This window comes from Ctenocephalides felis, unplaced genomic scaffold (assembly GCF_003426905.1).
Source record: "Ctenocephalides felis isolate EL2017-DRISC unplaced genomic scaffold, ASM342690v1 CF-g0.4_SCAFFOLD_01886, whole genome shotgun sequence".
Classification (NCBI taxonomy): domain Eukaryota; kingdom Metazoa; phylum Arthropoda; class Insecta; order Siphonaptera; family Pulicidae; genus Ctenocephalides; species Ctenocephalides felis.
The window spans coordinates 129,605,236-129,677,324 of record NW_020538040.1 but is presented as its reverse complement, the minus strand read 5'-3'; the positions used below and the strand labels follow the sequence as shown (position 1 = coordinate 129,677,324).

Here is a 72,089-nt window from a genome sequence, read left to right as displayed (position 1 = left end):
TGTGATGTCAATTTCAATTGTTAGTTTTTTATTATAAATTTAACAGAAAAAACATGCGAATTAGTTAAGCAAATATTAAAATAATATTAATTATAGCACGAATAAAACATTGAAAATAATAAATGATTAATTAATAGATGTCAAAAAGTTTGGCAAAGATTTTTCAAAAAACGATTTTGAGATAAATGTAGACGGCCTTGCAGAGAAACTGAGTACTTTCAGAAGTTAAGTTGCATTTGCAATAATTATGTAAGTTATCACATAAGAATATGTAAGACACTTAATTATGAAATAATAAGATTATTAAGTAAATTTGAGGCTGTTGCACTTATAATGTTATAAGTATAGATTAAATTCGTAGCCAAGAAAGTATATGTTTGATAGAACAATTTAATTCCTGAATGCATACGTAATTTGTATAATTTGTAGTTATTTGTAGTATAGAATAAGATTGTTTTCATACAGATGAATATAGATACACATTTAGTTAATAAAACAAATGATTTAAAAATTCATTCTCATAAAACAAATTTATTAGTTAAATTAAAAAACATTGCTGTAGAAATAGTGATACTAAAAAAATAAAGAAAATGTTAAAATTCATACTTCAATCTAAGGTTAGATTAAAATTAAAAGTAGATCATGTTTATCAGAGTGTTCAAAGTATGCACCAGATGCAATTCTGTTTTCGAACTTTACAAAGCATTCAATAATATTATTTAACATTATGTTTCACATAAAATATATTATTTATTTATAAAATGGATGTATAATAAGTAAAAGTTTTCGAGAGGTCTGCATTTGGTTATTTGGTGCAAATAATAAAACAAACAGAATCACTTATTTTAATATGAATACTGTCAAGAATTAAAAATATTGTTGAATCGTATTAAAATTGTCATTGCTATTGGCTAGCTTCATTGGCAAATTGCAAATATCTACACATAGCATTTATAAAAATAGCAAAAATTGTAGTAAACGAAGATAATTGGATTTTATCGATGCCAGGATGGACGAGAGTCCTCAGTCACAATTAAAATACTGAAGATACAAAGATATACTGTATTATACTTACAGCTTTGAACAAAAACTTGAAAATTTGATTTATGCAACTATTCAAAGTGTTTTGGTAGAGTGAAATCCTAGGATTTAGTATAGATTTTTAATAAAAATGAAATATTTAAACGAGCATAGCATAGGAACTTCAATTTAGTTATTCTTTATTCAGTTCTATATACTAACTGAATTGTAGTTGATGTTGATGTTGAAAATAGCGTCATTAATTTAAATATAAAAATAATATGATTATAATTTCTTATATTTTATGAGGCAAACATTTGATATAGGAGTATAATAAATGACTGCAAAGTATAATTAGATTTAATATTCCATAAAAAAGAGACAATCGTAATATAATATTTCTTAAAGCTTTCATTAAAAATATTAAAAATTATGGCTCCAAAATTCTTCTCAAAAAATATATTATATACATTTATATTTAATTTGATTAATGCCGAAAAAACATTATAAATCACAACAGGGCATATTTTCAATGTACCATGTACAATTTGAAAAAGAATTTATAAAATATTTATGTTTAATATAATATCTCGAATAGCATATTAAATGAAATTAAATATTAGTATGAAAATATCAAAGCAGTAAGAAATCAGTTTTGAAAATATATCAAAAGTTAAGACAATTGTCAATAATATGTAATACATATGTATATAATATCCGTCATTTTTTTCATTTTTATGGCAAAATAGAACAAAAATTGTTAGTAATAAAATCATTGATTTCAATTATCTTTGGTTATTAGTTGTAATAAATATATTCAAATAGTTAAAATATTACAAACGATTCATACAACCCGATAAGTTTTAAAAAATACTTTTACTAGTATCAAAATAGTTTGAAGCAGCTTTAAGAACTTTATATTATTTTATGTCACTAAAACGAGCAGTTTAAATATATTTAAATATTTCAATATTAAACTTAAAGTAAATAAACGATTTTGTTGTTTACGATTTCACATTTAGTTTGAAACGACTTTACATTTAGTTATTCGAACACAAAATCAAAAATTTCGCGAAATATAAATTGGACAAAATTTTATCAGATTTAGAAAATATGCAAGATTTTCTTTCAGTAGTTAAATTGTGAAATAATTGCAGAGTAAATCCAGAGCAAATCAGGATACAACTACTACAAAAGTACACAATGTCCGAATAAAATTCGTTAAAAAATTAAAGATATTATAATATTTATACATGATTATTACTGATAATGTAGTAAACGTGCTTTATTTTTTTTAACTCTTAAATTATTCAAAATTATTAAAAAACTTAAAAACAGAGTTTCTGCGAATTCGATTGAATGCTATATTATTGTACACATTTAATTAAAAATTCAAATACAAAATATCTTGCCTTCAAGTAGAATATTGCTTTTTGAGTTATAATAATATACAATTGGTATTAATTTTAGTTTTTCGTACTAGAAATGAATAGGATCGTAGTCCAAAAATAATTACTAATAAATATATAATTTTGTGTAAACAAAGACTAATTTTTATAGAGGGCCAAATATTTGTAGCATATCCGACAAAAGATGATATAGTTATTTATAAATGTGTGTACGTAAAAATTTATATAAAAATTTAACTAGTTAATTATTAAATTTATAGTTTTATAGCATTGGTATTAAAAATTTATCCATCTCAGTTTCTAGATAAAACAATCAATAATATATAGCACGTTGAATGAAATTATTTATATATAATATAATGTAAAATGCCTAAAGCATCATGTAGTATATTGATATAAATAAAATTCCAGTCATATTTTTCAGTGATAGTCAATTCTGGTACGAAATATTACATGATATATTTCGGATATGGAAGAAGATGTCTAACATTAATTTATTGAAAAATAGCCCAGTAGAAAAAGATGAGAAAAATGTTACATGATCATATAATGTTTAATAACATTCTTTGCAGGCATTATTTCATGGCAGCTTTTTAGCGTAAAAGGTGGCCCTGAAGTAAAAATAAAGAATTTATTAGAGTAGCTAGAGGCACAATGATCTTCCAATATTTATTTTATTTTATGGCCAAAATTACAAATAGAAAAGGATTTATTATCAACTGCTGATTGTTAACTAGTATTATAATTAAATCGTATAAAAATATTTATAATAAATTGATAGTATTCTTGTTATTTCAAGCAATGTGTGCAGAATGAGTAAAACGCATAAAAGACAGCAGCATCCAACAATTGCAGAAGAAGGCGGCACCTCATTTCCAACTGAATTAAATAAATGAAAATATATAAATATCATCTTCAGGTGATCAACTTGTATTGGTAGAAGTGAATTTTTTAATTCCTACAACCACAACTATTGATGGTCAACTATCATGATTATTATGAGAAAATCGACAAAATTCATGATGAAATCGTCAGAAGGGACAGATTGCCAAAAGTAAGGCCACAGTAAGTAAATACATTTCAATAAAAAACAGGTGATAATTTTTAAGGTTATATTATATGAAATTAATGATAAACAAGCATATAGTTTAACAATTTAATATTATTAATAAGTAAGTTTCCAAATTCATCAACACTTAATATTTGACCATTGAAATCACAAAATCGGAAGATAAAAGACTTTTACGGATATACATTGGAATTAAAAAAATTTACTTCATAGCTTTTACGATTTAAATATGTATATTTTTGATATATATATAATTCAGATATTATTATTAGGATATAATTTAGATCAGAAAGTGTAGTTTCATTTGATAATATATACGAAACACAATTTCATTTCACATTCAAATAATCGGCAAATTTCTAAAAGAAAATATATTTGAAGAAACAATTGTCACAATTAAATATTATATTAAATCTACAGTAACGGCTTTCAAATAGCCTCGTTCAAAAATATACATTTCTAAATTTTCATATTATACATTTTTTTAACTAGGACTTTAATCCTATTTTCAAATGTTAAAGCTTTGTTTTGTGCAAAACAGTTTTCAAATAATTTTATAAATTTATAAAAATAATTAAATAAAATACATACATGTTAAAACATTTAAAAATATTTTGAAAACAGCACAAATATATTCAAATTAGTTATTAATTCATATCTATTGTGTTCAAATTAGTATTAATTCATATCTATTGTATATACAATAAGAAACGTAATTTTAAAAAGTTTTAAACGTATCGAAAAACGTTATATCATTGAAATTTTCAAGTCAAATTTGAGAGAAAACATGAAAATTGATTTGCTTTTTGAATTTCAGGATGGATTAACAAAATAGAAATGCAAACCGAAGTTCAGAAAATATATAGAAAACGTTTTTATTTGTAAAATAATTGTCAATCAAAAATTAAATAGATAAATATTCAAACATGAACAATTTGTGCATGTATATGTAAATTTTCTCGATTTTACATAAAATTTAAAGTTGCTCAGGATTAACAAAGTATTAGAATCAAGTACCAGAGCATTGAATAATGTGATTTAAAAAAACACTCCAAAATCCTAAATGTTTCACACGAAATATATAATTCATTTATAAAAACAAGTTTAATAAGTAGAAAATTTCGACACTGTTGCACTAGAAAATTGCATTAGAATTAAAGTAGTTATAAAATCAAATATATTAATATAAAATCGTAAAACTACAGCATTTCTGTAGAGACTGTAGTATCAAAAAATAATAATTTATTGAAAAGATGTTTTGTTCGCAAAATGCATTATTACAACCGCAAGAAGTGCAAAAAGAGTAGAATTTTTTTATGTTCAGATTATTTCTATATGCAAGTAGTTGAAATTATTAAAAAACAAAAGTATTAATACTATTAAAAATGTATTTATAAAAAGTTCGAAATTAATTAGGTGCCTAGAATATCAAAAAGTAATACACAAACAAATAGATAAGTGCAAAACTCGATGAGAAATAATTTTAGAGATGAATAAAATAAATCGCTACTTATCCAATCTAGCAAAAAAACAACAATTGGTTGAGTATTTAAGTCAAAATTCATAAACGAACAATTAAATTCTTGGCAAAAATGAGCAGACATGGAAATGATATTTTAAAAAAACTGATACTAAACCAGAAAGTGCCACATTCTTAATATTTATTTAATCAAATTTAATTAATAAAAAACTCAAATAGGATTTTCATTTTCACAAAGTTCACAATATAAACATATTACTAAAGTAGATGAATTGAATATATGATCTAGTAAAATTTGGATTAAATATGAATATAATAAGTCATTAAATGCAGAAATTCAATAATATTTATAGTGCAGAGAGAATATATGCAGAATCTTTAAGATTCCATTTATGGATTAACAAAAATACCAACACAAGGCACAAAATTTAACAAAAATTATTAATATTTAATTATTTATCAAGAGCTAAAGCGACTTCATCTAATGATCATAGAAATTTGCAATAAAGTTTCTATAAATACAAATTGATTATATTTGAATAAAAATGTAATATAGACCTATTTCAAAAGACATATTAATCAATTGTTACTTGTTCATTATACATTCAACAAAAAAATGTTAAACTTAAGAGTTGATAAATTTGTCGAAATTGAAATTTACAATTTTAACCATAAATGGATTTATATGTATACATAAAACATTTGCTAAAAGCATTTGATTATAAAAAATAAGTTATATTGAGGAATAATATATTGTATAAATATCTTCAGAAGATAGTTTACAATATTAAAATGACTTTTTTAGAATAACTACGAATTAGTTAAGTAAAAAAATATTAGGTGAAGTATTAAAGTACTGAGGTACTATAAATTACAGTATAAATATAACATTGAAAATGATGAAATGCCGAAAAAATATTTTATGATCGGTATACAGGTGTCAAAATATTTGATAAACAAGTGTCCTAATACGATTTTTATATAAATTTAGAGGGCCTTGCAAATTATGTCGGATTTGCAATAATCATGTAGGTTATCACATAAGAATATGTATGATACATAATTATAAAATAATTAGATTATTAATTGAATTCGAGACTGTTGCACTTATAATTTTATAAGTATAGAGTAAAGTCGTAGCGTAAAAATTATAAGGCTTATGCAACCATTAATTATTTGATTTATGAATAAATACATTCAAATACTAATTACTATAAAGTATTTTGAATTTGAAAAAAAGTTTATATAGTAGAAAAGCATATGTTATTTTCATATAGATTGTTAATAAAACACAAATATTTGTATTGAATAAAAATTAGGTCTTATAAAACGAATTTATTACTTAATTAATTATCACAAAAGTATAACAAAAGATTTGAAATTCATTCTTCAATCTAAGGCTAAATTAAAATAATTAAAATAGTTAATAATTAAAAAGTAGATCATTATTGTCAAAGTATTCAAAATATGTACTAGATTCAATAATATTATTTAACATTGTTTCACATGGAATATATCATTTATTTAGAAAATGGAAGTATAATTAGTAAAAATATAAATAAAAATAGTTTGTTCTATTCAGTATATCTATTGATGATAAATTGCATCTTATCGAACAATATAAATTTGCATCATTTATCTTTTAGGTACTTCACAATTGCCAATATGTAAAAGCTATTGGCTAATTAGCAAATTACAAATTTTACACATGACATTCATAAAAATAGCAAAATTGTACAAATTTAAAATAATTAGATTTTATCCAAAGAAGTGTTGAACATTATGGACATCATCGTTGCCATGATGACCTAAATCACAATACAAGAGGTAGAAAGATGTACTATACTATATTATACTAACTTTAAACAAAAACGACTCTATTGGGAAAGAATTCAAGAAGTTGATTTGTTCGACGAAATTAGTGAGGATAATTTTGTGACTTCCGTCCAATTAGACGTGGTTTTAGATTAAACTAATAATTTAGCCAAGATAAATAAAAAACTGAATTGCATATGTTGTTGTAATAAATCAAGATTTGTTTTATAAGTAGAAATTGTGGACGCATCACATCTGCTTAAGATGTAAAGTCGATTTATTTTTGTTCATTAATATGTTCAAAAATTGAGAAAAATACTTATGAATCAATAATAATAAAATATAATATTGGATTAAAATAGTTACTTCTATATATATGAAAAGAATCATAAATTTAATTTATGGTTATTAGTTTCAGTAAATATATGCGAATAGTTATAATAATACAAATGATTCAAACTTTTTTTTTTCAAGAAACACTTTACTAGTAAGAAAATCTTCTCAAATAGCTTTAAAAACTTTCTATTATTTTATGTCACTTAACAATTAAATATATTTAAAGTAAACATACGATTTTGTTCTTTACGTTTTCAAATTTTGTTTGAAATGATTTTACATTTAGTTATTCATACACAATACAAAAATTAGGCAAAATATAAATTGTATAAAATATTATCAGATTTTAGTGAATGCAAGAAATTTTTACTTCTTAATTTGTGAAATAATTGCAGAGTAAATCAACAGCAAATCAGGATACAACTGCATACAAAAGTACACAATGTCCAATTAAAATTTGTTAAATAATTAATTTAAAGGTTCAGAATAAATCAGTAATTTATCTGCTGATCAGATAATCATATCTATATATATATAAAAAATTTACTCCCAGACAATAACTTAGAAGAAACTGAATTGAATTACAATATTTATAGCAATTATATTAATGATAATAAAAATGCATTATCTCGTACTGTAAAAGTCAAGTAAAAATACTGACAAAATATATAAGGGCTAAATATTTGAGGAAATTTGAATGAAGTGCATTAATGGCAGCCGGATCTAACAAATACAAAAATATATTCAAATATTGAGAATATATAAATATCAATTTTCAGGTGATCAGCTCAAATTAGTAGGAGTCAATTTTCTAATTTCCACCGCCATTGATACAAGTATTGGTGACCAACTTCGTCCAAAACAAAAATAATTAGGAAATTGACAGAGTAGTCAAAAGGGACAGACTGCCAAATTTAGTAAGTAATCGGTTTAAAATTAACAAAATTATATGTTGAAATATGTACGAAATATAGGTTTCATAGATGCGTTCTGAGTCGTCACAATATAAAATTAATTAAAATTATAGATAAACAAACAGTTAATTTAATACTATTAAATAAGTGTGCAAATTCATCAACACTTAATATTTGATCAAATTTAAATTTAGAGACACAAAATCAGAAAGTGAAAATTTTATTACAGATATGCATCGAAATTGAAAACTTTCATTTTATAGTTTTCGGGATGAAGTAATAATTTGTTAAAAATTATTTGTATTTTTAGTTATAGAAAATAGAGCAAATAAAATATAACTTATTATTATTATTCGATAATTTAAAATAAATGTTAGGAGCAAATGTTAATTCCTAATGTTTTATAAAAACGTTGATAAGTATATTTGTATACATTGATAAACAGCGACCCAAATATTCTCAAATAATTCAAGTGAAATTGAAATAATAATAATCACAAATCCTCTAAATACAATTTGCAAATATAACTGATAAAGTTCTATATACAGATTTTGGCATATATAAAAATTTGTTGAAAAATTTATATTTATAAGTTAGTTTATATTCACATATTGAAAATATTATAGAATTATTCATATATAAATAAAATTTTCAAGTCAAATTTGAGAAAATTCATAAAAATTGGTTTGCTTTTTGAATTGTAAGATGAATCAACAAAATACTAAAATAGAATTGCAAATCGAAGTTCAGAAAAAATATATAAAATGTTCTTATTCGTGAAATAAGAGTCCATCAAAAATTAAATAAACGAATATTCAGACAAACAATTTTTGCATGAATGTATATGTAAATTATATCGATTTTGCATAAGGTTAGATTAAAATCAAAAATACTTTATATCAGGTATTAGAAGTACCAGTACTAGAGCAATAAATATTGTGATTAAAAAAAAGAAATTCAACATTTTATATGTTTCACATAAAATATATTATTTATTTATAAATAGTAAGTATAATAAGTAAAAGTTTTTGATATAATTTTAGAAGTTTATAGTATTTTTTATTGGGTTATATGAGAAACAAAGAAGAAACCATGTGCATCCATGATATTTTATGTGACGTGAAGAAATAAAATGCAACAATTTTTATTGTTTATTCAATAAATGTGAACGTTCAAAAATTCAAGATAATTTCATTAGAATTAAAGTAGTTTGAAACAAATATATTGTACAATATTATTATTATAAAAATGTTAATATGGATATGTAAAAACAAATATATTATTGTAGAATCGTAAAACTACAGCATTGCTGTAGAAACTGTAGTATCAAAAATTAATAATTAAAAAGATTTTTGTCACAAAATGCATTATTTTAACCGCAAGTTTAAAAACAGTAACTCTATGCAAGTAGTTGAAAATATTAAACAACGAATGTTTATACAATTAAAAATATATTTATAAAATAGCTCAGAGTATACAACACCAAAAAAGTTTTTTTATTCGTTAAAAAATAGTTCGAAATATATTAGATACAGTTCAGAATGACAAAATTTAGTGAACAAATAGATAAATTCAAAACTCAATGAGAATTAATTTGAGAGATGATGAATAAAATAAATCGCTACATTTACAATATAGCAAAAAAGGACACTTTGTTGAATATTTAAGTCAAAATTCATAAAAAACAAACAAATTATATATATTGTCTTTAACATGTTTTTGGGTTTTCGTCGATTTCTGGCAAAAACGAACAGATTTTTATATTCATATAAATGTTAATATAAGTAAATAAGGAACTATAAAATTGTATAAAATTTTAGTAAAATCAGTTGACAACAATTTATAATGCAGAGATAATATCTATATTCAAGACATCATTTAGCGATTAGTTTTGAATGAATTTTTAAACAATAAGGCAGAAAATTTAACAAAAATTATTAAAGCACAATTACCCAGACTTAAAACGATTTTGAAAGTTTGATTTAAAAGTAGCAATCACGAGATAATTTACTACAAATAAATAAGGAACAATATATCGTATAAATATCTTAGCAAAATACTTCCAATTTGACATTCGAGTGCAGAAGACAGTTTACTCTATTAAAATGACTGTTTCAGAATAACTGCGAATTAGTTAAGAGTATTTAAATTATATGAATTATAGCACGAATAAAACATTGAAAATAATAAATGATTAATTAATATATGTCAAAATGTTTTGCAAAGATTTTTCAAAAAACGATTTTGGGATAAATGTAGACGGCCTTGCAGAGAAACTGAGTATTTTCAGAAGTAAAGTTGCATTTGCAATAATTATGAAAGTTATCACATAAGAATATGTAAGATATTTAATTATGAAATAATAAGACTATTAAGTACATTTGAGGCTGTTGCACTTATAACTTTATAAGTATAGATTGAAGTCGTAGCCAAGAAATTATAAGGTTGATGAAACAATTCGTTATTTATTTCCTGAATGTATACGTTCGAATATAAATGATCAATAAAAAGTAATTTATTGTTGAAAAAGTATAGAATAAGATTGTTTTCATACATATTGTTAATATAGATACACAATTATATTTAGTTCATAAAACGAATGATTAAAAATTAAGTCTCATAAAACAAATTTATTAGTTAAATTGAAATACATTGCTGTAGAAATAGTGAGACCAAAAAAAACAAAGAAAATGTTAAAATTCATACTTCAATCTAAGGTTAGATTAAAATTAAAAGTAGATCATGATTATCAAAGTATTCAAAGTATGAATCAGATGCAATTCTGTTTTCGAATTTTATAAACATTCGATGATATTATATTCAACATTATTTTTCACACAAAATATATTATTTATTTATAAAAAGGAAGTATAATAAGTAGAAGATTTCGAGTATATAGTATTATGCATTTGGTTATTAACAAATTAGTTTTTTTTTAATTGTTCATAAATTATTTTCAGAAATTATTTACAACAGTGCTTTCGAAACAATAAGACAAATCCAATTAATAATTACATGATGGCATTGAAAAGATTTCATTTTCTGTAAGAATATATAAAAACTGTTTTTCCATTTAGTATATCTATTGATAATAATTTGCATATAAAATCGCACAATAAAAATTTGCATCATTTAAATTTCAGGTACTTCACAATTACCAATATTGGCTAAGGGAAAGCTATTGGCTAGTTTCATTGCGAAATTGCAAATATCAACACATAGCATTTATAAAAATAGCAAAACAGCGAAATTATAACGAAACGAAGATAATTGGATTTTACCCAAAGAAGTGTTGAACATTATGGACATCATCGTTGCCAAAATGGATGAGAAACCTCAGCCACAATACTAAAGAAACAAAGATATACTGTATTATGCTTAAAGCTTTAAACAAAAACTTGAAAATTTCATCTTTGAAAATAACATGATTAATTTGAATATGAAAAGAATATAAATATAAAATCTTATATTTCATCAGGCAAAATTTTTAAAATAGGAGCTTAATATATGAATGCAAAGTATAATTCGATTTAATATTCCATAAAAAAGAGGCAATCGTATGGCAAAGAGGCAAAAAATATATTATTTACTTTCATATTTAATTTCATTTAAGATGCTCGACATTAATTCATTGAAAAATACACCAGTATAAAGAGATAAGAAAGATGTTACAATATGTTACAGTTTTTTAGTCCAGAAATAAGGTGGCCCAAAAGTAAAAATCAAGAGTTTATTAGAGTAGTCAGAAGCCCAAGGATCTTCCAAAGAGCAGAGTAGTAGACAAATATATATTGGCCCAATATTTATTTTATTTTATGGCCCAAAATTACAAATAGAAAAGAATTTATCATCAACTGCTGATTGTTAATTAGTATTATAATTAAATCGTTTAAAAATATTTATAATATGTTGATAATATTGATAAACAATTACAAAAGAAGACAACATCTCATTGCCAAGTGATTTAAATAAATTCAAAATAGCTTGTATTTTAGTAGGAGTATTTTTTACTTCCTACAACCACAGTCATTGGTGGCCAATCACGTCCAAGACAAAAAAAAATATAAAGAAATCGACAGCGTGGTCAGAAAGGGCAGACTGCCAAATTTAGTAAGTAAGGCCACAACAAGTAAATACATTTCAATAAAAATCGGTTCAAAAATTTCAAAATTACATATTGAAATATGTACGAAATCTAGATTTCATAGATGCACTCAAACATTACAACTTAGAGACGGAAGAACATTGATTGGATACTTGAGAAGCGTAGATCAATTTGCTAATTTAGTTCTTCATCGAACTATAGAATTTTGATTAGGATTATTTAGAACAGGATTCATGTAGGAAAAGAATATGGAGATCTTCCTAGAAGAGTATTTATAGTTCGCGGCGAAAATGTAGTCTTATTAGGACAAATAGGCCGAGAAAAAGAAAAAAATTTAAATCTTATTAAAGTTTCTGTGGATGATAAAAGTATCTTACGGATAAGCATTGGAATTGAAAAATTTCACTTTACAGCTCTTACTATATAAATTTGCATATTAATTTAGATATTTAAATATGAGTTAAAGTAAAAGTAAATTTAGTTGAACAGATTATTTGTATTTCTAGTTACAGTAAATATAGGAAATAAAATATAACTCAATAAATACACAGTTTGCGGCACATATCATTCGATAATTTGAAATAAATGTTAGAGGTGAGTTTTCTAACATTTCATAAAAATCATTGATAAATATATTTGTACATATTAAAAAACAGCGATGCTATATAATATAAAAAATATAATAGTAATTTTTTTTTTAAATATCACATATCAAAAATAAGTCAAATGACAAAAGTTAAATGCATAATAAAATAAATTAAAAGCATAAAAGAAAAATCTTGATATAAAATATTATCAAATTTGAATGAATATATAAAAATTGATTTGCTTTTTGAATTGCAAAATGAATCAACAAAATACAAGAATAAAAATGCAAACCGAAGTTCAGAAAAAATATAGAAAATGTTATTATTGCTGAAATAATTGTCGATCAAAAATTAAATAGATAAATATTCAGACATGAACAATTTGTGCATGTATACGTAGATAATATCAATTTTACATTAAGTTAAAAGTTGATCAGGATTAACAATGTCCCTAGTAGAAATGTATCGTGGCTAGAGGGGTAAAATATCGTGGCGCAATATTCGAATCTTGTCTTTAGATGGACCGGGCAATATTTGTTTTCAAAATTATGGAAAATTTGGAAAATTCATCGGAAAAGTGTTTTATATGGTTTATTACAAATAATAAACATGTTTACCATCTGATTTACGCCTCTAATTTTATATTTACACGAATTATACATGATTTTTAAATGTGGGTTTCATGCATTTTTTTTCTGGGCGACCAAGATTCGTTTTTTCAGTATTATCGAACTTGGGAAATACATGGTATTTATAAGGGTCAGGAAAAAAATTAACTTTAAATAATTAATTAGCCCCAAAATCATGATTAAGGCTTTTAAAAAGACATATGTTCGATCGCAATTAATAGTTTGATACATTTTTCTTATAAATTCAATATAAATTTTAAATGTGGGTTTTATGCATTTTTTTTCTGGGCGTCCAAGATTTGTTTCTCCAGTATTATCGAACTTGGGAAATACATGGTATTTATAAGGGTCACGAAAAAAATTAACTTTAAATAATTAATTAGCCCCAAAATCATGATTAAGGCTTTTAAAAAGTCATATGTTCGATCGCAATTAATAGTTTGATACATTTTCTTATAAATTCAATATAAATTTTAAATGTGGGTTTTATGCATTTTTTTTCTGGGCGTCCAAGATTTGTTTCTCCAGTATTATCGAACTTGGGAAATACATGGTATTTATAAGGGTCACGAAAAAAATTAACTTTAAATAATTAATTAGCCCCAAAATCATGATTAAGGCTTTTAAAAAGACATATGCTCGATCGCAATTAATAGTTTGATACATATTCTTTTAAACTCAATATAAATTTTAAATGTGGGGGTTATGCATTTTTTTTCTGGGCGTCCAAGATTTGTTTCTCCAGTATTATCGAACTTGGGAAATACATGGTATTTATAAGGGTCACGAAAAAATTAACTTTAAATAATTAATTAGCCCCAAAATCATGATTAAGGCTTTTAAAAAGACATATGCTCGATCGCAATTAATAGTTTGATACATACTTCTTTTAAACTCAATATAAATTTTAAATGTGGGGGTTATGCATTTTTTTTCTGGGCGTCCAAGATTTGTTTCTCCAGTATTATCGAACTTGGGAAATACATGGTATTTATAAGGGTCACGAAAAAAATTAACTTTAAATAATTAATTAGCCCCAAAATCATGATTAAGGCTTTTAAAAAGACATATGCTCGATCGCAATTAATAGTTTGATACATACTTTCTTTTAAATTCAATATAAATTTTAAATGTGGGGGTTATGCATTTTTTTCTGGGCAACCAAGATTTGTTTCTCCAGTATTATCGAACTTGGGAAATACATGGTCTTTATAAGGGTTACGAAAAAAATTAACTTTAAATAATTAATTAGCACCAAAATCATGATTAAAGCTTTTAAAAAGTCATATGCTCGATCGCAATTAATAGTTTGATACATATTTCTTTTAAATTCAATATAAATTTTAAATGTGGGGGTTATGCATTTTTTTCTGGGCAACCACGATTCGTTTCTTTAGTATTATCGAACTTGGGAAATATGTGGTCTTTATAAGGGTTACGAAAAAAATTAATTTTAAATAATTGATTAGCACTGAAAACACGATTAAAGCTTTTAAAAGGTCATATGCTCGATCGTAATTAATAGTTTGATACATTTTTTTACATTAATGCCTTTGTGTAAGTGTCAATATTAAAACCAATTTGGGCTCCATATAATATATTGATAAACAATATTAAAATCCCATTCAAAACTAATATAAGCTCAATATTGAAAATCAATATATGATTAATATAAATAAACAATATTTACTTCAAATTCAAAATTATTATTTAACCCACATTTAAAAATATTATTTAATTCATATAAAAAACAGAATTTAACTCATTGATAATATCTTAGCTAATACATAGCTAATCATTGATCCGCTCGATCGTAATTAACAGTTTGATATAAATTTTATATGAATTCAATATAAATTGTAAATATTATATTCACATTAATTTTTTCTTTATTATCGAACTTGGGAAATAAGTAACATTTACATTGGTCAAGAAAATAATCAATTTTAAATCATCAATTAGCACCAAAAACATCAATGGCGACTCTTAAAAAACATATTTTTGATCAGAATTAATTAATTAAAGCTAAAATAATTAAATTCATTATTAAACGTGAAGATATGCAAAAATCTTCATTTTCGATTTTCGTCTCATTACTATAAATACCCTAGGGGAAGTTAAAAAAGCAATAAATAATTTAACTATATTGTATTTATTTATTAACTATATTATTTAACGACATTGTAAGTATGTCATCATTCAGTAAACAAAACAAAAATAAAATTATACAAGATTATAGTAGTACAAAAGTACCAGAATAATTAACAAACTTAAATAATGTCAGTACGTACCGCACTGAGAAAGAAAAATTAAACAAAATGTTTGATAAAAAAAAAATCAAAACTTCGAATAAAATAAATGTTAAATAATGAAATTTTGTAGTTAGTCAAATGACTTGCTTAAATTTGTTTTTTTCTAGTTTGGTATGTATTAATATTATTCAAATCTGTTATCATCTGTTAAATCTGTTAATATATCGATTTATATTTATAAATAGAGACGATTTAAAAATATTCTGAAATTGCACTATGTACATGTATATGGTTTATGTATGAACATCTGGTTTTTGAGAATGTCTCTTCTTTCTTTCATATAACCGATATTTGTATAAGGCTATCTCGCTTCGTGTACGGTCCTTCTTACGAATCGTTGTCCTTCGTCCTCGGTGTTTCTAGAAGACGACTACCTAACTATATGTCAGTTATGGCCGAACTTATTTTATACGTATTTTATGAACTAATATTATATCATTGCACTTTTGTTTTAATTATATAGCATTTTTAATAGCAATTATTATTTATATTACTATACTAGTTTATTATTTACATTAATGTTATTTAAGAGTAAAAGTTTAATTAAAAAATTTATTTAAAGGCAAAAGAAGTCTTCTTTAAATTTATTACTGTGTACATAGCAAATAATGTGATTATAAAAAATGCTTGTTGGTTAGTTCTTGAAGAAGAAAAGAATCCATAAGCCCGTAACGTAGGATAAAATAAGTGAAATATTATTATGTTTTGTGAAGATAAAATTTATTTAATATAATTCAGCAAAAAAAAATTAATAATAAATATAAACATTAAAAATTTTCTAAATGTAAACATATTTGATATAATGATAATTAATAGCAATTTTATTAATTTTGTTTTGAATATTTTCTAAGTAACGTTTCACTGATTATGCAATTTACTAACTCTCTTATATTGAAATGAATGAAAAGGGAGTTATGGATATACTTTACTGACTACTACACTGAATAAACTAATAACCACAAATTAATGAGCGTATACTTTGTAACATAAAATGATACAAAAACATAAAAATACATAAAAATATGTTAGAACCGCCCTTTGATTAACAATGCTTTAAGTCTGCATCACCACCGAACGCACGGAGCACGGAGCCTCGCATTTTTCAATAGTATGAAATTCGTTACGCAGTGCATTTAGCAATTCTTGTTGAATTTAGAATTTATTATAATATTAAAATATATTCATAATATATAGTAAGTCTGGAAAAATGTGAATATTTAGTGAAAAATAAAATGATCTATAATATCAAATGATAATTGGCTAAAAACATATTTTGTGAACAGTTTATAAATAAAATCAAGCGCTTAATTAACATAATTTTGAGTTTCATGTTTAAGGTACGTAAGTATATTTATTACTTATATTATGTAAACAACATACATATTTAGTAAACAATGATGTATTTTATATATTCTAGATTGACTAAATTGAAATGGATGTAAAATCAGCTGTAATATAAAAACTATCACATAGCAAAAATGGATTTGATAAAAGGTAATAAAAATATTAACAAACTTATTAAATGCAGACTTTCCAATAATTTATTATCGCTTTTGAATATTTGATATTCGTATTTCCATCAACAGTTTTTTGTTTTAATTTAAAATTATAATTGTACTGTTTTAAATTAATGTTAAAATTTTATATTAACTGTATTTTTAATTATTTCAGATTTAACTGTGATCGAGTTCTAGAAAATAGTAGTTTTCAATAAACTACAATGCCAGAAATGTTTTTTTATTAAAAGCTAAGTAATTGAATTTATGATGAGTTTATAAAATCAATATATTCCAGAAATATTGCTATAAAATATTAATAAATTTTATCTTATTTCAGGTGTAATCGTGATCGAATGCAAGAAAATGGTAAAATATGTGTGAAAATATCCAAATAATATAAGAATTTCCACCACTAATTAAAATACTTATAAATAGACAATTAAGGCGATAGGATTAACAAAGATGAGATTATGATTTACCATTAAGATCCTCCAAATTATTATAATGACTGAAAATATTTTGATTGTTCTATATCTTATTATCATAATGTGTAAATTGTTAATAAAATTATTAAGATTCAATACATAAACTATTTAAAAATGTATGTATTCATTTAGAATAAATAAACTTTTATTATCAATGAGTTAAATACTGTTTTTCTATATAAACTAAATAATATTTTTAAATGTGGGTTAAATAATAATTTTGAATTTGGGGTAATTATTGTTTATTTATATTGAGATTATATTGGTTTTTTATGTAGGGTAAATATTGTTTATTTATATTAATCTTATATTGGTTTTCAATATTGGGCTTATATTACTTTTGAATGGGATTTTAATATTGTTTATCAATATTGGTTTTATATGGGGCCTATATTGGTTTTAATATTGGATTTATATGGGAAAATGTTAACAGAATAATATTATAGCAATATTGGTAAACAATATAGAGCCCATAAAAAGTACAATATTGCGCCACGATTCGTTTCTACTAGGGGTATGTGTAAAAAAAGCAGAGTTAATTCATTTTCAGGTTATATCTATATGCAAGCAGTTGCAAGCGAATGTTTATACAATTAAGAATGAATTTATAAAAAATTGTAGAGAGTATATAACACAAAAAAATAGTTCGAAATATATTAGAGGCCCATAATTTTAAATAGATAAGCAAAACTCATTGAGAATTAATTTAAGAGATGAATAAAATAAATCGCTACTTTTACAATATAGCAAAAAAGAAACAATTTGTTGAATATTCCAAATCGAAATTCATAAAGAAATACTCAAATAGATATTAAAATGTTTGACAAAGAAGTATCCTAATACGATGTTTACATAAATTTAGAGGGCCTTGCAAAGTAATTGAATATTTTCAAAAGTCCAGTCGGATTTAGATTAATTATTTGAGTAATCAAATGAGAAAAAAATATTACATCAATTTTAATAATAATAAAATAAATATAGAAAATATTAGGGCGCTTTTGCGGAAATACTGGCAAAGATACGTGAAATTCTTCAACAATTTCAACAACAAGTTTTCAATAAAAAAGATATATTTCAACAGATGAAAATGAATTTATAAGTGCAAATTATATTTGAATTCAATATACCACCAAGCAGAAGCATAAGATTATTAAATAATAATATTATAAGTATAAAGTAAAGTAGTAGACAAAAAGTATAAGGATGATACTGTTAGAATATAATCACTAAAAAGTTTTTTGTTGTTGAAAAAAAGAGTATAAGTGTGTAAAAGAGCATTATTCACATATTAATTTCATATAGATTGTTAATATAGATACACAAATATATGTATTTAATAAAACAAATGATATAATTTAAATTAAGACTCATAAAACAAATTTATTAGTTAATTCATTATTAAAAATGTAGAATCGTAAAAAGCATTGCTGTCAAATAAATAGTGAGACCAAAAACCAGCCAAATCAAATTATTACTTTAATAAAAAGATATTTTGTTAAAACTAAATGCATTATGTCAACCGATTTGCTAAAAAAGATGCAGAGAGAAAAGTGTTTACGTTCAGATTTTTTCTATATGCAAGTAGTTGAAATAATTAAAAAACTAATGATAAGTTCAAAACAAATAATTAAAATGCAAGTTATGTGAAATAAAAATCAGTAAAAACAGACAAACATCGTTAAATTCCAAAATTAATTTACGATAGAACAGAGAGCAAAATTAAAATTTATACTTCAATCTAAGATTAGATTAAAATTAAAAGTAGATCATGATTATTATAGAATTCAAAGTATGAACCAGATTCAATAATATTGTTTAACATTATGTTTCACATAAAATATATTATTTATTTATAAAATGGATGTATAATAAGTAAAAGTTTTCGAGATCTATGCATTTGGTTATTTGGTGCAAATAATAAAACAAACAGAAGCACCTATTCTAATATGAATATTGTCAAAAATTAAAAATATTGTTGAATGGTATTAAGATTGTCATTGCTATTGGCTAAATTCATTAGCAAATTACAAGTTTTTACTCTAAGCATTTACAACAATAGCAAAAATTGTAAAAAACGATGATATTTGGATTTTATCCAAAGAAGTGTTGAACATTATGGACATCATTGATGCCTCATGATGGATGGATGAAAGGCCTCAGTGACAATACTAAAGATACAAAGATATACTGTATTATGCTTACAAACTTGAACAAAAACTTGATAATTTGATTTATGCAACTATTTAAAGCGTTTTGAATCATAACATTTAATATATATCGTTATAAATAGGCACGACGTAAACGTAATTCTGTTTCAAAGGAAAAAGTTTCGATTTATAATTAAAAGAATTCAAGAAGTTGATCCATTCGACGAAATTGGTGAAGATAATTTTCGCGATCATATCAATAATTTAGCCAAGAAAAATAATGAACTGAATTGCATATGTTTTTGTAATAAATTCAATCAAGATTTGTGTTGTGCAGAAATTGTGGACACATCTGTCCTAAGTGCAAAAATTGAGAAGATTAATAAAATCAAAATAAACAAACTAAAGTAAAATACAAAAGTATATTAAAAAACGTTATGTCATTAACATTTTCAAGTCAAATTTGAGGAAATACATAAAAATTGATTTGCTTTTTGAATTTCAGGATGGATTAATGAAATAGAAATGCAAACCGAAGTTTAGAAAATATATAGAAAACGTTCTTATTTGTAAAATAATTGTCAATCAAAAATTTAATAGATAAATATTCAGACATGAACAATTTGTGCATGTATATGTAAATTTTCTCGATTTTACATAAAATTTGAAGTTGGCCAGGATTAACAAAGTATTTGAATCAAGTGCCAGAGCATTGAATAATGTGATTTAAAAAACACTCCAAAATTCTAAATATTTCACATGAAATATGTAATTCATTACTAAAAATAAGTATAATAAGTATAATTCTTGGCAAAAACGAACAGACATGGAAATGATATTTTAAAAAAATGATACTGAAACAGAAAGTGCAACATTCTTAAAATTTATTTTTATCCTTAAATCAAATAGGATTTTCATTTTCACAAAGTTCACAATATGAACATATTATTATAGTTGATAAATTGCATACAAAATCTAGTGAAATTTGGATTAATTATAAATGTAATAAGTCATTAAATGCAGAAATTCAATAATATTTATAGTGCAGAGAGAATATATGCAGAATCTATAAGATTCCATTTATGGATTAATAAATATACCAACACAAGGCACAAAATTTAACAAAAATTATTAATATTTAATGATTTATCAAGAGCTGAAGCGACTTTGGATATTTGACTTTTTCAAGCAATTCATCTAATGATCATAGAAATAAGTTCTAAAAATACAAATTGATTATATTTGGATAAAAATGTAATATAGGCCTATTTTAAAAGACATATTAATCAATTGTTACTTGTTCATTATGGATTCAACAAAAAAATGTTAAACTTAAGAGTTGATGAATTTGTCAAAATTGAAATTTACGATTTTAACTATAAATAGATTTATATGTATACATAAAACATTTGCTAAAAGCATTTGATTATAAAAAATAAGTTATAATGAAGAATAATATATTGTATAAATATCTTCAGAAAATAGTTTACACTATTAAAGTGTATTACTTTTTTAGAATAGCGAATTAGTTAAGCAAAAAAATATTAGGTAAAGTTTTAATATATTATGGTAATATAAATCACAGTATGGATATAACATTGAAAATGATGAAAAGCCGAAAAAATATTGTATGATTGGTATACAGATGACAAAATGTTTGATAAAGAAGTTCCCTAATATGATTTTTACATAAATTTAGAGGGCCTTGCAAAGAAATTGAGATTTGGTAAAAATTAAGTCGGATTTGCAATAATCATGTAAGTTATCACATATGTATGATACTTAATTATAAAATAATAGGATTATTAATTGAATTCGAGACTGTTGCTTTTATAATTTTATAAGTATAAAGTAAAGTCATAAATGGAAGTATAATTAGTAAAAGTTTTGCAATAAAAGTATTATGCATTTGGTTATTTGGTACAAATAATAAAACAAATAGGAGCGCCTACTCTAATAGGAATATAATCAAGAATTAAGAATATTTTTAAATCGAATCTAGATTGCCATAATATTGCTCATATAAATTAAGAAAGTTAAATTATATATGATATATACAATTATTTCTGTTTATTAAAATAAATTGAATTCGAAATGAAACAAAATTAGTTCTGTTCATGATTTGAAGACGAAATATATGACAAATCCATTTAATAATTGTATAATGGAATTGATGATTTTTCAATAAGTATAGATAAAAATAGTTTGTTCCATTCAGTATATCTATTGATGATAAATTGCACCTCATCGAACAATATAAATTTGCATCATTTATCTTTCAGGTACTCTGCAATTGCCAACATGGGAAAGCTATTGGCTAATTTCATTAGAAAATTACAAAGTTCTACAAAAACTAGAAAATTTGATGTATGCAACTATCTGAAGTATTTTAGTATAGTAAAATCTTAACATTTAATATTTATCGTTACAAATAGGCACGAAATGTAATTCTGTTTCAAAACAAAAAGTTTCGATTTATAATTAAAAGAATTCAAGAAGTTGATCCATTCGACAAAATTGTTGAAGATAATGTTCGTGATTATATCAATAATTTAGCCAAGATAAATAATAAACTGAATTGCATTTGTTATTGTAATAGATCAAAATTTGTGTTTATTAATATGTTGAAAAATTGAGAATAATACTTATGAAATTAATCATAATATAATATATTAGATTAAAATATAATATGGTTTTAAATAGTTACTAACTTATATATGAAAAGAATCTGAATATAATTTATAATTTTCGTAAGGCAAACATTTTAGAATAAGAGTTATGAATAAAATGTATTTTCATTTATGACTTCTAAGTATAAGTGAGTTCAATATTTAATAATGATTTCCAAATTTAGTAAGTAATCGGTTCAAAATTTTCAAAATTATATGCAGAAATATGTACGAAATATAGGTTTCATAGATGCGTTCTGAGTCGTCACAATATAAAATTAATTAACAAACAGTTAATTTAATACTATTAAATAAGTGTGCAAATTTATCAACACTTAATATTTGATCAAATTTAAATTTAGAGACACAAAATCAGAAAGAGAAAATTTTATTACAGATATGCATCGAAATTGAAAACTTTCATTTTATAGTTCTCACCATATAAATATTTATATTAAATTTGATATCTGAATACGGGATGAAGTAATGGTAGGTTTAGTTATACAAATTATTTGTATTTTTAGTTATAGAAAATAGAGCAAATAAAATATAACTTATTATTATTATTCGATAATTTAAAATAAATGTTAGGAGCGAATGTTAATTCCTAATGTTTTATAAAAACGTTGATAAGTATATTTGTATATATTAATAAACAGCGACTCAAATATTCTCAAATAATTCAAGTGAAATTGAAATAATAATTATCACAAATCCTCTAAATACAATTTGCAAATATAACTGATAAAGTTCTAAATACAGATTTTGGCATATATAAAAATTTGTTGAAAAATTTATATTTATAAGTTAGTTTATATTCACATATTGAAAATATTATAGAATTATTCATATATAAATAAAATTTTCAAGTCAAATTTGAGAAAATTCATAAAAATTGGTTTGCTTTTTGAATTGTAAGATGAATCAACAAAATACTAGAATAGAATTGCAAACCGAAGTTCAGAAAAAATATAGAAAATGTTCTTATTCATGAAATAAGAGTTCATCAAAAATTAAATAAATGAATATTCAGACATAAACAATTTTTGCATATATGTATATGTATATAATTATATCTATATTGCATAAGGTCAGATTAAAATCAAAAGTACCCTATATTAGGTATTAGAAGTACCAGTACTAGAGCAATAAATATTGTGATTAAAAAAAAGGAATTCAACATTTTATATGTTTCACATAAAATATTTTATTTATTTATAAATAGTAAGTATAATAAGTAAAAGTTTTTGATATAATTTGCGAAGTTTATAGTATTTTCTATTTGGTTATATGAGAAACGAAGAAGCAACCATGTGCATTCATGATATTTTATGTGACGTGAAAGAATTAAAATGCAACAATTTTTATTGTTTATTCAATAAATGCAAACGTTGAAAACTCAAGAAAATTTCATTAGAATTAAAGAAGTTTGAAACAAATATATTGTACAATATTATTGTTATAAAAATGTTAATATGGATATATAAAAACAAATATATTATTGTAGAATCGTAAAGCTACAGCATTGCTGTAGAAACTGTAGTATCAAAAATTAATAATTAAAAAGATTTTTGTCACAAAATGCATTATTTTAACCGCAAGTGTAAAAACAGTAACTCTATGCAAGTAGTTGAAAATATTAAACAACGAATGCTTATACAATTACAAATATATTTATAAACAATAGCTCAGACTATACAACACCAAAAAAGTTTCTTTATTCGTTAAATATAGTTCGAAATATATTAGATATAGTTCAGAATGACAAAATTTAGTGAACAAATAGATAAATTCAAAACTCAATGAGAATTCATTTAAGAGATGATGAATAAAATAAATCGCTACTTTTACAATATAGCAAAAAAGGACAATTTGTTGAATATTTAAGTCGAAATTCATAAAAAACAAACAAATTATATATATTGTCTTTAACATGTTTTTAAGTTTTCGTCGATTTCTAGCAAAAACAAACAGATTTTTATATAAATATGAATGTTAATATAAGTAAATAAGGAACTATAAAATTGTAGTATAAAATATTAGTAAAATCAGTTGACAAAAATTTATAATGCATAGATAATACCTATATTCAAGACTTCATTTAGCGATTAGTTCTGCATGGATTTTTAAACAATAAGGCAGAAAATTTAACAAAAATAATTTAAGCACAATTACCTAGACTTAAAACGATTTTGGAAGTTTGATTTAAAATTAGCAATCACGGAACAATATATCGTATAAATATTTTAGCAAAATACTTCCAATTTGACATTCGAGTGCAGAAGATAGTTTACTCTATTAAAATGACCTTTTCAGAATAACTACGAATTAGTTAAGAGTGTGAAAATAATATAAATTATAGCACGAATATAACATTAAAAATATTATGATTAATTAACAGATGTCAAAATGTTTGGCAAAGATTTTTCAAAAAACGATTTTGAGATAAATGTAGACGGCCTTGCAGAGAAACTGAGTATTTTCAGAAGTTAAGTCGCATTTGCAATAATTATGTAAATGAAATAATAAGATTATTAAATAAATTTGAGACTGTTGCACTTATAATTTTATAAGTATAGATTAAATTCGTAGCCAAGAAAGTATATGGTTGATGAAACAATCTAATTCTTGAATGCATACATTATTTGTATAATTCGTAGTTGAAAAAGTATAGAATAAGATTGTTTTCAAACAGATTGTTAATATAGATACACATTTAGTTAATAAAATGAATTATTTAAAATTAATTCTCATAAAACAAATTTATTAGTTAAATTGAAAAACATTGCTGTAGAAATAGTGAGACCAAAAAAACAAAGAAAATGTTAAAATTCATACTTCAATCTAAGATTAGATTAAAATTAAAAGTAGATCACGATTATCAAAGTGTTCAAAGTATGCATCAGATGCAATTCTGTTTTCGAATTTTATAAGCATTCGATGATATTATATTCAACATTATTTTTCGCACAAAATATATTATTTATTTATAAAAAGGAAGTATAAAAAGTAGAAGATTTCGAGTACATAGTATTATGCACTTGGTTATTAACAAATTAGTTTTTCTTCAATTGTTCATAAACTATTTTCAGAAATGATTTACAACAGTGCTGTCCAAACAATAAGGCAAATCCATTTAATAATAAATTGATGGCATTGAAAAGATTTTATTTTCTGTAAGAATATATAAAAACTGTTTTTCCATTCAGTATATCTATTGATAATAATTTGCATATCATCGCACAATAAAAATTTGCATCATTTAAATTGCAGGTACTCCACAATTCCCAATATGGGAAAGCTATTGGCTAGTTTCATTGGCAAATTGCAAAAATCAACACATAGCATTTATAAAAAAACAAAAATAGCGAAAATGTAAAAAACGAAGATAATTGGATTTTATCCAAAGAAGTGTTGAACATTATGGACATCATCGATGGATGGACGAGAGACCTCAGCCACAATACTGAAGAAACAAAGATATACTGTATTATGCTTAGAGCTTTAAACAAAAACTTGAAAATTTCATCTTTGAAAATAACATCATTAATTTAAATATGAAAAGAATATAAATATAATTTCTTATATTTCATCAGGCAAAATTTTTAAAATAGGAGTTTAATATATGAGTATAATTAGATTTAATATTCCATAAAAAAGAGGCAATCGTATGGCAAAGAGGTAAAAAATATATTATTTACTTTCATATTTAAATTAATTTAAGATGTTCGACATTAATTCATTAAAAAATACACCAGTAGAAAAAGATGAGGAAGATGTTACATTATGTTACAGTTTTTTAGTTCAGAAAGGTGGCTTGAAGTAAAAATCAAGAGTCTATTAAAGTAGCCAGAAGCCAGAATGATCTTCCAAAAAGCAGAGTAGTAGACAAATATATATTGACTCAATATTTATTTTATTTTATGGCCCAAAATTACAAATAGAATAGGATTTATTATGAACTGCTTATTGTTAACTAGTATTATAATTAAATCGTTTAAAAATATTTATAATATGTTGATAATTTTCAAGCAATGTGTGCAGAACGTGGTGGACATACACCAGGACGGCGATGAAAATATATTATGAATGAAAAGGCAGCAGGATCCAACATTTACAAAAGAAGACAAAATCTCATTTCCAAGTGAATTAAATAAATTCAAAATATATAAATATCGATTTTCAAGTGATAAACAGATTGCCAAATTTAGTAAGTAAGGCCACAGTAAGTAATTACATTTCAATAAAAATCGGTTTAAAATTTCCAAAATGACATATTAAAATATGTACGAAATCTAGGTTCCATAGATGCTAAAATTAATGACAAACAAGCATATAGTATAACAATTTAATATTAATAATAAGTAAGTTGCAAATTCATAAACATTTAATATTTGATCATAAAATCGGGAAGATAAAAATATCTTACGGATAAGCATTGGAATTGAAGAATTTTACTTCATAGCTCTTACTATGTAAAATTGTATATTAATTTAGATATTTAACAATGAGATCAAGTAAAAGTAGATTTAGTGAACAAATTATTTGTATTTATATATAGGAATTAAAATATAACTCAACAAATATACAGATTGCGGCACATATCATTCGATCATTTAAAATAAATGTTAGAGGTGAGTTTCCTAATATTTCATAAAAATCATTGATAAATATATTTGTACATTTCAAAAGACAGCGATGCAAATATGAGTTATTTACAAGAGAATAAATCTTCTAACAATGATTCGTTAGTTGCTACCAAATGTGTGAAATTTTACAAAATTTGATCAGTTTCAGTTGATAATATACACCATACACAACTTCATTTCACATTCAAATAATCGGCAAATTCAGAAAAGAAAATATATTTGAAGAAACAATTCTCATAATTTAGATTAAATCTGCAGTAACAGCTCTTAAATAGCCTCGTTCAAAAATATACAATGCAAAACAACTTTATAAATTTATGAAAAAAATTATATTATACATAAAATACGATATACGAATATGATAAAATATTTTAAAATATTATAAGAAGATCAGAAACATATTAAAATTGAATTCAAATAAGTTATTATAATTTATAGCAATTGTATATGCATAAGTATTTTGCATCTTTTAATAATACTTGTATGCATATTATAGATAATATGAATTTGATAAATTTTAAATATTCATTAATATAGTGATTTACATTATAAAATTATAAAAATACATACGATGAAAGCAAATATTTTGTGAGTATTAGTAAGTCTCCCTTTTGGAAGACCATTTTAGGGTCACATTGATATCCACAAATATAGGGTAAATATAGAGTAACGTATTATGTAGTATGTTTTGCCTTTTTCAGGCTTATTCCTAGTGCTATTTATAGCTTATAAAAATATTGATTATTATAGTAAAACATTTCCAGCCATTGTACACAAATAGACGATATATAGATTTTTCATAAAAGTTTGTAACGAGACATATTATAACTGCCCATCAAAAATTAAATATATAAATATTCAAACATAAATAATTTATGCATATAAACATATATAAATAGAATAAACATATATATAAATAGAATGAAATCTTTCAATAATGCATATTATAGATGATTTGTAAATGTCAATTTTTGCAGTATAGATATAAAATTGACAAAATTTGAGTAATTCATATAGCTTTTTGCTTTATAAATTCACAACAATTATTGCAAAAACTCAAAATTATGTCATAATCATAGAAAATTTCTTTCATTTTAGGCTTTTTCATTTCAATAATAATGATATTATATATTCATTCATTTGCATGATTCAGGCCAATATTTCGTTAGTATATGACCCTAATGGGAGACCTTTCTAGGGTTACATTGATATCTACGAATATAGGGGTAATCTTGGGCAACATATAAAGGGGCTTTTTAAGTTCTTCATGAGAACTTGAACAAAAATTTAATATATAAATATTCAAACATAAATAAATTGTGCATATAAATATATATATATATATATATATATATATATATATATATAATAGGGCAAAATATTTCAATAATGCATATTATAGATGATTTGTAGAATTGTGGCATACACATTTGTGGTATAATATATTGCTGGCTCATATGGAATATTGATAGTTATGATATATTTTCAGACATAGTGTATGAAATTAATATGATATTTCAGTCTTCTGCGACTACTTTCTAGTGCCCTGTGGCTTCAATCTTATTTTTTTTTTTTTTTAGGTTATGTTGAATTATTAGTTATTTTGGCAATTAATCTTGAATCTTCTAATGTTTTTTGGCTTCAATCTTGTTTATTTTGTTTTAGGTTATGTTGAATTATTAATTATTTTGACAATTAATCTTGAATCTTCTGATGTTTTTTGGCTTCAATCTTGTTTATTTTGTTTTAGGTAATGTAGAATTATTAATTATTTTGGCAATTAATCTTGAATCTTCTAATGTTTTTTGGCTTCAATCTTGTCTATTTTGTTTTAAGTTATGTTGAATTATTAATTATTTTGGCAATTAATCTTGAATCTTCTAATGTTTTCTGCTTAAATTTTGTTTATTTTGTTTTAAGTTAAGTTGAATTATTAATTATTTTGGCAATTAATCTTAAATCTTCTAATGTTTTCTGCTTCAATCTTGTTTATTTTGTTTTAAGTTAAGTTGAATTATTAATTATTTTGGCAATTAATCTTGAATCTTCTAATGTTTTCTGCTTCAATCTTGTTTATTTTGTTTTAGGTAATGTTGAATTATTAATTATTTTGACAATTAATCTTGAATCTTCTAATGTTTTCTGCTTCAATCTTGTTTATTTTGTTTTAGGTAATGTTGAATTATTAATTATTTTGACAATTAATCTTGAATCTTCTAATGTTTTCTGCTTCAATCTTGTTTATTTTGTTTTAGGTAATGTTGAATTATTAATTATTTTGACAATTAATCTTGAATCTTCTAATGTTTTCTGCTTCAATCTTATTTATTTTGTTTTAGGTAATGTTGAATTATTAATCATTTTGACAATTAATCTTGAATCTTCTAATGTTTTCTGCTTAAATCTTGTTTATTTTGTTTTAAGTTAAGTTGAATTATTAATTATTTTGGCAATTAATCTTGAATCTTCTAATGTTTTTTGGCTTCAATCTTGTTTATTTTGTTTTAAGTTATGTTGAATTATTAATTATTTTGGCAATTAATCTTGAATCTTCTAATGTTTTCTGCTTCAATCTTGTTTATTTTGTTTTAAGTTAAGTTGAATTATTAATTATTTTGGCAATTAATCTTGAATCTTCTAATGTTTTCTGCTTCAATCTTGTTTATTTTGTTTTAGGTAATGTTGAATTATTAATTATTTTGACAATTAATCTTGAATCTTCTAATGTTTTCTGCTTCAATCTTATTTATTTTGTTTTAGGTAATGTTGAATTATTAATCATTTTGACAATTAATCTTGAATCTTCTAATGTTTTCTGCTTCAATCTTGTTTATTTTGTTTTAGGTAATGTTGAATTATTAATTATTTTGACAATTAATCTTGAATCTTCTAATGTTTTCTGCTTCAATCTTGTTTATTTTGTTTTAGGTAATGTTGAATTATTAATTATTTTGACAATTAATCTTGAATCTTCTAATGTTTTCTGCTTCAATCTTGTTTATTTTGTTTTAGGTAATGTTGAATTATTAATTATTTTGACAATTAATCTTGAATTTTCTAATGTTTTCTGCTTCAATCTTATTTATTTTGTTTTAGGTAATGTTGAATTATTAATTATTTTGACAATTAATCTTGAATCTTCTAATGTTTTCTGCTTCAATCTTGTTTATTTTGTTTTAGGTAATGTTGAATTATTAATTATTTTGACAATTAATCTTGAATCTTCTAATGTTTTCTGCTTCAATCTTGTTTATTTTGTTTTAGGTAATGTTGAATTATTAATTATTTTGACAATTAATCTTGAATCTTCTAATGTTTTCTGCTTCAATCTTGTTTATTTTGTTTCAGGTAATGTTGAATTATTAATTATTTTGACAATTAATCTTGAATTTTCTAATATTTTCTGCTTCAATCTTGTTTATTTCGTTTAGGTAATGTTGAATTATTAATTATTTTGACAATTAATCTTGAATCTTCTAATGTTTTCTGCTTCAATCTTGTTTATTTTGTTTTAGGTAATGTTGAATTATTAATTATTTTGACAATTAATCTTGAATTTTCTAATGTTTTCTGCTTCAATCTTGTTTATTTTGTTTTAGGTAATGTTGAATTATTAATTATTTTGACAATTAATCTTGAATCTTCTAATGTTTTCTGGGTTCAGTCTTCTTTTTTTGTTTTAGGTAATGTTCTTCAACAAGTGAAATAATAATTTTCTTCTTTCTTCTATCTTCTGTATCATAGTGATCTCGTGCAGATGAATTATTAATGATTTTCGAATTAATTTTGAATCTTCTGTTTCTTATAGTATTTTTGGATATTTGTCAAATAATATATAATTTTAAAATAGCGTAGCAGCAACAAAAATCGTAGATGTTATCTCGGCGACAAACTTATGTCGAATGGCTCGCTAGAGGCGAGCGAGCCCTTTTATAACCTTGGTCGGAAGAAAGTTAAAATCGCCGTGGTGGGGAGAGTTGTGCTATAGACTGGTGGCGGATGGCATCGCGCCAAGGCAAGTTACATGAATTTTCTGATATTTATTCAAAATCAACTTAATTATTAAAAATTATAATTTAGCTAATTAGATAAAATATTTAGCTAATGCATGGCATTGTGCTTTAAGGCAAATTGCTGGAACTTTCCGTACGAGAATTAAATATTTCAGTAAAAAAAATATAATGAATAAATAATAATAATTAATTATTGATTAATAATAATTGTTTTAAATATTTTCATTTCAAATAAGAGATAATTATAATTACTGTATATTTATTCGTTAATACAATAGGAGAATATACGTCTTATGATTGCAATGATGCATATGAAATATATACATTATTAAACTGAATTGTAAATTTAAAATTTATATTTTAAGTATAAAACTTTGTATATTCTTGAATATTTCTTGAAAAATGTAACAAAATCAGTACTCATATTTTAAAAGTATATATTAAAATAATAACAATAATTTTAAAATTATATATAGTTTAAAATATCTGAAAATTTGATGTGCATATGTTCAATGATCAGACGGTCAAATGTATTTGTTTTACATTTTCATTATATTTGTAAATCAATATATAAATAAATATAAATATATAATCTGTTTAACAAATTAATTTAATTAATACAATATCTGTAATTATATAAAAGAGAATAATTTGTTTAATAATTGTTAATAAATTACATTTATAGAGCATGAACAAAATCTGTTAAGCAAATTAATTTAATTAATACAATATTAGTATTTATATAAAATAAATTAATTTGTTTAACACATTTTATTGTATTGATTTTAGAATGATGATCATTGAATTTGATTAATACAATATCTGTATTTATATAAAATAAATTAATTTGTGTAACACATTTTATTCATGTTCTATAAATGTAATTTATTAGTAATTGTTAAACAAATTATTTCATTTTATATAATTACAGATATTGTATTAAATAAATTAATTTGTTTAACAGATTTTATATTTATATTTATTTATGTATATTTATATATTTTATAAATGTAATTTATTAATAATTATTTGCCTGTGTACAGTGTATTGATTAGCGTTTATATTCATACAATAATTTTTTTTGTATGAATATAAACGCTAATCAAACGCACTGTACACAGGCAAATAATTAATAATAAATTGCATTTATAGAATATAATTATAAATATAAATATAAATATAAACATGAACATAAACATAAATATATAAATATATATATATATATATATATATATATATATATGAATGAATATAAATATATATATGAATATAAATATATAATCAATTAAACAAATTAATTTAATTAATACAAAATCTGTAATTATATAAAATAAAATAATTTGTTTAACAATTATTAATAAATTACATTTATAGAACATGAATAAAATGTGTTAAACAAATTAATTTAATTAATATAATATCTGTAGTTATATAAAATAGAATAATTTGTTTAACACATTTCATTTCACCCATTTAGTGCTGCAAAAATATATTTTATTGTATGAATATAAACGTTAATCAATACACTGTACATAGGCAAATAATTATTAATAAATTACATTTATAGAACATTAATAAAATCTGTTAAACAAATTAATTTAATTAATACAATATCTGTAATTATATAAAATAAAATAATTTGTTTAACTCATTTCATTTCACCCATTCAGTATACAAACATGTATTTTATTGTATGAATATAAACGTTAATCAATACACTGTACATAGGCAAATAATTATTAATAAATTACATTTATAGAACATTAATAAAATCTGTTAAACAAATTAATTTAATTAATACAATATCTGTAATTATATAAAATAAAATAATTTGTTTAACTCATCTCATTTCACCCATTCAGTATACAAACATGTATTTTATTGTATGAATATAAACGTTAATCAATACACTGTACATAGGCAAATAATTATTAATAAATTACATTTATAGAACATTAATAAAATCTGTTAAACAAATTAATTTAATTAATACAATATCTGTAATTATATAAAATAAAATAATTTATTTAACTCATTTCATTTCACCCATTCAGTATACAAACATGTATTTTATTGTATGAATATAAACGGTAACACAGTACACAGACAAATATTTATTAATAAATTACATTTATAGAACATGAATACAATCTGTTAAACAAATTAATTTAATTAATACAATATCAATATCAATATAAATAATTTGTTTAACGCATTTCATTTCACCCATTTAGTATGCAAAAATGTATTTTATTGTATGAATATAAACGGTAATCAATACGCAGTACACAGATGAATAATTGTTAATAAATTACATTTAATGAACACAAATTATAAGAAATATAATATGTTAAAAAAATTTAATTTCCGCAATTAGAGATATTATAAGTGTGTTTGAAAGACATCAATTAGAAATCGCTTTGATTATTTTTTAGTGAATGCGAAAATATTAATAATTAAAAATGAAAACTTTGAATGTCTTTAAGTTTCAAAGATTTTTGTACATTTTAGCATACCATAAAAAAATTGATGTATGTGGTGTTTGTGTGTATGTATGTATGTTTGGATACAATTTTTCGTCCACGATTTCGGGCGCATAGATCAACCGATTTGAATGGTTCAAAAAACATTCGATTTCCATTGATAGAGAGATGTGCTAATTAGTTTTTGGCAAAGGCAGGTCCAACCATTTCGAAGATACAGAGCTTAAAGTACAAAAACGGCAGTTTTTGAGAGAAATAAGCATCCGATTTGAAGGCTTCAAAGAACTTTCTGCTTGTGGTGGCAAAACAATTCCAATTTTGTATATGGTATATGAAAACATTTGCTTTTTGTATATTTTGTATGTAAAAACAGCTTTTTTTATTTCAATTTTTTTTTGAAAAGAAAAAATTTTATTTATCGATAAAATAATTCAGATTTTAATTTTGATTGTGGCTTATTTTTAAAGCTCACTTATATACTTTAAATAAATAATTTTAACTTCCCAATTCAGTTTATATAATTCTTAGAAATATTAGGCAAAGTTACATAAGGTATTTTGTACACTATGTATTGATTACCGTTTACATTCACACAATAAAATACATTTTTGTATACTAAATGGGTGAAATGAAATGTGTTAAACAAATTATTTTATTTTATATAATTACAGATATTGTATTAGTTGATTAATTTGTTTAACAGATTTTATTCATGTTCTATAAATGTAATTTATTAACATTTATCCGTTCCTATACTGTATTGATTACCTATTCATAAAATAAAATTCATTTTTGCAGCACTAAATGGGTGAAATGAAATGTTATAACCAAATTATTTTATTTTATATAATTACAGATATTATATGTTTCAAAGATATCGTTTGAAAATAGTTTTTAGTGCAAGCGAAATCTTTATTTTCGACATAAATAGTTGAACGTTTTGTCTAATAACTAATTTTAATTCTTCTTGATTAAGCGAATATTTAGACGAATTGAGAAGTTTATGCAACTTGCCTTTAGGCAAAAGGCAAACATCGATGTTGAAAAATCAAAAACCGTTCGAAAGATATTGGTTGGGAATCGTGCTGATTAGGTTTTGGTAAAGATCGGCCGAGCCGTTTTCTTATAATAAAGTGTTAAAAAAATTTTTTTCGTCGATTTTGATTATTATTTTATTGACGGTAGATACCATAGTCTTCTAGAATCTAGATCATACTAAAATATTACTGTCTTACGACAACTCGTTTAGCTTTAAATATTCGTCAAAATTTGCTAAAATTAGTATAGTTTTTTTGGCATTTGTCAAAATTAGACCTTTCATCAACGTTTGCTCAAAAACGCCTGAACCGATTTCAGAAATTTGAAAGCCATTTGATATATCTCGATGATGATTTTTGTTTCTCAGTTTTGTGCGACGATCAGCCAAGCCGTTTCTTTCTAATTTGGAAAAAAGTGCTAAACTTTTCGTCTAAATTTAAGCTCATACTACCGAATCGATTTTAAAGAATCAAAAACTGTTCGAAAGATATTAGTTGCGAATGATACAGATTAGTTTTAAGTGAAAATCTACCGACCCGTTTTCTTGTAATTAACTGTAGAAAAAAAGAAAATTAAGCCGATTTTTATGGAACTTTTTTTGGCGATATATATCATGGTCTTATGGATCCTACTGAAATTACGGCCTTACGACAAGTAGTTTAATTTTAGAAATTCATCAAAGTTTGAGAAAATGAGTAGTTTTTTTGACGTTTGATAAATTATAAATTAGACGATTTACTTGGTATAACGTGATAGAGTACTTGGTCTTAATGAACATACTAAACCATTAAAGTCCTACGGAAACTGGTTCAATTATAAAAATTTGTGATTTTTGAAAATATGCTTTAAGAAAACACTCCGAGTAAACGTGTTCGTACGGTTCCAATTATGTGTAATAAACCCACTCAGAATACTTTTAATCACTCATAAATTAATTTATTTTTTATTGATTAAGTCGATTATTTACACATATCGGGAAATTCATGTAACTTGCCTCAAGGTAAAATAGCAATACCAACTAGTTTTTAACTTCCCGTAGGGTAAGTTATTGTAATTGTCCAAAAATCGAAATTGAAAATCTTTGCATTTCTCGACGTTTTGAAGGTTTCTGAACATTTTGGCATACCTCAGAAAAAATGGATATGTGCGTGTATGTATGTATGAATACAATATTTCGTCCACGTTTTCGGGCGCACGGATCAACCGATTTGAATGGTTCAAAAAACATTCGATTTCTATCGACAGGGAAAAGAGCTGATTAGTTTTTGGCAAAGGCAAGTACATCCGATGAGGAGATACGGAGCAAAGAGTGCTGAAAATAAAAATCGATTTTTTGAGAGATCGGAGAATCCAATTTGAATGATCCAAAAAGCATTCAATTCGTAACGATGGGGAGATTAGTTTTTGGCAAAGGCAGGTGCAGCGGTTTCGGAAATACAGAGCTAAATGTGGGAAAAATGGCAGTTTTTGAGAGAACTAAGCGTCCAATTTGAGTGATTCAAAGAACTTTCTGCTTGTCTTAACAAAATAATTGATTTTGGAAAAAAAATTTGTTGCTTCATTTTTTTTTTTTTTTAATTTTTTGTATATCGAAAATAATTCAGATTTTATTTTTAATTCTGACTATAGTTCTAATATACTAAAAAAATGCCTTAAGGCACGATGCCATGCATAGATAAACAAGGATGCCATGCAACCACTAGTTATTCGAATTATTTAAATCAGGAATTTTTCGAGTCAGTACATCACTACTTCATATTGTAACGATCTTACTAACTGACTACTGATAATGAGTGATGCGCATACTCGCATACACGCCCTAAATTGGCAACGGCTGGCATCTACCGGCATCGCTCAATGGCTTTGGCTTATCTCTACGAATGAATCTATGAATCATGTTTATATGGAAACATTAGCGAATAAAGAGAGCGCCACCTTTTATAAATAGCGATTTTGACGTTTTGTTATTTAGATTTCTGATTGCTTTGTTAAGAAGCGAAGTTATAAAGTTTAGTGTGATAAAGTATAATTAGCGTATATAATTAGTTTTCGCACAAAACCATGGATATATTTTTACCAATCGTTATTTTCATTGTTCTATTCATACTATTCTTCATATGTGGTTTGTGTTGTCGTCGAAAAACACAAGGACAAATTTTCAACAGTTGGTTCATTTTTAGTAATACATGCAAATATCATACATTTATTTTATAACCCCGTTTATATTATATAGCGCCAGTTATTATAACAAGCACAACACATGAACCGGTTGATGGTGCTGCACAACAAACTGCTTATCAGAACACGAATGCTGCTCCTTACCCTGGCACTCAACCAGGCTACAATGCGACAGCGTATCCACCTTATCCTCAAGCTGCATATCCTCCGGCACAACCATATCCGCCTCAACATTATCCTATTCAACCACCATACCCCTTGAACAACCCTCAAGTTATGCCTCAACCAATGCAATCATCAGTGCCTGGTAAGCTGCTTTATTAAGAATATATTTGTAAGTATTCGTTACTTATAATTTTTTATATCAATTACAGCTGCCAATGTTCTTCCACCACCTTATTCAGAAGTTGTGCGAAGTGAAGCATATTCAAAACAAGCACCTTTCAATCCTAATTATTAAATGTCCAAAGCTCGCTGTGTGACTGATACCATCACATAATGAAATGTAAAGCTGTAATATGGCTGTAGTTTGTTATGTGTTATAAATCCATCATAGAATTATATGATTTCTCATATTATGAGAAGATACTGCCTTTTGATGGGTAACAAATTTGAGCTGTCGATCTAACTTCAGTCGGTATAATCTTCAACCTTTGAAATAGTCCTGTTTTTTAATACATAATTTTAACTGATATTTTTCATATGCCTCTTAGTTTTACATTTATAAATGCTCATATTCTAGTTCTCATGCCATTTTTTAGTTTTACATTTATCAAAAATAATAATTTTGATTTTATAAATGAATTATTTGAAATGCTGAGCCAAAAAGTCAAATTAATCTATCATGGATACCTCTTTGTAGTTACATATTTAGTCACGAATGTACAAAGGTCAAACAAAAGGTACGAATTGATGGCATGCAAAATTTTCTCATAGTTTTTTTTTTTTGCTTAGTTTTTGAGACTTATATGATGCCTTCTGCAGAAGCAACTTTTCTCAAAAATGTAAGCACATTAAATTTTTGCCAATTAATGCGTATACAAATATTGCATTTCAAAGTGATCATGATATGTGTAGTTATTATTTTATATAATAGTGATGTGTTAAAAATACTTCAGACTTGCTCTAATCATTTGCCAAACATATATATTTTATACTTTCTATGATTAATATTGTTAGTATTAAAGATAACAGCACATTCTGTACTTGATAGATTTTGGCATTAGCATAAATTTTCATTTATGAGATTTTTTTTATTAGCATTCGTATTTTTTTATACAATATTGTAAATAGTATAGATATGAAGTCCAAGATATGTTATCAAAGTTGACCTAGCTTAAGTTATAGTTGTAAACCTTTGATTGTGTATTGTTTTATGAATTCAAGAAATTTTAATTAAATTTTTTTTAAATTTCAATACGATATTTAGTATTTTTTTTTCAATCGATATTTTTTATAACAATTGAACCATTTCCAATATAGACATAAGCATTTTTATATTTAATCGCAATTTAAATCTGTTTTAAATTTTATATACTAATAAACTTTAATATTGTAGTATACTTGTCAATAAGAAACGATTGCCTAAATTTGACCTAAATGTATATACTTATTGAACATATTTTTGTTTTTAACTACAATGTTTTTAAAAGTACAAATTGTTTTCCCTCAAATTGTTAAAAATTTAATTATGTTATCACCTGAGAGACTATGGTTTAAATGCACATGAATTTGTGTGTCATTCGTTAATAAATAAGATATATATTTTTATGGCATAAACATAGGTATTAACTTTGTAAATATTTATAGGTGTGTCCATATATTTTTGCTAAATTCAATCTCTGTGATTATAATTTATAAGAGTTGAATAATGTAAAATGTGTATATATATATATATATATATATATATATATATAATAAATAAATAAAATAAAATAAAATGCTAAACATTCAAGTATTATATTTGTTGTAAACTATTTATAGCTATTGTATGAAATATGGATATGGTTAATCAAGCATAAAATTATACAAGAACTATTTTATTTCTATAAAATGAATTGTGATGAGAAATTTTAATGTTATTTCAATAAAATAAGTTTACTGCTAGAAAAATCTAGTAATGTTGATATATTTTAGTTTCTGTTTTATCGATAGTACTACATAATATTTCAAACTTATCATTCTTTTCTTTAAAAAAATTTAATAACCTATCATTGATGATTGTGATAATATTGAGTAGGTACTTATATTGTGTGCAATTTTTTCCTCGATACCTCATTAATCTTTGGCCTGCCTTTCCCAAGGTTTTGTAGCATATTTAGTGGGATACATTGAAATATCAATAAATTAGCTACTTCTAATATTACTGATACAAAAAAATAAAAAGTAATAAGTAATAAGAAAATTACCATTACTAAACCTGAGTAAAAAAAATTGATATAGAATCTAATATATATAAGTAATATATATGTATTCATATTAGGTATATTAATTCATATACATGAACTTAAACAAATAAGTATTTATGCATACATACACACACGTATGTATGTATTACATACATTATATATATATATATATATATATATATATATATATATATATATGTATGTATGTATGATAGTTTTTTGACATTGAATCATATTATATTTGAAATAATTATCAGCCTCAAAGAAAAACATTGATTAATTTCATTGTCGATTCTGAGTTGCTAAGCATCCCTTTTGCTTAGGAGGCATCATGTTGTCTAATTTATTTTTTTGATTTAAAATTTTTGGTTAAGTGTTTATTTATTTTTTGAATTTTTTTTTAAACTAATTTAAGTGTTTGAAGTTTTTGTTTTTGTTTGGTTGATTTGCTGAATGATGACACACATCAAGTCTCGAAACGTATAAATAAAGATTTTTTTATTTCTGCAAATATTTTAAATTAAAATTAAAAAATTTTAAAATGAGTTCGGGGTGGACAACCCTTGATAAAAAAAACAGTTTTTCGAAATAAAAAGGATACTATGTATTTTTCAATTCCGAATTATAGAAAATTAAAATAAAGAAAATTGGTCCCAAAATTTAAAAAAAAATGGTAGGGATAGACAAACCTTGACAAAAATAAATAGTATTTTGAAAAAGGTTGTATTAATTTTGTCAACTCCGCATTAAAAAAATTATAATGGAAAAATTGACCCCTAAAATTTAAAAAAATTAGGGCTGGACAACCCGCAATAAAAATAAATTGTAATTTAAAGAAAAATTTAAGCTTTTTTATTGAGATTAAAAATCTTTACTAAAATTATGTCAAATATATTCGATAAAAATGAAAAAATGATTAAATTACTAAAATGATTAAAATTAGGGGTTGGTGATAAAAAAGTAAAAATGCAGGGTTGTATGTATTTGTTAATGCCACATAAAAAAAACAAAAATTTTTAAAGGTAAACGACCCTTATCGCTTAGTGGTGTGAAAAACAGGTAGTAGCCGTATTCAGACCCACTGAATACGAATAATTTGGTCAAAATCGGTGAAGCCGTTTCGGGGGAGTGCGGAAACGAACTTTGCGACATGAAAATTAGAAATATATATGTATATATATATGTATATATATATATATATATATATATATATATATATATATTCTATATATATAAAAATAAGTCGGGTTTTCCTTCCTGACGAAATAACTCCAGAACGCACGAACCGATTTCGACGATTTTGCATTCGTTGGAAAGGTCTCGGGCTCCGCAAGGTTTATAACTAAGAAAATTAGTTGTGCATGGCATCGTGCCTTAATGCAAGCTACTGGAACTTCACGCACCGTAATTAAAATTTCGAGTAATGACATTAGTGAGAATTATCAGAATTATGCTTGGTTAAGTCAACGAGCAATTCTTGCCGCCAAGAAATATGTTGGCGATTTGGTGACATACCAATGATTCCGACTGGTCTTCCGTTTGACTTCAAACGATTGCAATTTCCAGTTCGCCTTGCGTTCGTAATAACAAGTCTCAAGGCCAATCGCTTAATGTTTGCGGGATAAATTTCAAATAGATTATTTAGAAAATCATTGTTTTTCACATGGGCAGTTATACGTTGCCTGTTCACGAGTTGGAAAACCATCCGCTTTGTTTGTGTTAACGTCAGACCAAAAAACAAAAAATGTGGTTTACCAAAGAGCACATCAATGAAACGGCTAATTTGCGGATTCACTTTCATTTACTTAGAGAAGTTCAACTAAAAAACACTTCATTTTTATAATCGAAATAAATTCATTACTGTTGTTCAATAAAATCAAATTTTTCCTTTTCAAATATAAGCCAAACAAAAAATTTCTTCATCTTTCTCACGAAACCATCTGGTGGCGAAACGGAGTTCGTCGGGTTTGCTAGTATATATATATATATATATATATATATATATATATATACATATATATAAAACGGAAACGAAATTTGCGACATGAAAATTAGAAATATATATGGGTATATATATATATATATATATATATATATATATGTGTGTGTGTGTGTGTGCATGTATGCATGTATGTACATACATATATTACGCGTGAACGTCTCCTAGCCGAAGTGTGTTATATCGCGCTCGAATGAAACGTAACCGCATCTGGTCGAAACTGTTGAGGGAAGTTATGATAAAAAAAAGTCGTGATGCTCATACGCGTCAAGAATGAGCGAATGTGACGTCACCGCGCTGGTGGTATCGATCGTCCGGCGCGAGGTCGGCGACTTCGGGTTGCGGGCTGCGGGCTGCGGGAGGCGATTAGCAAACATGGATTTGCGCGCTAGGAACCACCTTGAAGTCGGAACGCAGAACGCATCGCGCCGCACCGCTCGCCGCACCGCTCGCCGCTTACCGCTTGCCGCGTGAAGCGCGCAACACGCACGCACACACTCGACAGCATATTGCATCAGGGGTTGATGCCGCGCGGTCACTGGCGTCGCCTGCCGCGGTCCGTCTGCCGCGCAGTGATAACACAACATTCGAAAGTAGTTGCGTGGTCGTGGTGCTCATTCTAAATAGGTGACAGTGAAGTGATTACAAAGTGAACGATGGTGACGTTCGTGGGACATCTGAATGCGAGTAGCTAGCGAGAACAATTGGGGGCTAGACCATCCCCCACAAACGCTTGAGCATGAAGCTCGTAGTTAGATAATGAAGAAGCAAAACGTACGCACGCTATCGCTTATCGTGTGCACATTTACTTATCTACTGGTGGGAGCTGCGGTCTTCGATGCACTCGAGTCAGACACGGAAAAAAGGCGCTGGGAAACTTTGCAAGGTACGGCCAGCATGGGAAGCAGATTCACATTTGACTTTGCTGTTTTTAACCCGATACGGCTGTCATTCTAGTCGTATGGAGTTTCACTTACAATTACAACGCCCACACTCCGCACACGCATGCGGACCTTGCGGGAAAGACATCCTCAACACTTATGTTTGGGTTTCATAATAATCTCAATTGTAAAACTTCACACTTAATTTTTTTCGCTTTCGCACAAAAGATGACAATTGAAATTGAAAGTTGAAAAAAATCACATTTTATCAATATAACTAATGGATATTAGTTATATATGTACAAGCCACATGTAAAGAAAATGTATCTCTTCAGAGTATAGATTTTTCTATATGTATTACATTTCCTGAATCGAATGCTGTTTTTACACGGTATATACATTTCAGAAATAAAACGTAAACAAGGCGCAAAAAGAACATTAGTTCCTTAATATTCTAAGTTTGAATGAATTATTTTTATAAGCACTTCATTGTGTGAGGTTTTATAAAGTCAATATCATTCCTTTACGCGCAATGCACGATTTTATATTATAAAAGTAAAACGATATTAAAATAAAAGTGACAACTATAATACTACTTAATACTATTTAAAAGACTGAATAATAACAAGGCGCATAAAGAACATTAGTTCCATAATATTCTAAGGTTGAATGAATTATTTTCATAAGCACTTTATTGTGTGAGGTTTTATAAAGTCAATATCATTTCTGTACGCGCAATGCACGATTTTATATCATAAAAGTAAAACAATATTAAAATAAAAGTTACAACTATAACACTACTTATTACTATTCAAAGGACTGAATAATAACATAACATAAATTAATGAATAAAGGTTGCATGAATCGAAATACAAAATAGACTAAAATTAATTCAAAATTGTTACTACTCAATAAAATAAGCTGGTTGTAAGTTAAATGTTAAACTGTTTATTTCTAAAATAAATATTTCGCTTTCATTAAAAACGATTTTCAATTGTGATATCTTTGAAACATACTAGTAATATCTGAGATTGTTCAAATTAAATTAATTTGTTTAACACATTTCATTTAATCGATTTCGGGTTCTAAAATATATTTTATCTAACAAGTGTAATTGACGCCAATCAGTAGCTACCATCTACGAAACACCACAGAAGTACCGATGGATTCTGATTAGAATTACTTGAGCACACTGCGAAATTCTAAATTTCGATGGATTTTTATAATTCAACCGCTTATAGGAGGCCTATAATATTTTTTGTGTTCTTTCAGAATACCAAATTTATTGTTGCATCAGAATCGTCAAAAAAAGTTCAACAATATATTACGAAGAAACGCACAGGCCGATTTTCACCAAAAGCTAATTAATGCGATTCCCAGCCAATATCTTTTAGTTTCAGAATTTTTCTAGTCGATCAAAATTGTGGCCTAAGACGTCGACGAAAAGTTTTAAACGTTTCTGCTAATTACAATGAAACGACTTGGCTGATCGTCGCGCAGAACTAACCAATGATGGTCCTTATCCGGATACATTAAATTTTAGAAATCGGTACAACCATTTTTTAGATAACGTCGACAAAAAGTAAAAAATTGTCTAAAATACACACATATTCATTTCAAATTTGATCTCATTCGATTTAGAATGACTTGAAAACGACAAGAAAATATAAAGTTTTTTCGTAAAAGAATAAACTTTTCGGGAAATTTATTACATTTTTCTCTAAGCTTATAATTAAAATGTAACATAACTCAATAAACAAACTATTTGTATATATTTAAATGTGAAAATTGTCTAAGCTGCCTCATTGCTACAACTACATTGTTATAACTGAAACAGCAACTAATATCTTTTAGATATGTCAGTCTATTAACGTGCGAATGGTTTTTTGGCACTGACCTTGCTACGCTTCAATATGAGGAAATAATTAATATTTTATTGCTAAATTGAATTGTTTTTCATAGTTACGACATGCATTAATGTTAGATAAATTGTCATCATAATAATCTTTCAGAACACATTCCATAAATATATATTGTCAATTACAATGATTCAAAATTGAATTTTATTTCGCTTGAATTCTATTTGCGAAAAACCTTGTCCACTAGCACCATTGGAAGAGTGGGAGAATAATATAAAGGTTTACTGAAGTAGTCCAAATAAAAAATGCCTTTTGATATTCGATAGTAGGCAATTCAGCTTACAATCAGTAAAAAAGTGTTTTTCGATCTATTGAGTAGTTTTCGTTTAGCTTTCGTTGAAAGGTGGAAAATAAAATCAAAAATGTTTATCATACTTTGCCTTTTTACTTTTGCAAGGGTAAAAAGGCATCTTGAGCTCACAAAAAGTTAAGACAAAGCCTAAAAAAAAGCAGTATTGTCAAAATTGGTTTGCCAAGTTTTGTTCTGATGATTTTTTACTGTAAAATAAAAAATGCTCTGGTCCCGATAAAGTTTATTACAAAGGCATTGTCTACTTTTACTCTTATAATTCAATCAAATAATCAATTCTGATGTCGACATTGAACAACTAATGAAATTAAACAACGCCGTTGAATAAAAGAGGCCTGAATTGATAAATTGAAGCGGTGATTTATTTTATCTTTGACCACTAGGTAAAAATTATTGGAATTTGATTGGGATGTTTTGTCATATCCAACATAGAGTCCTGACCTTGCACCTTCTGATTGCGTGTTTGCAATAATGCAATAATTATACTGGTGTCAAATTATACCTGATTCAGTGCTTTGCTCATATTTAATTTTCCTGTTGTTACTGTTTTTATTTACATTTGTGAATTACAATCTGTCGTTCTTATACAACATTCAGTAATTTTGATGGTTTATTAAATAAAGAAAAAAGGTCGAAAGGTCTTCCATTGGTGATCGATTCGATGTTGGATCTATTTAGCTTATAGATGTAGTCCTGTTGTGAAAATATTTAATTAAGCCTACGAGTAATTCTACATATAATAAGATTACTAAATAATATCAAAAATGAGCCGTTTAATGCCATGGTCTTTTATTAAGTTTTTGGCCATGATGTTAGGGTGGGTTGTTACTTATTGTAACCGCTTTTTTATTTTATAATCGAACCGTTACTGCAACTAAAATTTACATTATTATTAATAATAATAATATAATCTTACTTTACATACTTATTATGAATAAGCTTGACAAAAATTTGAAATAATATTAATTATTATTGATTACGGTTTGCTTATGAATAAGTAAAATATCTTATACATATCTTTACATACTGATGGACATTTTATTCTACTTTTTAATGCTTATACACAGTAAACGCATACATAACCTTTTTGGAGAATTGTGTTCATTAACCGGTATGCCTTGACTAAGTCTACGACTGAAAATATTGTAGATCCTTGTATACTAATAAAAAAATAATGTATATGAAGTACTGGATACATGTCAAGTTCAGTTCGCCAAGCTGTACCACTCTTCATCATTTTTTAAGGTTTGGAGGAGAAGATCTTGAACGTTTTGAATGGCGTAGAGTTCCTTCACGTAGCGTTACTTTACGGTATTTGCGACCTGATAACGAATTAGCACTATTTTTATTCGTCGCAGTATACTGGATGAAAGATGACTAAATTTGGAAATATTGCTATTATATGATGCATTGATAAATAAATCATGATTTTGAAAGTTTTTATGCTTTTGTTGCACATATGGTTCTATCGACATAAACATATAATAATAAACATATTCGTTTATTTGGGCAATCCGGTAGTGTTCTAAGAAATGGTAAGAAATCAAAGTATATATTTGGTGAGTTCACATTTTAGATGGTGACTTGCTAATTCTAAACGATGTATCATTGGCTGCTTGTAATTTCTATTTTGCCTTGTTATATTTGCGGATGGTTCTCCAAGGGTAGCAAAAGACGTCAGAACCAGTATCTAAGAAAAATCATATAGTATTTTTTTAGCCTTTACTGATCTTTGTTATATTTTGTATTCGGGTTTTGTTGCAAACTTTTTAGAAAAACGATACCTGGCACCTGGCATTTTCTTGCCTTTTTAACGAATTTTTTTTGGTACCAGCATTTTGAGTTGTTGAGCCGTTCTCTGCTTTTTTATCCTAATTTATTTTTTAAATTCTCAATTTACTTCTATAAGTTTTGCAAGCTTGTTTTGTTAGTTCTTTTAGTTGTTTGCTAATGTGATGACTATGGTATGGCTGATTTGTTGAATCTGCACAATTTCGCGAAGGTAGTACGCTTTGGGTTTGCAAAAAGGCCCATATGTAAGCAAGTAGTCGTTGAATTCCCAACGATCTGAATATGCTTTTGCCGAACTAAGCGGCTAAGGAATGTGAATGTCACGAGAACTACGATGAGCGGCAATCTCCAACTTCTTTTCCTAAGACCAGATGTTTAATTCTTGTTTCTGATGAGGCGCACAATCTGGTTATTAGTACTATAATTAAAAATAGGGGTTGGCAGTTGGTAGCTCAAAAATCACATCATTCACTTGGCTTGTAAGTTTTTTGTTGATCTGAGCAATCACATATGGAAACTTTGTGTACTCATTTTATATCGCTGCAATTTTAAACTGTACATTGATTTGCGCAAATGAAAGGTCCGGGCTGTTGTTCCAAAATGATTTCATTGTATAATCCTTCGAACACTTGTCGGAAACTATACTATACCTTTTATTCGTCATGTCATCAATAATGTGGAATATATATATAATATATTTATTGTTATACACAATGATATCTGTATTATATAATATATGACAGCCTGTCCGTCTTATCGAAGTTGCTTGTAATATTAACCCTCCGTCAGTCGGCGTGGTCTGGCCAGACTTTTTTCGACTTCAATTAAAAAAAAATACTTCCGGTAATCCCATCCACTTGAAATTTCTTGACTTTTCCTAAAATTTCATTAGCTGTCGATCAATAAAAAAATCAGGACGAAAAAATGTACAGAAGGATAATTATAAGGATATTAACTTTTTTATACTTCGAACGGCCGGAGTGGTCTGTCTAGACCACCCATACATTTTATATGAAATATACGCTTTTTGATATATGTAAACTAGTATTTTGTCTTTTACTGGTATTTTCTATTCAAACTGCATTTTATATATTCTTTGCTATGTGTTGTAACATGAATGTTAGTATTTTCACGACGAGAGTTCCTTGAAAACCTACCGAACTTAGTGGTCATCGCAAACATTGAAAATCGGATGAGTAATGCGCACACTATCAACAATTTTTCTACCCGTACTGCGTTCGAATTTTTTTTGGCAAGCCTGTAGTAAAATTATATTTTCAACTTGAATTTTACAGTTCATTTCAAAGGCGACGCACCTCATTTCGAATTTCACATTCATTTCGAAGGAGCCGAAAAAGAATAAATATTGTTTTTCATTGATATAAAACAGAAAAATAAAAATAATAAAAAAAGCAACGATTTTTTTATATTCTTTGATTTTTTTATATAATATAATATATATATATATTTTTATTATAAGCAAGCACAACACATGCAAAAGACGGTAAAAAAAAGAAAAAACTAAACTATAAATATTTACTACTAATAATCGTTAATATATGACACCAAAAACTCATTTACCTCATATAAATGCATGTAAAATGAATGGTGGTCCAGCCAGACCACTCCGACCGTTTGGAAGTGAAAAAATATCCGACCGACGGAGGGTTAAACTTTTATTACACCCTAATACACCTTAGCTTTTTTTTTTTTTTTGACTGATTCCTTTATGTGTCTAATTCCAGTAATCGAAAAAAAGGTGATAAGAAAGTACAACATATCATCTGACGACTTCAAAATAATGGAGACGGTTGTATTGAAATCGGAGCCGCATAAAGCAGGTCCGCAATGGAAATTTGCGGGCGCTTTCTACTACGCGACTACGGTTCTAACGACCATCGGCTACGGTCACTCTACGCCTAGCACGGTCAGCGGCAAGTTGTTCACGATGTGCTACGCCAGCGTAGGCATCCCATTGGGCCTAGTTATGTTCCAGAGTATAGGAGAACGGGTCAATAGGCTTAGCAGGTGAGGAATAAGTACCAACTATTCACTTCTCGCAAACTGATAGTAAATGAAATAAAACCTAAGATTTTCCATTTTTGAAGTTTCAAGATTTTCTGATTGCTGGGATCTTCTCACATATTAATAACACAAAGTTTTATTGTCTTCTAAAAATTCAAACGTAATTTTAATTTGTTGGTTACTTTACCTTACATTTATCTAAGAATTTTCAAAAAAAATCTTAAAAATATTAATTCATTAAGAAAACATATTTAAACCAATGAAAACATGTGCGTAATTTTGAAGCGGACCAAATTCTCAAATAGTAAATATTAGTATAAGATAAACTAGTTGGTATTGGTATTTTGCTTCGAAGCAAGTTACATGAACTTCCCGATATGTGTGAATAATCTACTCAATCAATACAAAATAAATTAATATATGAGTGTATGAAAGTATTCCGGGTGGATTTATTACACATAATTGAAAGCAAACGAACACGTTAATCTGAGTATTTTCTAAAAGCAAATTTTCAAAATTCTATAATTTTTGTAATTGAACCAGTTTTCGTAGGACTTTAATGGTTTAGTATGTTCATTAAAACCAAGTACTCTATCGTTATACCAAGTAAATCATTTAATTCTAATTTTATCAAACGTCAAAAAAGCTACTCATTTTCTCAAATTTTGATGAATTTTTAAAATTAAACTACTCGTCGTAAGGGCGTAATATTTCAATAAGTTGTATAAGATCATGATATATATCATAAAAAAAAGTTTCATAAAAATCGACTCAATTTTTTTTTCAGCAACGAATTACAAGAAAACGGCTCGGTAGATTTTCACCTAAAACTAATCAGTATTATTCCCAACTAATATTTTCGAACAGTTTTTGATTTTTTAAAGTCGATTCGGTAGTATGAGCTTAAATGTGGACAAAAAGTTCAACACTTTTTTGCAAATTTTAAAATAACGGCTCGGCCGATCGTCGCACAAAACTGACAAGCGATAGTCCTCATTGAGATACATCAAATGGTTTTTAAGTTTTTGAAATCGGTGCAGGCGTTTTTGAAATCGGTGCAGGCGTTTTTGAGCATACGTCGACGAAAGGTCTAAGCCAAAAAAACGAAACTAACATTTGCAAATTTTGACGAATTTTTAAAGCTAAACGAGTTGTCGTAGGGTCGTAATATTTTAGTATGATCTAGCACAGGGCTTCTTATTTCCGATAGTAAATGATATTCTGATTTGATTTTTATCCAAAATTCATGCATAGGTACTTGAGAAAATCTGAGTCGCAGAATAGTATCACTTGTTAATTCAACAAATTCTTCTTATGCTTTTAGCTTAAAAAAACTAATTTCTTCAATTTCAATTGAAAATGGATTGGAAATCCTTTGTTGTGTATCGATATCATTGGGAAAATACCTATGCCTCAAATTTATTTTTTAACATAAACATATTAACGCAGACTCCCTACATAACAGTTTTGCATTGCCGCTTTTTTCAAAAAATAGTTATAATATAATTACAATAGTATGCGACTCTCCACCCCCTGGGGGTCGCAACCCAGAGTTTGAAAAGCCCTGATTTAAAAAACTATGATATCTACCGTCAAAATAATAATAATAATAATCGTCCAAAAATTTTTTTTCAACACTTTATCACAAGAAAATGGCCCGGCCGATCTCTACCAAAAACTCATCAGCACAACCCAACCAATATCTTTCGAACGGTTTTTGAATTTTCAAAATCGATTTAGAACTGCGGGCTAAAACGTGAACGAAAAATTTTTCACTTTTCTGCTATTTACAAAGAAACGGCTTGGCTGATCGTCGTGAAAGATTAATTAATTAAGCTTAAAATTTTCAATTATCTACTATAACATATTAATTTTGCAAAATCTTGTCAACTTTTTTATGAATAACAATGTTTTTAGACATCTGAACAGTTTTTTATCGACCTCTGAATTCGGGACTAAAGTGAACTTTACCCTTCCACATACTTGAAGCTCTCTTCCTCTATCATGCATTCCGATACTATTTTGTACATTTTACTTGTGTTTTCCGACTTAATCATCACTGCCCTATAATTTTAAGGTTGGCGTATAGTCCCAAACATAGAGTTTCTACATCTTCTTTATTCTTATTTAGTAGCTATAATCTTAATAAGTAATGATTTTAAATAAGTAAATAAATGAATAAATATAAAACTTTAAGTTACTGTACGCCTTGAGAACTTGTCCATAGCAGCGTAAATGGTATACAATACCATGCATTGTACATGCGATATTTCAGGTAAGTGATTGTTACAGTAAGTGAGTGTTGGGGGTTGTTCGTTTTTTAGTTACAAACTAGCTGTAAGTGGAATTCTGTCTTAAGGCAATTAGGGCATCGTGCCTTAAGGCAAATTGCTGGAACTTCCCGTACCAAAAATTATTATTTTTTTAAAAACGATTAACATTTTTGAAAAAAAATTACTTCGAAAAAATAAGATTTTTGACAAACTATAAATTTGACAAAAAATTACTTTTTTTAAAAAAAAAAATTGAAAAAAAAATTTGAACTTTTTTCCGGTTTTTTCGGTTTGAGGTAGGGGAACTAGGTATTGCAGTCCACCCGACTTGTAGTTTTTTTTTAAATTTGTGGCACCGCATTGAAAAAAGTCATTTTGAGAAAAACGTATTTAAAGTTTTTAATATAATGTACTAAATACACCATTTAATTCAATGTACTAATACACATAATGGTGTTCAAAGATGCTGACACATTAAAAAGGTTATGTGTCTGAGGTATTATAATGAAAAAGAGAGCAGCTGGCATACAATAGCTCGCGGAGCGATGAAAAAAACGGTTTCAGAGGATCATACATACATACATACATATATATATATATATATTTTGTAGAGTTTCGAACAAGAATCCAAAAATAATACAAAATAAAAAACAAGAAAAGTTTTTAAAAAAACAATTTCTTTATTTAATTATTTGTTTATTGTCGACGTTTCGGAACTAGGTACGTTCCATCTTCAGGACATCTGTCAAGAAACATGATCTTGATGAGATTTTAGCAAACAATATGTTTAGGAAAAGAAAATAGATTTTTTCTTAAATAATGAATTAAATTGTAAAAAATATAATAATGTACAGAAATATGATAATATGTTCAAAATAAAAATGATAAAAATAAATGAGTGGATTATCAGAACAGGATATTAAACATAATAGAAAAATTTTTTTGAAAGTTATGGAAATTTTTTTTTTAAGAAAAGGTTAATGACAAAGTTGAATTAATTACCTGTATGTTTGAATATTTGTTAGCACTTTTTCACTAAACAAGCTTTTTTAACAAAAATGATTTTGTGAGTTAATTTTCCGCCGAATAATTAGATTTTGTAAATCAAAATTACTAAAAAATTTGTCTTTTTTAAAATTATTATTTGAAAACACAAATAATATTGTTCTCTGGATGTTGTTCGATTGGTTTTCGAAAATTAACTAAATGAAACTGGTGTGCCTTTTGTAACACGTGTAAACACTTGAACGAGAGATGTGAGATTGTATGTGTGTGTTTTTATATGTCAGGGTGTGAATTTTTCTATTATGTTTAATATCCTGTTCTGATAATCCACTCATTTATTTTTATCATTTTTATTTTGAACATATTATCATATTTCTGTACATTATTATATTTTTTACAATTTAATTCATTATTTAAGAAAAAATCTATTTTCTTTTCCTAAACATATTGTTTGCTAAAATCTCATCAAGATCATGTTTCTTGACAGATGTCCTGAAGATGGAACGTACCTAGTTCCGAAACGTCGACAATAAACAAATAATTAAATAAAGAAATTGTTTTTTTTAAAAACTTTTCTTGTTTTTTATTTTGTATTATTTTTGGATTCTTGTTCGAAACTCTACAAAATATACACAAATCCAAGACTCTACCATTCAATATATATATATATATATATATATATATATATATATATATATATATATTAACTTCGTCAAAAAATAGATATTAAAATTATTTTTTTTTTAAATAATTCTAATGTTTTTAGCTTTCATAATACCAAAAAATCTCAAAATCGAAAACAAAATAAAAACCGAACAACCCCCTTATGTGAGATTTGCCTATTATATATGTCGATGTATTATATATTTGAATCGACCATTCCAGTGTGGTGATCCGCAGCGTGAAGACGTCCCTGCACTGCGGCCAGACGACCGCCTCCGAACTGGACCTGATCTGCGTGGTGACCACGCTCAGTTCCTTGACGATAGCAGGCGGCGCGGCCGCTTTCTCCCGATACGAGGGCTGGAGTTATTTCGATTCAGTCTACTATTGCTTTATAACGCTTACTACTATAGGTTTTGGCGATATGGTGGCCTTGCAGAAAGATAACGCTCTTAACAAAAATCCGCAATATGTGATGTTCGCATTAATTTTCATTCTGTTCGGCCTCGCGATCGTTGCCGCTTCGCTGAATCTTCTAGTGTTGCGATTCGTCACTATGAACACGGAGGACGAACGCAGGGACGAAGCGCAAGCAATTCAGGTAAAACAAAGATAATTTAAACTAGCTGTAAGTGGAATTCTGTCAAGGCAATTAAGGCATCGTGCCTTAAGGCAAATTGCTGGAACTTTTCGTACCAAAAATTATTAATTTTTAAATACGATTAACATTTTTGTAAAAATTTTACTTCGAAAAAATAAGATTTTTGAGAAACTATAAATTGGACAAATTTTTACTTTATTTTAAATTTTTTTTTTGAAAAAAAATGTTTTCTTTATTTTGACATATTTTGGAAGATCTGAACTTTTTTTCAAAGCAATCGTACTGCTTTAACTGCATAGAGACAAAATATAAAGCGCGTAAGCGCCGCGTCGCTGCCTAACGTATAAACATTGGTACGGAAACCATAGAAATGTAAACAAAATTTATACTTATTGTTAAAATCTCTATAAAATATCTGATAATTTGATGTGCATATGTCAAATGATCATTTTTGACCGCCAAATGGCATTTTTTTTTTACTTTTTTCGTTAGATCTCCAAAACCGCTAGAGCTGCCCTTATGAAAATGCCCTATTCTTCATCTTGTCAATACGAGTAGAATGTTGTTTGAATTATTAAAATCGAACGCTTCGTCCTCTCAAAAACTGAGGTACCGTTTTTGGCACTTTTTGCCCCATATCTTTGGAACGGCTCGACCTGCCTCCGCCAAAAACTAATCGCACGTCTCCTTATCAATACAAATCGAATGTTTTTTGAATTATTCAAATTGCTTCATCCGTGTTCCCTAAATCGTCGACGAAAATTTGTATCCGCACACACATACATACACGCACACACACATACATCCATTTTTTCTAAGGTATGCCAAAATATTCAGAAACCTCTGAAACGTAAAGATATATAAAAATTTTCATTTTCGATTTTTTTGCGATTACTATAACTTACCCTACGGGAATTTAACAAAAATGATGTATAAATAATACTTTTTTATTTATTTGATTTTGGCCTTCAGCCACTTACAAAATTTGAATTTGTTTCCTTTACTAACTTTTTAACTTCCCGTAGGGTGTCATAGTAATCGTCCAAAGATTTAAAATGAAAATTTTTGCATATCTTCACCTTTTAGAGGATTCTGAATATTTTGGCATACCTTAGAAAAAATTAATATGTGTGTGTATGGATACAATTTTTGTCCCCGTATTCGCGAGCACGGATTAACCGATTTGAAATATTCAAAAAGCATTCGATTTCTATTGATAAAGAGTCGTGCTGATTAGTGTTTGGCAAAAGTCGGCCCAGCCAACTCTGAAATATGAAGCATCTCTGAAAGAGTGCAGAAAATACAAATTAAGTTTTTGAGAAAACAGAGCATCCATTTGAATGATTCAAAAAACATCCAATTTGTAATGATTTTGAGTGCAGTTTTTGAGAGAACGAAGCATTCAATTTAAATGATTCAAAAAATTTTTGCTTCTTTTGACGAAACAATTGTTTTATGAATTTTTTTTTTATTTCGAATTACAAAATAAAAAAAATTAATTCCCAAAATTTTTTTTTGAATATTGAAAATAATTCGGATTTTATATACTTTAAGTTACAATGAAAGTTACAGTATTTATAATAAAATATGTGAAAACATTTAAAATTTTTCGAATATTTCATAACAGTACGGGAAGTTCCAGCAACATTTGCCGTAAGGCACGATGCCATACACACCACTAGTTTATATCGTATTCTATTTAATGTTTTTCAATATATTGATTTGTACATGTTTCTATTAACATACACTTCTACGTCATATTAGAAGTTTATTAGAACTTTACAATCAATTTTTCAAGTACATTAATTTTCACAATTAATTTTTTCAATTAATTTTTTTCATTTATGAGAAGCCTATTTAGGAAGAATTTATGAAATAGGAATTTGGTAAGGAAAGAACTCAGAACATAATATACACACAAAGTATTGATAGAGTCTCTTCCTATAATATTTACCTTAAAATGAACCGTAAAAGTATTTTATCGAGCCCTACATTTTGCCGTTTTAAATTTAATAATATTTAAATCATGTGAGCCAATAATATTGGTCTTATGATACATCAAATTAGAACAATTAATATTGAAATGACCATAAAATGATCAATAAGGTATTGAATTTATAAAACTGTACACTGGTATAATTTGAACCTCAGTGGTTCAATTTCATTTTTCCAAGTTGTTTTTCAAAATGAATATTCGACGCCGTGCTTATAAATTTTAACTCAGAATGTCCAATAATACGCTGAATTTCAATATTATTGTACTGTGTATGCTTATTTAAACTTTTAACTCCAACATTTTTTATGAAAGATCTCCAGGTGTATTCTAATTTCAATATTTTAATCATCTACATATATATAAAAATAAGTCGGGGTTTCCTTCCTGACAATTTAGCATTCATTGGAAAGGTCTCGGGCTCCGCAAGGTTTATAGCTAAGAATATTAATGCAAATTGCTGGAACTCCACGCACCGTAATTAAAAATTCGAGTAATAACATTAGTGAGAATTATCAGAATTATGCTTGGTTAAGTCAACGAACAATTCTTGCCGCAAAGAATAATGATGTACACGCACTGAATTTCACTATTCAATCAAAAATTGCTGACATACCAATGGTTCCGAATGGTCTTCCGTTTGACTTCAAACGATTGCAATTTCCAGTTCGCCTTGCGTTCGCAATAATAAGTCGCAAAGCCCATCGCTTAGTGTTTGCGGGATAAATTTCAAATAGATTATTTGGAAAATCATTGTTTTTCACATGGGCAGTTATACGTTGCCTGTTCACGAGTTGGGAAACCATCCGCTCTTGTTTGTGTTAACGTCAGACCAAAAAACAAAAAATGTGGTTTACCAAAGAGCACTTCAATGAAACGGATAATTGGCGGATTCACTTTCATTTGCTTAGAGAAGTTCAACTAAAAAACACTTCATTTTTGTAATCGAAATGAGTTCATTACTGTTGTGTAAAAAAATCAAATTTTTTCTTTTCAAATATAAAACAAAAAAATTCTTCATCTTTCTCACGAAATCATCTGGAGGCGACACGGAGTTCGTCGGGTTTGCTAGTTAAATATAAAATAGGGTATTAGTATGAATTTGAATTGTATTAATTAATAAGTTTATGGATCTGTAGGCGCTGCAAGGAGCTGTGCGCCTCGAAGGAGATGTTATTACTGCTAACGGATCAATATTGAGCGGAAACTTAGGTCATCATCACATCACAGAAAGCAGTTCCGTGGATCCAGATACCTCAGAACACTCTTTGTGCTCTTGCCGATGCTGTTGTTTTAGAACGCACTGCCATAGAAGGTGATATAATTATTAATATTATTACTATTATTACTTTGATCGAAGTGAAGGTATACGAGTGTGTTTAAAAAGTATTAGATTTTTAAAATTTCTCTTGCCTGGAGAGATCGTTTGTCAATTGTTTTCTGTATCGGAATACGTCCTCCTAATGAAACTATGATAAAATTTTCAACTGTAATCACATTTTACTTTGTCTGTGATAGTCAGTAAGGTTTAACGTGTTTTTATGATTTGACGATGCTTGTTTTTGTTGAACAATGGAAAAAAAATGTCGCCCTTTCATAGGTTTCTTCAACTTTAGGAACAGGTAAAAGTTAACCAGAGCCGTTAACCAGAGCTAAAAACAAACGAACAAGCAACGACAAGTGACCAGATGCGTGAGCAGTTATGCAATAAATTTTGCTGCCACTCATTTCATACTCAAAACATTTGAAATAATATTATAACATAAGTCAATTGATATGCCAGATTTATCAGCAACTTCTGTATTTGTGATTCGGTGATAATTTATAACAATTTTTTCTACTTTTCCATATTTTAATCGAATATTGACGTGCTGGCCTTTGTCATCATCACCGTTTTTACGACTGCTTGTTAGCACTCGTTTTTTTCTAATAGCAGACTCACAATAGGCTTTCTGTATCATTTTACAGGCTTAGTTATACTTTTTGTTTTATTTTTTACGCAAAATTGAGTTTAAATTCTTTAACACTTCAATTCTTCCAACAAGTAAAAATCGACTACAACAGACTAAATTAACAGTGAATATAGTTGAAAATTTCAACATGTTTTAGGGAAATGTATACACAAGTAATTAAAAATTTTCTAGTACATTTGGAATACACCTCGTAATCATTATGCCAGTGTATTGCTTTTCAATAGAATCCATAGAAGAATGGAGCAAGACATTTGGTTGTGATAACTTTAATAGTTTCAAGATCAGAAATGATCCATAAATTATTAATTTTACTGAAAATTCTAATTAAAAAATAGTGTTGTATTTATATTTTATGACGTCCAGAATACACATATTACATTATGGTTGTTCGGAAAGTAACTTCGTTTTTATAGACATTTTGGCACGTAATTTTCGTACTATAAACAATTACTTTAATAAATTATGTATTGGTAGTTTTGATCGAACATCTTTTTATTTCTGGTATTAGCATAATTCCGAGAACATAAATTTTTTGGTCGTTATTTTCAAAAAATAACATAATTGATTAAAAATTTTAACACACGGGCCTTACAATATAAGTTTTCAAATCATTTAATAATTATAGGGCTTAAGTATGTTGTTAGGTTCAAAAAAAAAAAAGAATTCTTTTATTACTACCAGAATTTAACTATTCTGGTGGTAAAAAAACGAAGCGACTTTACGAACAACCTTATATATTGGCACGTAGACTTTGTGATGAATATCGGAGAATTATTTCTTTTAGTAAAGCGGTTGATTTCAAGCATTTGAAATTAATTAGCAATTGAGGCATATATAACTTATATTATTTATTTTATAATATTAATAAATTTCTTTAAACAGGAGCCGGTTCTCGCTGAAGCGATCTCCTGGTCATACGCAACGGTTGCTTCCAGAACAAACTTTGCCATTACGAGAATTCTGTTTTGCTGTGGAACAGAGCCATGCTTCCCCTAGAATTATTTATACGGGAATTTCGAATAGACGAGCCCAATCTGTGTAACGACGCGTCTTCTGGAAGCGCCCTTTCGATAACTTGAAGTCGCAACAATTGCCGTTGATGGATAGCGTGGATATTTCTAATGCTGGATGACAAGGATAATGCCACCACCTGACGATGTGGCTAATTCCATCAACGGATGACGTGGTCATTTCTATCAAGGATGGCACACCTCTCATTCCATTAACAGATAGAACAGAGCAGTGTCTGTATTGGTGCAAGGGTCAATTTTTTGCGTTCAAAGATTATTTTGAGTTCGTCTAAAACTATTCCATGTAAATATATAAAGTAATGATGATAAGTATGCATATAGCCTTCCGTACACATTTCTGTCACTCACATGAGGACATTGTTTAAAAATCCAAAATTTAGATAGAAATGCTTTTAATTGAAATCAAATATGGGAAAATTAAATCTAAAGTTGTTACTACAAAACTTTGGCTCTGGATGAAATATTGTTTTAACCTTTGTCAAATGTTTACGAAACGATATATGTGTGCCAGTTCCTACGTATTAAGAACGATAAAAGTACGTAACAGTGAATGTGCCATGAAGACCCATCGAACATATCCGATTTGGTGTTATAAATCTTGTGCAAAGATACAAAGATTTTCTAACTGTGATTATAAGAAAATAGTAACGAATTGTTTTTGAAGTGAATTGTGGTTATTTGCTTTTTATTTGAAAGTGAATCTGTGTAAAAAGAAATTGAGACAATTTTTTGGGTTTCGTACTCGACTTAGCTTCCGTACTCTGCTCTCAGCAACCAAACATTATTTATCACATATGTTATTAAGCATTTATGATATGACATTACATTTATGAATTTTTATCTAATATCCAATTTTAAAATGGCAACAATGCATTAAACTCATTAGTACGGAATCATAAATACTACAACGACTAACACTTGGCAGTTTCAAAAATATTATTTAGGGCTTTGTACCACGAACAAAGCAATTGATGTGCCTCATTAAAAATAATGGACGCTTTATTTGTATTTTTTGCTTGTTATTCTTATATCTTTGTATGTTATATTTGCATTTTAAAATATAAATAACAGAAGTCGATCTTGTGCGTAATGAAAATTATGAATCAATATTTAAGGCACATTGAAGTTCAAATCAAAACTTTCTCTTGAATAAAAATCTCATACTAATATATCACAAATCTCATATTATTGAAGATTAAATTTTAGAACAGGGCATAATATGCAAAGGTAACCAAAATTGCAAAATTGCAAAACTTAAATAGCCGAAGTGGTAACTTAGATCTTTAAAAACAATGGCAAAAGTAAACTATAAAATTGATATGAATTAACTTTAGAGAATATAAGCAGAATTACATAAGGTTATAATAAGCAGCATAAATTAGCTGAAATCTAAGCGAATTTATATGAGTTCTATGAAAATTAATCTGATTTGACTTTTCGAATAAACAACACACAATGTCTAGGAGATAAGTCATACGCTGACGTCTATAAGAGGATCAGATGTGATTTCCAGAAATGATAATATAAATTAGTCTCCGTATAAGTTCTTGAAATACTAAGACGTAAATAGAGCTAAGATAACCAAATAGGAAAAAGTTGAAATAGTAATGTTGAAAGGAGACTATGAAGAAACTAATCACTAAGTCATTCACTAGGTCAATCAAACTCTGGACTGTGGATCAAAACCATTGGCTTTGGTCAAATGAGTAAATGAGTAAAATACGCTTGATCGCACAGAAAATGGATAGACATTGTCACAGTTTTCACTACCAATAAACAAGCATAAGATAGCGTTGCCATGACAGCGCTGTGTTATGAGGAAGAATTGCCCCCTTAATCTGATATCCTGAGATCTTTTTCAATATTATTCTCAAGATCGCCTTCTGTTATTCCGACTTTAGCAAAACTATGCATTTACATCAAAGCGTATTGGATTTATTGTATGTGATAATAAACCAGTATTCGAGCGCTTTATTGAACGAAAACTGTGCAAGTTTCACCAACTTTGTTAAAATAATGTTTACAGCGCTCGTTTCTCGTATGAAAGCAAAGATTTGTCACAAAAGTGCATTTGGTAGAAAACTATATGCCACGAAAGATCTGCATCATATTACCGAATATTTGACATGTCTTCCCAACATTTTTAGATGTTGAGAACTCCGCGGCACGAAATTATTTCGTTGGCGAATTGTATATATAAAAATATATCTATTTTGAGATATTCTTCCGTAACTAAGGGACATTTTTCTAGCAATTCTTAGTGAACAATAATTGAGTTTTAGATTAATATAATAGGCTTCTGGATTAACACATTGTTCGGCCTGTATTTCACCACCGGCATAGATTATTTGTGTAATAATTACATGAATTTTTTTTCCGAAAGATAATATGTAATCTAACATGCTTCCCAACTTGATTCAGATAAGTTTTTATGCCAAATTTGTTTCAGTATCATGCTAAACACAAATTTATTTAGTATATCATTTAATATGCTTCCAAAACTTTTGAAGATGCTGCCAAGAATGCAAACACCGACTTAAATTAATAAATATTGAAAATTGCATTTCAAAAAGTACTATCCTATATGTCGGAAAAACAATATTGTGCACCAGAAGCCATACAGTGACAAATTTCTAAACATAATATTAATAGCTCAAAATAAAATATTATAATATAAACATTTCAAAAGTTAGTCGACAATTGTAATAGAGCGCCAAAATTTTCATATTAAAATTAATCGTAATACAATCTTTACATAATTTTTAACATAAGCATTAAAGTAAATGAATTAATTTTGATTTCTATGAATTTCAATGTTAACAAACAAAATGAAAAAATAGTACATATGTATTTTATATAAATTGTAAATAGATTTGAGAAAATATGCGCAAATGTATATTAAATATCATTTTGTAAATATAACATTAAAATTGAATGCGTGATGATTCTTCAAATATTTGATGCACCAAATGTAATTTTAAATCAAAACAATTTTATAACATTTTGAAATGAGTTCTACAAATTGTTCATTCCTAGGGCATTGTTAAGCGATTTATATACATTTGTCTAATTTTATATTATTTATTGCATAAAGTGTAAAAGCTGGCAATGATGTAAAAATAATGATGAAACAAGATTTAGAGTAAGGGCTATCGGAAACTTGAGTAAAAGATTTGTATGAAGTTCTTTAAGTTAAAATTTAATTATTATTCTCCTCTCTTCCCATATGTGAATTACACAAATTTCTGTAACATGCAAACCAAAACTGAATGTAAAGCTTTTTTTAATATAATTAAAAAATTCAAAACATATTATAAAAATTAATAACATATACTTCACTCAATAAGTGCGTAGGATAACTAAGAAAAACCATTCATACTTTCCTTCGAAGACGATATACCAATTATAGCAAACTTCAAGGTTTTCGAAACCATTTTTGTTGTACGATTTGTAGTTAGCCACAAAATTCTGTTATTATCTCATCATTTGGCAAGCATTTCTTCAGACCAAGCATCCTTTTGAGATCTGAGAACAGGATATAGTCGCTGGGGGGTAGATCTAGAGAATAAAGTGAGTGGAAAGCAATTTGGATCCTCATTCATGTTTTTTACTCACTGTTTTTACAGATTTGTGACTTGGTGCGTTGTCCTGCTGGAAAGCACGGTTTTCTTTTTCAAATGGGACTGTTTTTCTGATTTTGATCTTCAAATGTTCCAATAATGTTATACAATAAGTTACTGTTGATGGTCTGGTCTTTTTCAAGGTAGTTGATGAAGATCATTTATTGCGCATCCCAAAAAACTGACGCCATAACCTTACCTGATTGGTTGCATTTTTTCTCGTCATCATGTCTAGTCCACTCGGCTGACTATCTATTTGACTCCGGAGTGTTGTGTTGAAGCCAGGTGACATATTGATATCCATGATGACATATTAATGCAAACACTCAGTTTTATATCGGTTGAACAGCTCCAAATATTCTTACAAATCATCAACTCGTTATGCTTTTGGTCAAACGTGAGTTTGCGCGGCACCCATTTAGCACAGAGATTTTTCTTATTCAAATATTTGTGAACAATATGTCCATTACGTTCTATTGATATCTTTAGGGTGTCGCCTATCTCAGGCAATTTTACTTTTCGGTTTTCCAAAACGTTTTGGTGGACTTTTTTGAAATATTCCGGTGTAACTACCTCAATTGGCCTTCCAGATCGTTCAGCATCGTCAGTGTCTGTATGACCATGATTAAAAACAGCAAACCACTTCTTTAAAATCTACCCTTAACAAACAATACTTTAGCAGTAATGTAATTTTTACCCATCTAAAAGTAATGATAAATCAACCCACGAAATTGCTTTAAATTCACGGTTTCAAAAAACTCAAATGTATCGTCACTTGAACCTCTGTAGCTTGTAAACTAATTGTCCGATTGTCATGAAATTTTTAAAATATATCATCTTAAAGCTGTTGCTTCCTACAAATCATATGGATGCTCACACAGCTACATCATCTATGTGCTATCCTACGGACTTATTGAATGACGTTACATATATATAGGGGAGCTAGGGGCTTGTTGTAACAGTTTTTTTATCATTACATCCCAAAATTCGCAGATTATATTTCCTCAAGTAAAACTAATTTCATCACTAATGTTTATTATTTCACAACTAATCATTTTCTAGAAAAAGTGTCTCACCGCGTGTAGAGAAAATAGTAAGACAAAAAAGCGACAATAATACCTCTATACATTTATTTTTAACAAAATTGGCAACTTTCCAAAGTAAATATAACATTAATACCTCCTACATATGCCCATAACTTACAAATAACCCAATCAAGATGTGTAAGATTCACCATAAGCTGAAACTGCAATTTCATATTATATGCCAAAAACGACGGAAGTGCGCACTTATGTTTACTGCTATGACAATATTAAGTAGGTTTACATATCCAATCGAGGCAAAAAGAAAATTAATATCGATCAATTGAAAATTGATAAATAATATAATACATATTTTGAATTTTTAAATTTTGCTGAAAAAAATAAGGTTACTTCTAGTTTTGCTTTACATGTTATAGAAATTTATTTTAATGATCGGGCGCTAAATCAATAAAAATTGAATTAATTTTAATTTGAAGTTTATATGTAATCAATACGCTTCGAACGATATTTAATGATTTTTGTTTATTTTATTATAAATAACATTAAAAATAATAAATATATTACTTAATGGAATATAGACATATTCTCCAAAAATGATTAAAATTCATTACTACTACGAACAATAATGAATTGATTCAAAATTGTAGAAAATTATAGTGTTACATGGTATCAAAAACCAATTATGTAATTCATACTTATTATTATTAATGTATTTCATAGTGCTTATTTTCATATCCACTGATATTGATGAAATTATACAACTCAGATTTTAATTCGATATGTATATCAATTTTCATAAAAACTTACCTACAACCGAGCAGAACAGTAAGCAGTAAAGTTCCAAATTAATATTAGTTTTTCCCGATTCATTGCCAGCTTATAGATCCTGCAAAATTGTTTAAATTCAATTATGTCATGTTTGTGAAGCAATTTATAAATATAGCAACTTTTATACATTAGCAATTATCGAAATTTGTCTTCTGCATAGCCTATCCATATTTTCCAGGTAAGCTTGAAAATTTATTGAGATTTGTTTCTGCTTAATTAAATCACTGACAAGTATTTTATACTATATAGTTAAATAAATATTTATTTAAAAAATTAATCAGTATTATTAATTATTAATAAGTCATAATTAGCAAGTTACATTATATCCTATAATATATAAATATAGTATTAACTTTCCTAAAAATAAATTTGTTTTTGCCAGAAAATTCTACTTGCTAGTTTTACGTTTTTTGACGTTTCAAGTCATTCTGAATCGTATGACACCAAAATTGGAAAATGTTTCGCGTGCATATGTATAAGTGAACCAAAATGTGACCTTTTGTTGCTGTTTTTTTTAATTTAATTTGATTTGATTTGATTAAATTTGATAAGAACTCACGTTGATTAGTTTTTCTCGACGATCGACTGAGCCTTTGGTTTAGAATTTCAGAAAAATGAGCAAAAATTTCCGCCCACGTTAAAATTCTGAACTGATTTTATATATTCAATAACTATTACAAAGATATCTGTTGGGAATTATGCTGGTTATTGTTTGGTAAAGATGCTTATGATTTAAATAATATGAGCCTACTAAGCCATCCGGTACGACGTGGGCTAGCACCAACTAATAACGGGTTTGATCCCAACCTCCATTACAAGCAGTATCGTATCAAATTTTCATTGGAAATTATATAGATCTCATTCTAATTTCAAGCAAAAATCTACTTTCGCGGGCATTGCTGCATTGCAGACAAATCCAAAACTATTAGATATACATGCCCGGTACTCAATACCGGTATTTATACAGGAGTATCGGTATTACCGTTTTTTTCACGTAGTATATAAGCTGTACTGAGCACGGCTTATTACTAACTTGTAAGAACAACGTTGTTTGTAGACAATCCATTAATTATCCTTACTCTATCTAGATTTAGTTTCATTTCTATACTGAATGCCATTAGAAGACACCCCCGGTCGTCATTCTAATTGGGATATTACCGGACAAAGGCTATTTTCACTTGGAAACATATTGCTATCTATATTTCCAAGTAAAAACCGTTGTCACTACTGCTTGACAACAGGCTGCTCGACGCGGGCATCGAAACCGGGGCCTATTAACTGCTTACCTACGGGCGAGATACTGGTATTTTTATAAAAATTGAATATATTAGACATATCGAGACGAGTATGCACTATCGACAAGCGTTGGTGTCTTTGGGTAAGTTATAGTAATCGCAAAAAAATCTAAAATATTTTTTTTTCTTTTTCTTTGCAATTCAAAGGTTTCTGAACATTTGGGCATACCTTAGAATATAAAATGGATGTATGTGTGTGTGTGCGGATACAAATGCGGATGATTTCGGAAACACGGATCAACCGATTTCAATAATTTCATAAAAGTTCGATTCGTATTGAAAAGGAAACGTGCTAATAGTTTTTGGCAAATGCAGGTCTAGCCGTTTCGAAGATACGGTGCAAGTACAGCCAAAAATCGTAATTCAGTTTTTAAGAGAACAGAGGGTCCGATCTTAATAATACAAAAAACATTTTATTTTTATTGATTAAACGAAGAACTGTTTGAATTTTTGGAAAGGCAGGTCCAACGGTTATGGACGCTCAATAAAAAGAAGTTAAAAAAAATACCATTTGGTAGTCAAAAATGTTCGTTAGACATATGCACATTATTATCAGATATTTTTTTCATGTGTACACAAGATTTTTAATTTTAAAGTTTATTTATATGGTTCAAACAAATGTTTTTGACATTTTCGACATGGAATAACCGATTTGTATGATTGAAAAAACGTTTAGTTCGTATTCAATTGCGAGGCGTTTTTGCAAAATGCACGTCTGGCCGTTGCGGAGATAAGGAACTCAAAGGTCTAAAGCTCAAAGTCTAAAAATGGTCATGCCGTTTTTGAGAGAACGGATCATCCGGATTAGATTAATTCAAAAAACCTTTTTTTTGTGTTGTGCAAAAAATGCTTTCACAAAAAATTTCGTAATTTTGAAAATTAAAAAAAAAATTCAAATTTTCATAATTTTCAAAAAAATCTTAATTTAAAAAAAAATTAAAAAATACCACAATTTAATAAAAAATCTATTTTTTAAAAAATTTAAGAATATTTCGAACTTCCGAATTTTGAAGGAAAAATTCAAAATTATCAAAAAAAAACTCATTAAAAAAAACATTAAAAATAAAAATGGCTATTAGAACATTTTCTACTGGTTTTATTAATACTTTATAAAAAAAAGTAAAAAAATGCCATTTTGCGGGCTAAAACAAACATTAGACACATGTACATCAAATCATCAGATATTTTATAGATATATATTTTATATAATATATTTGTGCATTTTGAAACAAATATTAAATTTTAAGATATAAAATTGAACTTGAAATAATTACACACATACTAATATATAAAAATAATATATAAATATGTTTATTTTACGCATACACAGATATAAAAATATTTAAAATATAAATGTACATATATAGTGTTTTGCTAAAAGTTTTACATAGAATTGTTGAATATACAGAATTTGTTAAAAGACGAGCAGTGCTCTGATCACCGTTGTAATTGAAAAACGACTCACGCGGCTGTTCTATGAGCGCGAGCGTGTACTTGCTCAGTTTTTTTTTCAACTTTTGAATGTGTTCTACCACATGGACTAAAACTAAATTTTGTATAGCATGAGAAAAATGATTAGCCATTCTAACGATGCTAATTAAAAACTAGTGAGGCGCATGGCATTGTAATTAAAACTTAGAGGAATGAAAATAATCAATAATTGTTTTAAATAATTTCAAATAGATTATTTATTATAAATATATACTGTAAATTCATATGAGCAAAAAAATTACACAAAATGTGTGCATATTATTAAAATCTCTATAAAATATCTGATAATTTGATGTACATATGTCCAATGAACATTTTTGACCGCTAAATGGCATTTTTTAACTTATTTTTATTGAGAGTTCATAACCGCTAGACCTGCCTTCCCAAAAATTTAATCAGTTATTTATCTTATCAATACAAGTAAAATGTTTTTTAATTTTTAAAATTGGACGTTTTCTTAAAAATTGTGTTACTGTCTTTGGAACTTTTTGCCCCGTATCTTCGAAACGGCTGGACCTGCCTCCGCCAAACACTAATCAGCACGTCTCCTTATCAGTACGAATCGAATATTTTTTGAATTATTTGAATTATCAGTTGAATTATTAGTTGATAGGCGTTCCCGAAATCGTCGACGAAAATTTGTATCCGCACACACACACGTAAAACGTAAATATATATAAAAATTTTCATTTTTGATTTTTTTACGATTACTATAACTTATCCTACGGGAAGTTAAGTGAAAATTTTTATATATCTTTACGTTTCAAAGGTTTCTGAATATTTTGGCATACCTTACAATTAGAAAAAATGGATGTATGTATATGTGTGTTTGTGTGTATGTGTGTATGTTTGTGTGTAGGTTAAAAGTATCGAGGCAAAGTATCGATACTGACAATGAGTACTGAAAAAAAATCGAAGCAAAATATCGATACCAAAAAAGTATCGTGGCAAAAGTATCGATACTACTCAGTATCGAATATTGAGTACTTTTCATCAAAATCAAACATAAATATCTAAAACTCACTACAGATCGAATTACAATATTACGATAAATTCTATTGCCTCTGTTAAATCAGAATCATTTTCAATATTTTGAGAAGTTCAAAACTATATTTTTTTGATACTAATTTCAAATTCGATTTGCATCAAAAAGAAAAATACTCAATAATTATAAAATAGTATCGTTTTATGACGAAAGTATTCATTTATGAATTTAGTATCGGCTAATTTATATCAAAAAGAAAAATACTCATTAATTAAAAAATAGTATGGTTTTGTGACGAAAGTATTCATTTATGAATTTAGTATCGGCTAATTTATATCAAAAAGAAAATTGCTCATTAATTAAAAAATAGTATTGTTTTGTGATGAAAATATTCATTTATGAATTTAGTATCGGCTAATTTAAATAAAAAAAATTCATTAATTAAAAAATAGTACCGTTTTGTGACGAAAGTATTAATTTAAGAATTTAGTATCGGCTAATGCTAAAGCCTTACTAAACCCTGGTCTAATTATATATTTTATTACCTTCAGACAGGATAGCAATAATAAACCCCCATCCCTTATTATATCATTTAGAACTATTAAATAATCCTTTTCATTGTCATGCATCCTGTCCCTACATCTATCATCATACCATTAATCCATTTTTCTAAGAATCTTTATCACCTGTTCCCGATTGATTTCCACGTATCATGGAATCACCGGTTAATACCTAATGGGACGTGCTTGAACCCACAAAAACGAACCAATCAGAAAAATCATATAAAATTGTAAAATCTTTATAATTTAGTAATAACTCAAATATCATCTAACCATCTATCAATCTTAAATCAGCATTCAAAGCAATAACATCTAACATATCATCTACAAGTCTTAATATTTCATTCAAATATACAATAATTAAACATTTATTACTAACTTTTAATCGGTCTGATATAGCCACTATCTAAATATATCTGGTCCATCGACAATATAAATAAAGTGCAAGTGTTTTAACAGAGTTCGGCAGCATCTCGGTGGATCACAAACTTCTACACATTTTTGCAATCTATCTTTTAACATATTTTTGGCTCATTCGAACCGAATGGTCAAATAGTTAACATATTTTTTGTTCTATCGAATCGGATCTGATCAGTGAAAGTGAAGGAAACAATCTAAACCTAAAACTTAAAATGCACAGTGTAATACCAAAATCTAATAATTTTTAGTGTAATACATTGCATCGCATATAATCTCAACTTAGTGCACAGTGTATTATTTAAATCATCATCTCTTAGCGTAATACACTGCATCGCATATTAAGTTAAAAATAATTATCTACAATCTAAAATCTAAAACTTAGTGCACAGTGTATTATTTAATTCATCATCAAAAAATATAGCCGATACTTTTTGAATAGTATCGACGCAAAGTATAGATACCGCCAAAAGAATCGCCCCGAAGTATCGATTCCAAAAGTACTCAGTATCGACGTCAAAGTATAGATACTTACTCAGTATCGATACTATGGTTCTAACACTATGTGTTTTTTTTTTTTTTTTTTTTTTTATAGCGAAGGAAATGCTTTTATGCATCCCAGACCGGTCTTCTATCTGGGTATGTCGGACTCGATACCGCCCTGGTATAATACCGACTAAAACCTCCGCTTTGCCCCTGCCTCTGGTCCCCACGGAAACCGCCGTTAGGCATTACTTCGTGGGGGGAGGATCTAGAATGTTACAATTCTGAACTTGTTATAAACAATGTTATAATTCATAAACATTATACTGATCTTTTAAATGGGCGAAGTCCTATTCGCCCTTTCTCTCCCTATAGAACGCAGGTCCATTAATACGTCTCTCGCAAATCTGTCTATGGTGTTCCAAGCAGCATCACTTGTCAGCATCACTTCAACAACATTACCTGGAGTAATTCTGCGCCCCAATGTCTCTTCCACGTCATCCCGTAGAGCACCAAATCGCAGGCACACGAAGAACACATGTTCAGCATCTTCGATTTCGCCCAAACAATATGGGTAATCCGGCGAGCTATCGTGCTTGAATCGGTGTAGGTAGGCTCGAAAACAGCCGTGCCCCGATAGCATTTGCGTAGTATAATAGTTTACTTCGCTGTGCTTGCGACTTAGCCAGACTTTGATGTTAGGAATGAGACGATGCGTCCATCTGCCCTTTACTGCGACATCCCACAGTTGCTGCCATCGGTCAATGCTGTTCTGCCGTTCTTCTAATCTCAGCTTTTCAGGACACAGTTGTTGATGTCTTCTATGGTAAATTGTCCGTCTTTCCTCTGCTAAGACTAAGAGAGGCACAGTTCCTGAAATGACGCACACTGCTTCCGCCGATATTGTGCGAAATGCGCAAGCAATTCTTATAGCACTGAGACGATATAAGGGCCCTGCCATTCTCCTCGATTTTTGAGATTTAAGAGCATCAGCCCATATGGAGATACTATATGTCAGCACCGAAGTAATAACTGACGATAGTAATATCCTTCTGGTTTGTTTAGGACCTCCAATATTAGGCATCAGTCGAGCAAGTTTCGTCCTAACTATTGACGCCTTAGCACTAACGTGTTCCACCTGTTGATTGAAATTCAAACGAGCATCAAGCATTACGCCAAGGTAACAGATGTGAGGTTTTGACGTGATCTCATGATTTCCTATCTTTAGCTTGATGGTCTCAATTCTTTTCCTACTAGTGATAAGAACAGCTTCACTTTTTTGTTGTGCTAATTGGAGATTCATTGTTCGCATCCACCGATTAATTTTTCCAAATGTAATATCGAATAGGCTTACGATGTCATCAATCTGTTTGGAGACAACCACTATGGCAACATCGTCTGCATATGCTACTAGTTTCACACATTCTGGAATCTCTAGTCTCAAAAGGCCATCATACATAATGTGTGCGTGTGTGTGTGTGCGGATACAAATTTTTGTCGACGATTTTGGGAACACCGATCAACCGCTTTGAATAATTTAAAAAAACATTCGATTCGTATTAATAAGGAGACGTGCTGATTAGTTTTTGGAAAAAACAGGTCTAACCGTTCCGAACATACGGGGCAAAACGTGCCAAAAACGGTAACTTAGTTTTGCAAATTCTTAAGGCTTGCAGTCAGTTCGTTTGGATGGTGGTCAATTTTAGTCTTGAAATTTTGGGCACTCTTTTTAATTTCTTCACTGATTGTGAGTGTATCGGTGTCTTGGTGAATTAGCCATGTCGGTACATACCTTGTCGCGGATATTGCTTATCTGAGTATTTTATTTTGAAATCGTTGCATTATTTGTAAGTTACTGACTTTATCAGCACCCCATAGATGGATGCCATACATCCAAACTGGTTTGAGAATAACTTTGTATAATAAAATTTTATTGTACATCGACAGTTTTGATCTACTACTGAGGAGCCAATTCATCGACCTTTGAAGGTGTTTTAGATGTTCACGCTTTTTTTGAATATGGATTTTCCAGTTCAATTTCTTGTCCAGATACATACCTAAATACCTTACGTGATCTCGGCTTGGAATTTGTTCGTTATAAATTGCGACAGGTGGGCATGTATCTTTCCTAAGAGTAATCGTAATGTGAACAGATTTTGAATTATTAATTGTGAATCACCATAAAGTAAACCATTTTTCAATTATATCAAGGTGTGACTGCAGCTGCGTTGAGACCGTAAGAGGATTTTGATTCCGGGTTATAATGCATGTGTCATCCACGAATAAATCCAGATTAGTATTGGTGAATTGAGGAAAATCAGCAATGTATAGTAAAAACAACATAGGGCCTAGGACACTTCCTTGTGGGACTCCCGCGTTCACTTCTCTGAATTCCGACTGCGTGCCACTTATATCAACATAAAACTTTCGTTCGCTAAGATATGATTGCAGTAGTGAGTAAATTGAATAAGGCAGATTTATTTTAATTTTATACAGAAGACATTTGTGCCAGACTTTGTCAAACGCCTGAGACACGTCAAGAAATACTGCAGAACAGTACACCTTGCAGTGTAAGGCAGCGTTGATGATGTTAACAACTTGATGAACTTGCTGTAATGTCGAATGCTTTGCCCGAAAACCAAATTGATAATTTGGAATTATATCATTAGAAATTATATGATCATTTATTCGACTCAAAACCAATTTTTCGAAAAAATTTGATATAATCGGCAATAAGCTGATAAGTCAATATGATGGTGCTAGGTGTTGGTCTTTTCCAGGCTTCAGTATTAGTATGATTTTTGCAAGTTTCCATGCTGTAGGAAACTTGCGAATCCTCAGGATTGCATTAAAGACGATGGTAATGAATCTGAATACAATGACGGGCGATTCTTTTAGCATTTTCATTGATACTTTGTCATGGCCAGGAGATTTACCAGTTTTGGCTTTGTTGATTTGACGTTTTACTTCTGATAATGAAATTTTTATAATTGAATCTTCGTTTCGAGGTTCATTCTGCAGATACTGGTGGATAAAATATTCAGCATCGTCTGTACAACTTTGAGGAGCGGGATGAAAAGAATTAAATAGATCATCAGCAAAGATTTGTGATTTATCTATTGGGTTTCTAGCCCAGGATTGATCTGATTTCTTCATAGGTGGACTTTGTCTTATTGGATTTTTGATTTTTCTAGTCGCCTTGGAGTAAGATTGTTTAAGTAATTATCGAATGATTCATTTTTGTGTTGAAAAATTAGTACCTTTAGGTCTATGCAGTGCAATTAATTAATAATACGGATTATACGGAATAGGATATTTCCGAAGATATTGTTCATAGTAAAAATGAAATTCTAAGTGAGAATCATGTTGGAAAATTAGTTAATTCGAATAAAGTAAATAGCGTTCAATCGGATCTAAATGTTAAAAATAGTGATAGTAAAAGTATTTAAAAAAAGTGGTGTATTTAGTAGTAATAAGTCAGAAATAAGAAAAGATAGTAAAAAAATGGATAAAATAAATAAAATGAAATCGAAAAAGAATACGTTAAATAAAGATGTAATTAAAAAAATTATAATGGAATTGAATGAAGAGCAAATAAAAGAAATAATAAATATTAATAAAGGCAAATCGAGTGAAAATTTTGAAGAAACAGTTAAAA

The 72,089-nt window shown here is 27.4% G+C and overlaps 2 protein-coding genes across 2 annotated transcripts; both read left to right on the top strand.

Moving 5' to 3' along the window:
- Positions 1 to 36,613: 36,613 nt before the first annotated feature.
- On the top strand, positions 36,614 to 37,973 carry LOC113378087 (protein shisa-5-like). The gene is made up of 3 exons (XM_026618603.1): positions 36,614 to 36,823; positions 36,893 to 37,144; positions 37,212 to 37,973. Exons 1-3 carry the CDS (start codon positions 36,721 to 36,723, stop codon positions 37,295 to 37,297), a joined length of 441 nt encoding a protein of 146 aa, XP_026474388.1. The 5' UTR covers positions 36,614 to 36,720; the 3' UTR covers positions 37,298 to 37,973.
- A 3,849-nt stretch (positions 37,974 to 41,822) lies between these two features.
- On the top strand, positions 41,823 to 58,026 carry LOC113377726 (two pore potassium channel protein sup-9-like). The gene is made up of 5 exons (XM_026618136.1): positions 41,823 to 42,130; positions 47,891 to 48,173; positions 52,334 to 52,712; positions 55,845 to 56,020; positions 57,561 to 58,026. Exons 1-5 carry the CDS (start codon positions 42,004 to 42,006, stop codon positions 57,718 to 57,720), a joined length of 1,125 nt encoding a protein of 374 aa, XP_026473921.1. The 5' UTR covers positions 41,823 to 42,003; the 3' UTR covers positions 57,721 to 58,026.
- The last annotated feature ends 14,063 nt before the right edge of the window (positions 58,027 to 72,089 follow it).

Excerpts from the sequence above, each read along its gene's own strand:
- LOC113377726 (XM_026618136.1), top strand. The coding sequence starts at position 42,004 with ATGAAGAAGCAAAACGTACGCACGCTATCGCTTATCGTGTGCACATTT. Across the intron at positions 42,131-47,890 it reads GCGCTGGGAAACTTTGCAAG|TAATCGAAAAAAAGGTGATA; the intron begins GTACGGCCAGCA and ends GTCTAATTCCAG. Across the intron at positions 52,713-55,844 it reads ACGAAGCGCAAGCAATTCAG|GCGCTGCAAGGAGCTGTGCG; the intron begins GTAAAACAAAGA and ends ATGGATCTGTAG.
- LOC113378087 (XM_026618603.1), top strand. The coding sequence starts at position 36,721 with ATGGATATATTTTTACCAATCGTTATTTTCATTGTTCTATTCATACTA. Across the intron at positions 36,824-36,892 it reads ACAAGGACAAATTTTCAACA|CGCCAGTTATTATAACAAGC; the intron begins GTTGGTTCATTT and ends TATATTATATAG. Across the intron at positions 37,145-37,211 it reads AATGCAATCATCAGTGCCTG|CTGCCAATGTTCTTCCACCA; the intron begins GTAAGCTGCTTT and ends TATCAATTACAG.